Raw genomic sequence first — 72,089 nt, forward strand, 5'->3', positions numbered from 1 at the left:
GTGGCCTATCCTCTTAAACATTTACTTCACCTATAGAGGGCACACACTCAAAGAAATAAACAATTAATAATACAACAACAAAATTATATTTAAATAAACAAATTGATAAAAAATTAAATAAACTAGTAACTATGGCTCCTACACTAGGCTATTTAAATATTTAAAGTAATTGTATTATATATATATATATATATATATATATATATATATATATATATATATATATATATATATATATATATATATACACACACTCTAAAAAATGTTGGGTTGTTTTAACCCAATGTTGGGTCAAATATGGCTAAATGATTATTAGGTACACCATACTAATACTGCGTTTGACCCCCTTTCGCCTTCGATCTGCCTTAATTCTTAAGAAATGTTGGTCCCATATTGATAGGATATCATCTTGCTGTTGATGGAGATTTGTGGGATGCACATCCAGGGCACAAAGCTCCAGTTCCACCACATCCCAAAGATGCTCTATTGGGTTGAGATCTGGTGACTGTAGGGGGCATTTTAGTACAATTAACTCATTTTAGTTTCAAAAAACAATTTGAAATGATTTGAGCTTTGTGACATGGTGCATTATCCTGCTGGAAGTAGCCATCAGAGGATGGGTACATGGTGGTCATAAAGGGATGGACATGGTCAGAAACAATGCTCAGGTAGGCCGTGGCATTTAAACGATGCCTATTGGCACTAAGGGTGCCAAGAAAACATCTCCCACACATTACACCACCACCACCAGCCTGCACAGTGATAACAAGGCATGATGGATCCATGTTCTCATTCTGTTTACGCCAAATTCTGACTCTACCATCTGAATGTCTAAACAGAAATCGAGACTCATCAGACCAGGCAACATTTTTCCAGTCTTCAACTGTCCAATTTTGGTGAGCTTGTGCAAATTGTTGCCTCTTTTTCCTATTTGTAGTGGAGATGAGTCGTACCTGGTGGGGTCTTCTGCTGTTGTAGTGAATTCGCCTCAAGGTTGTGTGTGTTGTGGCTTCTCAAATGCTAAAGAGTGGTTATTTCAATCAAAGTTGCTCTTCTATCAGCTTGAATCAGTCAGCCCATTCTCCTCTGACCTCTCGCATCAACATGGCATTTTCGCCCACAGGACTGCCGCATACTGGATGTTTTTCCCTTTTCACACCATTCTTTGTAAACCCTAGAAATGGTTGTGTGTGAAAATCCCAGTAACTGAGCAGATTGTGAAATACTCAGACTGGCCCGTCTGGCACCAACAACCATGCCATGCTCAAAATTACTTAAATCACCTTTCTTTCCCATTCTAATATTCAGTTTGTAGTTCAGGAGATTGTCTTGACCAGGACCACACCCCTAAATGCATTGAATACCCTGATTGCCATGTGATTGGTTGATTAGATAATTGCATTAATCAGAAATTGAACAGGTGTTTCTAATAATCCTTTAGGTGAGTGTATATATATATATATATATATATATATATATATATATATATATATATATATATATATATATATATATATATATATATATATATATATATATATATATATATACATAAACATAAACATAAACAAGTTTTATCTTTCATGTTATGAAAAATGCTACTTTTCCCCCCTGAAAATGTGAACTGAATCTTAACAGCAGAAGCAGAAACATGTCTCCGCTATTCCAGTATGGCATTTATATTCCCCTGCGTACTTGTGCAGTGACACAAACTGACCCCAAAATAGAATTTGTTGTTTTAAAATACATTGTTTGGGTAAAAATGTCCTTACCATTTATCTCTCTTTGTCATGGTGCTCAGCTTTAGTGTTTTGAGAGAGGTTTCAAATGTTCTCTGCCCTGTGGAATGGATAGACACTAGAGGGCATTCCCACGATATAGAAGCCTTATGCAGGGAGCTGACACTGTTCTTATTTTAACTCTCACTCTTGAGCTGATTGGCTTCCTTGATCTATAATTGTTAATTAATGTGCTAAGTATATACTTTATATTCGTCTTGCTGTTTTTCTGTGAGACACAGGAAGTTGGCGCTCACACCAGTATATTTCCTTACTTTCTTGCTATTATGAAACATAAGGAGAGCCCTCACATTTAAAAAAAAGAACCCTTATGTCTGTCTAAACAAAAAGCCAAAACTACTCTAGCACTCAAAGCATTGACAGACAACACTTTTTTTTGTCCTGACCTCATAGATATGAGAATTCCCATAGATATCTGCAGACCAGTGTTTACTCGTATGCTTTTTTAGCTACAAACAAACGTCAGAGGAGCACCACAGCTTGAGATACAGAGCAGTATTAATACGAGACCCTTGATTTATAGTCACTCTGGGGAGATCACTGTTTTGGATGGCTGGTTTCAGAGCTAAACCATATGGCCACAGTTTGCCACTGGATATTTTCCCATCCTCGATACAGGTAGTTTCTGATGCAAGGTCCCTTTTTGAATTTGTTTGACTAATTTTGAACATCCTCTGTGTTGAAGCTGGAATTATTCTTCAGGAATGAGTGGTAAGTACAGTCATTCATTAATTTCTTAAGCTCGTCTTCATAGAACAAGTGATTTTACCACTGACAATGATCAAATTAGATACTATGTATTCAAATACATCTGTACATAGTTTGTTTACATTCTTTGTGATATTTACACAGTATATTTTGCACACTGTAAAATATGAACATACATTTAGACTAATATGTCATCTAGAGTTAATGAAGCACTTCGGGGGAGTTCCTGTCTCTCTGCTCTTTTTGATGGCCCTGGTTCCTCTCAGTCTGGGCACCAGATTCACCTTGCTGATCTCCATGCCCAACACTTCCATTCCTTTCAGCGTTGGTCGGATTGGGGCTGGAGCTCTTGTCGCTATCAGTTCTGTAAACAACAGTCCGGACCTACTGCAAGGTCAGTGAGCTATATTTGTACCAAGTATAAAAGGAAGATGAGTAATATTTATATATCATCTTTATTGTAATATGTTGAATGATTTGTGTCAGGGCATTATCTGGATTACCATTACGTGGATGATGAATGCAATGATCTACGTGGCCCGGGGAAAATCGTGGCGCTTTACCAAAAACAGAAATACAGCGCTTTCATCGGACCGTCTTGCTCAAATGTACGTGCTTGCCTAATGCAGCCTCACTCCCCAGACAGTTGAAGGTCAAACTAAATACAAAATTTAAATACGGCTAGTTCACTCATTATATCATTACTCAGACAATAGCCTCTCAGATTAAGGCATTAAGGTCTTCCACATGAACACAGTTCCAATTAAAGCTTAAAATGGACTTTTAACGCACGAAGGGCTATCAAAAAGTAATTACAAAACTCGTTATAATCTCATTTGTCACAAGATATCATCATTACAAGACTAATGTTCGTTGTGTATGAAATTGAGTATTATCATTTGTTGCTAATTTTTATTCAAGGTCTGTGCCGTGACTGCTAAACTGGCAGCTTATTGGAACATCGCTGTCATCAGTCCCGTATGTGCAGAGCAACAGTTTCTAGATAAGAAGGTCGGTTTAATGTGTATGTTACCATTGCGTGTATCGCAAAATGCCTTTGGTTGCTAAATGTCTTTTTTGACCCCCTTAAATTCAGGCCTATCCGACTTTAACAAGAGTGTTTGGACCTTTCACTAAACTAGGAGCTTTCGTTGTGGAAATCTGTAAACAGTTTGGCTGGCAGCACATAGGCATCATCCATGACAGCAAACCTTCTTGGACTGTTCCCGCCGAGGGGATCAAGTATGTAATGTACCATGAAGATGTGGAAAAATCTTTGTAGCCTATACTAACATTTATTATACACTGCATGTACACCATAACGGTAAAATATATTTTTAAATGTAAATGGTCAAAAAACCTGTTAATTGGTTAACAGTAAGTTATCTTACCCTATACTGTGTAAAACTCCAAATCATTTTACAGTAAAATACTGTAAAACATGACATCTTAGAGTTTACTGTGGAAAAAAACAAACATAAATTGCCATTCCCAGAACTTTCTGTGTGACAGCTTTTATTTGATGGGTTTTCATTAAAATAGTTTTATTTTAGGCTACATCTTATGTTCCTAAATTAAAGTTTATTGCATTATTTTAGAATCATGTGTTATCATGATGGTGTTACATATTAGTTTTAACCTCAGCTTGTGGAAAAGCTGATTGATATTGTTTTCTCTTTACCACCTGCATGTGTTTTAAGGTGGTTGTCAGACTATGCTTAAGGTGAAGAATGTATTTTAATAATTTGGTTTATTTACATTATTTTAGTTACTGAAATGTAGGCCTACATGTTTTTCCCCGTCAATTTATTTTAAATCTGTAAAACGTAAATCTTGCGACCACCTTTTTTAACCATATATTCCAAATAAATAAATAAAAACTAGCTTTTATTGTCTTAACCACAAATTATTGGTCAGGAAATTGGCCAAATTTAAGCAAACGCATTACTTAAACAGCCATTGCTGTCGAAGAAAAAAACTGTTTTTTGGCAGAATATGGGGGAGTTGTGTGTGGAGTGATGAATCCCAATGAAACACGACATTCAGAGCGATGTCTTTGAAAATCTGCTGAGAATGCAATAGTAATAAGTGCATCTCTACAACAGTGAAATGTAGAGGAAGAGGTGTCATTGTGTGAGAGCCTTTTTAACTGCTGGCATCGGTGAGCTACTTTACTGTGAAAAGTAATGAAATGCTCTGGAGTACATTGCTTGCTTTGCCACAAACGAAAAGTCCTTATCTAAAGAGGAATGATCAGATGTCATTTTTCAACGAGACAATGTTCCTCCCCCAATCGTGAAGACAACCAATAGATGGCTTGAGAAGACGTCTACATAAATCAGGCTCAAGTTTTTGCAAGGTCAGAGTCCAGATTTGAATCCTATAGTGAATATTTGTTCTTGCACTAAACTCAAACTAAATGGGAGAAATTTTTCAACTACTGTTGATCTGTCTTCCTATAAAAAGCTGTCTGCAAGTTTTGCTGAGATTGCTGTGTTAATACGGTATTTGTGCACTTTTTTTCTAATTTCCTGACTAGTGATTTGTGATTAAAATGGTTAAGACCATTACAGTTTTTATGCATATTTCAATTATTAAGTTATATTTATATTATTTGAGAAAAGTGGTTATCACTTAAATTTTTGTCTTCATTATTAAACCTAATTTCTTCAAAGGTATCAAGCAGAGCACAATAATATCACAGTGACCAGGTATCAAGAGATCCATGGCTCACTCTCCCAAGGGTCTTTATCAACCTGGTCCTGGGTCTTAACTGAGGTGGCTCAAGTCTCTCGCAGTAAGAAAAAAATCCCTCTTTGAATGAAAATGAGAATGTATTCTCACAAAACCTGTGAGGAACTAAACAATGAAACCATTGTTTGTGCTTTCCCCTGTACAGTTATTGTCATATCAGCACATGGTAAGGTGGTCCGCAGCTTGCTAATTGAAGCTCACAAGAAAGGCCTGACCAATGGAGATTTCATTTTCTTTTGTTTCGAGCCATACAAGCAAAAGGTCTTGTTTGGCAGCTTTGACTGGAAACAAGGTGTGTTGCAGAACCTCAAAAGCAATGATTTTGCTAACCTAATAAAGTGAGATATTACCGAATTTGATCTATTTTATAGTGCATGGTTTTCTTCTTTCTCAGGTGATGAATATGACTCAGCGGCCAAGGAAGCTTATCAGGCTCTGTTTTTCCTGTCTCTGTATAAACCCAATGACAAACGGTATCAGGCCTTCTCAGAGAATGTCATCAGAAGATCCAAAATAGACTTTGGATACACATATGCCTCTCATGAAAAGGTTGGATTTTACATTATGCTGGATGTTGGTTTGGATGCTCAATTGTTGATGAGTTTAATGATGACTTCAATTGTTTAAATTCAACAGGTGTCAGTGCTAGCAGCCATAGCCCATGATACTGTATGGCTGTATGCCCAGGCATTAAATGAAACTTTGGCAGAAAGTGGAAACCCATATGACGGCTTGGCCATCACTAGCCGAATGTGGAACAGGACCATTGCTGGTTTGCAGAGCTTAAACTATATCTATATTCACAATTGGGTTGCAAACAATGTGCAAATTTGTAATAATGAACTCTTTCCCAGACCTTAGAGTTATAAGGTAGCCTATTTCGGGTTTGTTAAAAGGTGTACTTGAGCATTGTCCTTCCTACACCAACAATTTATGTAATTTCCTATTGTAAATAAAATTGCCATCAAGTTGACAGGATTTCATTATAGTAAATGCTTTGTGACTTTTTGTTATGCAGGTATCCAAGGAGATGTAACTATTGATGCAAATGGAGATCGTGAGTTAAACTACATGTTGAAACAGATTCAAGATAGTAGTAACCAGAGTCAGGTGAGGTTCTTCCATTTACTCACTACTTAGATCAACCATAAGCACAACCAATGGAAGCCATGCTCTGCTATTCTGAATTACATTGGTCGAATGGGTTATTGGGTTCTCCACACAGATCATTGCCAACTATTTTGGGACATATAAGGCAGTAAAAGGGGTTCACATCCACTGGCCTGGAGGACGGACAACTCCTCCTAAAGACTCTCCAGATTGTGGCTTTCAAGGAGAACTCTGCATCAATCTAGGTAATGGACCCCAGGCTCATTGAAGGCTGTATGTCTTACATTGCTTCTTGCACGTTTCGCCACACTTTCAAATTTAAATGTCCAGTAAAGGCATGTTCAGCTTTATCTAAAACAGATGAACTTGAATCTGCAATGTTTTATTTCCTTGGTATGTATGTATTATGTGTACAGAAATGAATTCGGAATGGAGCTAAAAGGTTAATGCTCTATTGCACATCAATTAATGTACCACCTACGGCTGTTATGTGATTCTTTGATTCAATCGGAGTACTCAATTTACTCGAAATTCTTTATTGCAAATTACTGTGACGACTAATACAATGCTGCATTCCACGGACCACAGACCAGTGCCGTGCAGTTACACATGCAGAGGGAGCATGCGTATCCCTGAGGGAGGGGTTCTGATAGACCAATCACAGCGCTTGAGGTTAGGCACTGATGTTGGACGAGAAGGACTGGCTTGCAGTCTCCGCTCTAATTCATCCCAAAGGTGCTCTTTCGGGTTGAGGTCAGGACTCTGTGCAGGCCAGTCAAGTTCCTCCACACCAAACTTGCTCATCCATGTCTTCATGGAACTTGCTTTGTGCACTGGTGTGCAGTCATGTCAATAATGCAGTAGTGCAGTCAATAATCCCCCTCCACCAAACTTTACACTTGGCAGCCAGGCCAGTACAGTTCTCCTCGCAACCAACAAACTCAGACTCGTCCATTGGATTGCCAGACAGAGAAGCATGATTCGTCACTCCAAAAAACACATCTCCACTGCTCTAGAGTCCAGTGGCGGTGTGCTTTACACCACCGCATCTAACACGTTGCACTGCACTTGGTTATGTAAGACTTGGATGCAGCTACTCGGCCATGGAAACCCATTCCATGAAACTCGCATTGAATTCACTGAGAGCGACCCATTCTTTCACAAATGTTTGTAGAAGCAGTGTGCATGCCTAGGTGCTTGATTTTATACATCTGTAGTCATGGAAGTGATTGGAACATCTGAATTCAATGTTATGGAGGGGTGTCTAATACTTTTCGCAAATATAGTGTATATTGAAACAAATCCTAAACCCAACCAGATAGTGTTCAAGAAAGAAAACATGAGATAAAGACGCATTTGCTGAAGCAACCATGCCATTTTAGCTTACTTCTACTTTTTTTTATAGCTCTTTTTATAAAAACTTCATTCACAAGGCATCAAAATGTAATAGGTTACAATTGGTAAAGCACTATGGTAAAATTGTTTTGTGATAATTACATAGTATTGTTCAAGGAACCACATAAATAAGTCTTTATTAATTAATATTCTGCCCCAGTAATCATATGGCTGGTGTTTTACTGCTGAAAATTGTGCAGATTTTGGAACTTTGTAAAACTTTAGGTAGAGGGACATTTGTCCAATAAGCCTATGTTGATTTTGAGACTTTCATGGCCTCAAGGCTTTTGAATGTATTTTAGTATTGGCCCACTCTTCACTAATTTGTAAAGTGTCTGTGTGGTAATAGCTCACAGCAATATGATATGAAGTTTGGAAGTGTGTTCATGCTGTTATTGCTTATCAACTTCTTCAAGGGGCCAGTCAGAGGCCACAGTGCAGTAAATTTGTTTCCAGAAGGGGGCACCAAAAGCCCACCTTCGCTCTTCACATCAGCACATTCACACCCCACCACACAGCCCTTGTTTTCCCACTCCTTGATTTTCAGTTTTGGCATTGCCCCACAACCCTCATTTTGATTAAAAAAGGGGAGGGAAAAGAACTTGCCTGCCAGACCCAAATGTTCAACTCAACGGCAATATAGATTTCTCAGCTATTCACTGACTGTATCTCCCCGAAGCTAACAGGTCGAAGTAATAAAGTCAGGACAGTCTTATGCAACCAAATATAATCCTTTTATCAGAATTCTGAAAAGGTGACTGATTCATATTGCATTCCTACAGAATTACCCTTGGCCGCTTCAAGTCTTGCTGTATCATACTTCTATAAATGGACGTAGTTGGATGTTGATACCGAGTGTGTGTGTGCTAATCACATAGCAGACCTGCAGATTACAAATGTATGTGTTTTATTTTCAGAGAGAAAATTTTTGATTGCTTTGGGGATTATTGCTGGGTTGGTGGCTGCAGGAACACTTACAGTCTGTGTTCGATACAGGTAATAGTCAAAGTGTGTATTTTTGACTGCTCTAAAACTCTAAGATTGCACCTTTAGAATTGCTGAACCAAGCGTCGAAATTATAACATTTATATTGGCATAAATATGGGGTATATACTTTGTTTTCAATTCCAAGAAAGCGTTTTTGCTAGTTACACCATTTTTATTTATGTTGGCTTTAAATTGTGCATAAAATACTTCAATTATGTTGAAACTTTCTGTTGAATTGATAACTACTAAATTCAGCTAAAGCATTCAAGCTTATGTCCAAAAATGCAGGCCTTATTCAGTCAAAACCACCGCAGTTCTTTAGTTTTTCCTCAGCATTTCAGGTTTTATTTGCTTGAAATACATCCTTACATTTTCTCCATTCTCCAGACTAATACATTTTTATTGCCAGGAAGTACAAACTCCAGGAGGAAGCCTCCAAGATGTTGTGGACAATCAATGCTGATGATGTCATAATGATGGAGCACCACTCCTCAACCGTGCCAGCAAAGGTTTTGAGATGAATTAGTGCATCATATGTGGATTAAGTAATACGGAGACCCGCATGACGTGCAAGAAAAAAAAGAGTTAATAGAGCGCACAACTTACTAATTCGTTCCCTCGATTCATAAATCATGTGCACAATTTACAACTTTGTACCCTCAACTTGCTAAACCGTCCCCACAATTTACTAATTTGTTCATTCCACTTGCTAAACTGTCCACACGATTTACTAATTTGTTCATTCGACTTGTTAAACTGTCCACACGATTTACTAATTCGTTCCCTTGATTTATGAATCATGCGCACGATCTATAAACCAAGGGAACAAGTTAATATATCATGTGCACGATTGAGCCTACTATTTTTTCCTGCATGTCATGTGCGGGGCTCGCAGTCGCATTTAGAAGATATAGGCCTAAGCATTCAAAACTTTCTCTCTTCTGTTACAATGGATCACAGATTTTGATTACATCATCGCAGACTGTCCAATCAAATGTTCTCTAGAATTGAAAGCCCCGTCCCCTACACTATAAAGATGACGCTGCGGCTAAAATTGGTCCCTTGTTCACACATTTACTATTTTCTGCATGGTGAATGGCACGCACTATATATATGTTAGGAAACGATCCAGAAATATGCTTTCAGTTAAGGCGAATGAAGTCTGGTTTTCATGTTTGTTTCATGCGCACCACCCCAGCACACACATGATGGCCCTGTACAAAATTGCACACTTTATGTTACGTCTTGTGGGCTTACAATGGCCGCTGCATGCGCAAAGCAAACATTTAGCTGAAATATCCACAATTGTGTTCGTTGCTATAGCAACAGTAGACTCCAGTGCAGTGGGTTTTGTAGTGATAATGAGAAAACAACTTTTGTTATCTCAAGATCACAATAAAGGGTTAGTTCACTCACAAATGAAAATTCTGTCATTAATTACTTGCCCTAATGTCGTTCGACACCCGTAAGACCTCCGTTCATCTTCGGAACACAAATGAAGATATTTTTGTTGAAATCCGATTGCTCAGAAAGGCCTTCACTGACACCAATGTCATTTCCTCTCTCAAGACCCACAAAAGGCACTAAAGACGTCGTTACAAAGCCCATCTCACTACAGCGGCTCTACAATCATTTTATGAAGCGACAAGAATAGTTTTTGTGCGCAAAAAAACAACAACAACAACTAAATAACGACTTATATAGAGATGGGCCGACTTCAAAACAAGTTTCGAACGTTATGAATCGTATTGATTCATGAATCAAATTGACAGGAAATGACTTCGGTGTGAATGAAGGCCTTTCTGAGCCATCGGATTTCAACAAAAATATCTTCATTTGTGTTCTGAAGATGAACGGAGGTCTTACGGGTGTCGAACGACATGAGCGTAAGTAATTAATGACAGAATTTTCATTTTTGGGTAAACTATCCCTTTAAGTCGTAATCACAAAAAACAAGACAAACAAATCAAGTCCATGGCCTCTTAGGACTTCTGTATAATTAAGATTTCTGGATTTAGAAAAAATAGAAATTTTTTCAACTCGCCACGGAAGAGTAATAAATTTAATATGGGAAGGAAGGGGGCGGAAACGGCGAACATTCAACAACTTTTAATTCAAAACAAACACAAACGAAATTAATAAACAAAATGAAAGTAACGCGGGCAGCCCCTCACGGACGACTGCCCGCACACACACAAAAAAACGTAAACATAACATATATCCAGGCCTGGTCCTCTCTCTCTCTCCTCTTCCACTGTCGCCGCGCTTCCTTTTATGCTCCCGTCACTCCGCCGTGAGACAAGACCGGTGTGGCGTGCAGCTGGCGCTCATTAACACTCGCCACCGGCCAATTCTCACGGTCCCTCGCCTCGCTGCTTGCCACCACAGGAAGGATTTGTTACAAAGAACATGAGGGTTAAAGAGTTACCCTCAACCAATGCTGTTTTTTTTGGTGATTTTTGTTTGTTTTGTTTTTGATTTTGTATTTAATATGCATTATGATTGAATATATTATATTAATAGGCTCTCTCTCTCTTTGGTTCAGTCCAACAGATCCAAATCCATTCAGACTTCTTTGGAATCTATCATAAGCAGCATGCAAGACAAGCCATCAGCACACAGAACCGCAGTCTACAAAGTGAAGTATTTGGGATCTTAGTAATTAAACATAATTACGTCTAGATTTCTAGGCTAGACAATTATGCTATTTATGCAAAACATTCAATGGCTATGATTAAGTTGCCCTATAAAACTATTCATAGTTCATTTATTTGAATTATTTTCTCTCTTATTCAGGGGACAATTTGTTCTGTTTGCTATCTGAAATTAAGAAGCACTGATCTGAACACCGAGCTGCTGGCAGAACTCAAACAGGTGAAATCTTTTTAAAACATTGGCAAATATTGATTTTAGTCTGTCACAACAAAACTATGACACCTCTATGTGTGTGTGTGTGTGTGTGTGTGTGTGTGTGTGTTTCAGTACAGAGATCTGACCCATTATAATCTTTGCAAATTTATTGGAGTGGCCATAGAGACCCATGAACCCTTCGTCCTGACAGAGTACTGCCCTAAAGGAAGTCTGCAGGTGCTGTTGCGCAACATTAAGATAATTGTTTCTTTTCTATCAGTTATAAGGAAGTTATGGTTGGGAAATGGCATTTTCGAACCATGCATTCCCTCAGGTTTTCCATATGGGTTTTTAATAATGGAAGTTTTAGATTTATGAATTAAATGAGTGTAACTTTGGTGTAGTCTTTACTTGATTTCCACATACATAGCAGCTTCTAAACAGGAATGGATGTGTGTAATTTGTGTTGTAGAATAAAACGGCAATGTATCTTCAAGTCATTTTTACTCATTGAAGGGTAAGTTCACCCAAAAATGAAATTGAAATTCTCTCATTAATTACTTTACCCCCATGTCGTTCGACACCCGTAAGACCTCTGTTCATCTTCAGAACACATTAAGATATTTTTGTTGTCCAATGACTTAGAAAGGCCTTCATTGACACCAATGTCATTTTCTCTCTCAAGACCCATAAAAGGCACTAAAGACGTCATTACAAAGCCCATCTTACTACAGCGGCTCTACAATCATTTTATGAAGCGATGAGAATAGTTTTTGTGTGAACTAAATAACGACTTGTATAGCAAGGCTGAATTTGTTTTGAAACAGGCCATCACTATATATAAGTCATTATTTAGTGTGTTTTTTATTTATGCGCACAAAAACTATTCTCGTCGCTTCATAAAATGATTGTAGAGCCACTGTAGTGAGATGGGCTTTGTAACGAGATCTTTAGTGCCTTTTATGGGTCTTGAGAGAGGAAATTACATTGTGGCTGTGAAGGCCTTTCTGAGCCATCGGATTTCAACAAAAAAATCTTCATTTGTGTTTTGAAGATGAACGGAGGTCTTACGGGTGTCGAACGACATGAGGGTGAGTGATTAATGACAGAATTAAAGTAAATTAAATTAAAGTAAAAAGAAAAAAAACAAATTTCAAAGTGAATTCAGGGCAGATTAGCCTCCTGGAATTAATGTCATGGCTTAGTGGCTATATATTGATAGACAGTTAAGACATCATTAGGATTTTTCTCATTGTTACCTTTTTAGTATGGCTAAAATCAAATTAGTTTGAAGGAATTATTCACTCACAAATGAAAATTATGTCATTATTTAGCCTTGTTATGTCTAAATCTGTCTGTATTAGTTTTTTTTTCCTCTGTGTACAAATTTTAGCTTTACAAAAAAAAGGAGAAAGACAGAATTTTCATTTTTGTGTGAACTTAAAAAACTTTTTAAAACTGCATACTTTTAATAAAATGCAATGCAGTCAGAATTGAACTGTCCGCTCATGTGAAGATGGTATCTTATTCTTTTTCGAATGGCCATTGTAACAAAAGGTTTTTACCTCCAAACTTTGCAGGACATTTTGAAAAATGAGTCGATCAAGCTGGACTGGACTTTTAAGTATTCCCTCATGCTGGACATTGTAAAGGTCATTGTGTCTTATAGTCTAAAATTATTTTGCTGACAATAGAATATCTAAAATGATTTTGCTGACAGTAGAATATAAAACAGTGATGGAGAAATTTTGACTCTTGTAGGGCATGGACTATTTGCACCGTAGTCCCCTGCATTGTCACGGTCACCTCTCATCATCGAGCTGTGTGGTGGACAGCCGCTTTGTCCTGAAGGTCACTGATTTTGGACTCAACGCACTGAGGCGTTCAGAGCAGGGCCCTGGATTTGACCCCTGGACTGGTAAATTGGAAATGTGGAGCTTCCAAAAATGTTTTATAGAAAGAGAGAGAGAAAAAGTTATATCTGATTTAGAGTTCAATACATTAAACACATATACATATTTATATGCAAAAAGATATTTATAGTTTTAAGGTGAATTCCAAATGGTATTTTTGCACCTTGAAGGATACTTCAGGAAGGGGATACCATTTGTAGGGTAGTTCCAAGTGAAAGTGAACATCTGAATTCCTTCACAAAGGGCCATTCCACAAGTTTGTTAGCGAAGGCAACATGCGATGGTCATTTTTATTGTTAATGGTCATGTGACCCAGGATGGTGCGTCATCACAGTTCATTTTAAAGCTAGATGCTGCGAGAGTGTTAATGTATAAACAGAATAATTCAAGTTGTTTTGTTTGTGATATTTTACACACATGTATTAATAGTATATCCATTACATATGTCTGGTTTGCTATCTTTGTGGGGACTCTCCATAGATGTAATGGTCTATCCCATTACACTAAACCTACCCATCACAGAAAACTTTCTACATTTTTACATAAAAAAAAAAAAAAAAAAAAAATCAAATTCTGTATGATTTATAAGCTTTGTTTTCTCATCGCGACCAGAAAAAAATGTCCCCACAAGGTCAAAATGTACTGCTACTAGTGTGGACATTTGGTCCCCATTGCGTAGGGAATACCAGGACCACACACACCATATTTTAAAAACTTCATTATAAAATGTATAAAATGTACATTAAGCGCAATAATATGAAATTCCTGTTGCAAGAACAGATAATGGTAACATTACAGGTTGCTCCCCTTATCAAGTGTGTTCTAAATGGCTACAATGAGCGTGTTTACCTGCACACCAGTAAGCTGATAATGCAAGTAAACTGCGTTTACATGATTTTATTAATAAACCGGGTTATTTCCTTGTAGTGACGTCAAAAATAATAATGTCCGTATCTGCCTTGGAGTATTCCAAATGTTACGTCAGTTGTGATGTTAAATAAAACGTGCATCGTGTCAGCGGGAGATTTACGTCTCATATTATCCTATGCAGTTCCAGATGCAGGGTTTTGCTGAACCTCTCCTACTTCTGCTGCATGAGATGAGAACACATCTTTATAACTTTCCGGGTCCTAAAAGAGTTTGTGTTAGTGATATCTATCCTTATTTCATGCAAAGCGCTAGCTCGCTCTGTCTGGATGGCTTTAAATCTGCTCTAAGTTTGCGTTTTTGTCTCCCATCACACATGCGCACTTTAATAAGCCGCCAGAAAGCAGGTTAATGCGTTTACATGCATGCGAAATCGAGGTAAGAGGCAAATAACTGCCTGCCCTGACCGGTTTATGCTTACGACGTTTAAGACCTTACTCCGATAAAAGAAAACGGTTTCCACGTTTACATGACTATGCTCATTGTCAACTTATTAGGCATAATCGGCTTAAGAACGTGCATGTAAACGCACTCACTGAAACACAAATGTGCCCAGCTCCCTCAAAAGTGACCACTTAAAAGGCTCTGCCCTTCGGAGTGAGTAGGGCCTAGGAATGTTCACTTCTGATTGGAATTCGCACGTAGTTACGTTTTGTCAGCTCTGTAATTAAATATGTGTGTTGCATTTTAAGCTCTGCTATGGAGGGCCCCAGAGCTGCTGAGGCAGTCCATGGCTGCTAATGGCACTCAAAAAGGGGACGTCTACAGTTTTGCCATTATCGCTCAAGAGGTGGTATATCGCAGAGGGCCTTTCTACATCCCAAACAGCCACTTCAGTGCTAGAGGTATGGCAATACACTCCACCCCCTCTCTCCATAACCCCCTTTCTTATATTAAAGCCTATCTTAAAGTAAACCATTGCAGATGGACACCTGTGAAAGATTCTCTCCCTGTCTGTTTTTCAGAGATTGTGGAGAGGGTCAGATCGGGGGGCTGTAGCCCACTGAGGCCGCACATAGACCGAGCAGAGTGTGTAGAGGAAATGGAGGGTCTCCTGCTCAGCTGCTGGAGAGAGAAACCTGCCGAGAGACCAGACTTCTCATCTCTCAGGACTGCCATCAAAAAAATGTGTCCTAATGGGTCAGTTATGAAGCAGAGCAATAATGTTATGGGTCCAATACTTTAGCGTCCAATTCTCATTATTAACTGACTATTAACTATGACTTTTGCCTCAATAAACGGCTTTTTTTTACTGCTTATTAAAGGGTTAGTTCACCCAAAAAGGAAATGCATGTCATTAATGACCGTAAGACCTCCGTTTATCCTCCAAATTGATTCATGATTTGGATCGCATGTCAACTGCCAAACTGCTGAAATTACGTGACATTGGCGATCTGAATCATGAATCAATACGCTGATTCATGACCGTTTGAATCTTTGTTTGTAGATTGAAAACAAACGCGGAAGAGAAGACAATGCTGAATAAAGTCGTAGTTTTTGTGATTTTTGGACCAAAATGTATTTTCAATGCTTCAAGAGATTCTAATTAACTAACTGATGTCACATATGGACTACTACTTTCTGGACATGGACAGTATAGTGTGCATACACTTAGATACGCTGTCGGACTAAATATAAAATATCTTAAACTGTGTTCTGAAGATGAACGGAGGTCTTACGGGTGTGGAACGACATTAGGGTTAGTCATTAAATGTAATTTTTGGGTGAACTAACCCTTTAAGCCTTGTCAGTGAAATCAGGCAAAAAACAAACAAACAACAAAACATTGGCAACTGATATTTGGCACTTGCATACCACATACCAAAACAAAGAGATCCACAGACTCTCTGACATTTATGTTCCTCTGCGGACTGCACTTTTATTAGAGTTTCTGTTGATACAATCTTCCCCACTTACAGAGTAAGATTCCCAAGTGAAGGCAGTGTTAACACTGAGATAAGTCTGATTAAAGCCACTTTAAACAATCACTGCTGAGACATCACTAGTGTATCGCTATCCCTCCCTTCCAATCTAATGCTGTCTTGATACTGTAACAGTTGCACATTCTTCCTCTTTGTGTTTGTTTCAGCTTAGAAAATGAGGGCAGTTTTGACTAATGAGCACTTTTGAGGTAATGAAGAACAACAAGACAGGGACACAGAGGATCATTAATTACACTTACAAATCACAGTGCTTAATCAGGTAGACAAACAAGCAGGATATGAGCACTCTGGGGACCAGAGACACACAACCCAGTGAGCACAGAGTCTCGTGAGAACAACACTGTCACAACGTATCACGCTAAACATTTATACTGGACTTAGAGGTGCAAGGGCGCGTGAGAGAGAAAGAGAAAGACAGATTAAAAGACCAATTGTGTTATGTGTACTGTGTGTTGATAATAATTATTTTGCAGCAGAATGGTCCCTTGAAGAGACAATAAAGAATTGCTTCTGCTCCTTTAATGTGATAGCACTAAAGCTAGTTAATAGTAATAATATTAAATTACTTTTGCTAATTGTTTGTGTGTGTGTTCCCAGGGGGTCTGAGAACATTCTAGATAACCTGTTGTCCCGTATGGAGCAGTATGCGTGTAATCTTGAGGATATAGTTAGTGAGCGTACCGCTGAACTCCAGGAAGAGAAGAAGCGGGCAGAGGGACTACTCACACAGATGCTGCCACGGTAATGCTCCAGATTATAACCAAATGCTGCCTAAAAGCCTTTTATTTCTATTAAAACACTTTTTTCAGTTCCTTCATTTACTATCTCATACTAAGGTTGTGGTTAAGTATGGAGTCATAGAAATCATGAAATCATACCACTGTGCCATAAAACTGATGTTTTAACCTAATTCGCAAAAGAAAATATGCACATAAGCTCTGACACATCAAGCCAATGGTTGGCCATTGGCCAATGACAGGCCGTTGTTGACCATCTATACCTTTTTTTTGTGGTATGGTCCACACCAGTTTAAGTTTAGTGAACCAGTTCACAAGATTAAAAATGGAAGTAAAGCAAGCATGCACATGACAATTGCTGCGTCCCATTTCGCCTATTATACTATGACGAAATAGTATGCAGTCTTTTTGTGAAGAAAAAGTACATACTTTGAGTGTGTAGCAGAAGAGTATGCAAGCTTTGGGACACACTACTTCATCATCTTTAACGGACTCTGTCGTTAAGTTACGTGCACCGTCACCGTTTAAACTGCCCTGTCAAACATCGTCACAGTTAAAATCCTCCACATTCAGTTAAATTTCCTACCCTATACGAGAGAAATATAGTTGGTAGCATGTTGATCTGCCATGCTCTCCTCATGTTTTTGAAAATTTAATATAATGATGCATTTAATTTTTATATTTTTAATAAATGATGCATTTAAATAATGCATTTGGCCATTAGGCAATGGCCCAAGGTATCATTACAAAAGTTCTTAATGCTGTTTCAGGGGAAATATAATGGGGATAACATTTAATAAAACATTTTTGTCAGGTTAAATACTGATAATTGATCCCTCAAGCCCCTTTATCTAAACCTCTCTAATTGATTAAAATATCATAGTTGTTTGTGGTGGGGTAAATTAAATGCGATATTGACGTCACAATAGTGTTGCATTGTGGTATATGAAGCTGCCTGAAGTCTACATATGAAGTAGACCTGCTCACTCAACACGATCTCATGGTCATGCGTATAAATGGTATGAGTTTGCAATCTCGTGGAATGAATACGCTAAAATGAGTTTTGGCGTGCGTATGGTATGCGGTTTTTCACGTGCATATGATACGCAATTTATGGCGTGCATATGACACGCTCTTGGGTAGGTTTAGGGTGGTTCGTATGTATAATACGCCATAAAGTGCGTATCATATGCACGCGAAAAACCGCGTACCATACGCACGCCAAAACTCATTTTGGCGCATACATGCTATTTATACGCATTTTCGTGAGATCCGGCTCGCTCACTCGGTCAAAATCGCGGGAGCAAGGTTCTGTCCATATAAACTTCCCTCGTCCACTTCACGAAGTGGAACGCACTTTAAAATGGCGGCGGGGATTCCCCGAGGGGAAGTGCTTAGGGAAGTTTACAAGTGTGTGTCTAATAGGGGAGTGGAACGCAAAAACCGAATGCTAGCATGCCTTTTTAAATGATGAATACACACTACTGCCACCTGCTGTTATGGAAAGTTGTTTCCTCTCATACAGTCATACAGGTCATCATTTATTCACCCTCAAGTTTTAAAGTTTCAAACTTGTATGAATTTCTCTCTTCTGCTGAACACAAAACAAGATATTTTGAAGAATATGGGTAATCAAACAGTTGATGAGGACCAATGACTTCCATAGCATGGAAAACGAATACTATGGAAGTCGATGGGGTCCATCCACTGTTGATTACCGACAATATTCAAAATATCTTCTTTTGTGTTCAGCAGAAGAGAGAAACTCATACAGATTTGGAACCATTTGAGGGAGATATGATGACAGAATTTTCATTTTTGGGTGAACTATCCATTTAACACTTAATCTAAATATTTTGTGCTGAATGCAATTGGTAATCCATAAATTGATGAGACTTTATGCTTGAGTTTTAATGCAATCTTCTGTTAGCCTGGATACCAGCTGAACTCAGCCTTGCCCACATCATTTGAGCTCAGGCAGTTCGGTCTGGACTTGATCCATAGAGTGATTATGCCCGAACAGAAACTGTTCGGACCAATGAAATCATCAGGACGGGCTTTAGACGATGATGGACAGATGATAAACAGTAACTAATCATCCACATCATAAAAGGCGCTTGATTGAATTTGTTCAAATCCTAAACGGAGGGCTTGTTTGTATATGCATTCACCTTCACTATTTCTCTCTGAAATGATGATCATGTTGAGTAAGTACTCTGTGTATCTTTAAATTCTTTTTTTTACACCACCGGCAAAGATCGTTTATTCCAGCGCACGTGCAGACAGAGTTGCCAAGTTTTTACAACACAACCCGCCAACTACTAGCCCAAAACAATAGCTTCTCGGGGGGTTCTCTTGAAAAAAAAAAGGCATTTTGGGGGTTAAATGTGTGTTATTTTGGCAAGGTTGCCTGCTAAAATTTGCATCGGTTTATATATCACATAATTGAGGTCAATTCAACCCACGGACATGGAAAACAACCCGCAGAAAAAAAGTGGACTTGGCAACACTGCAGTTGAGTTCTGTTGACAACTATTTGACAACTAATGTTATGCGTTGCTCTGACTGGTTGTAGATCTATCCAATTGATGTCTTTCTTGGATTGGTTAAAACACCCCATAAAGACAGCCAAATGGAGCAGTATCAGACTCATATTCTGACTAGAATTGAGTATGACCACATCAGGCTACTCGTCTGTCATTTGATGAACTATTGCTGCAGTGATCATGCAAACTAATAAACTACATAACAATCTACATAAAGAAAATGATGAATACTACTTCATACATTCATATTATTACTTCATAAAAATCTATAATAAAATGTAATTTAGATACAGAAATGTCATGTTTGAACTGAAAAAAATATATACTTAAATGTGTTGCTGTTATGTTTTAGCACATTTAATAGAGTTGAAAAGAAAAGAAAATTCTGTCAGTTACTCACCCTCATAGCAATCCATATCTGTCAGACTTTTTTCTACTTCAAAACACAACTGAATATATTTGTTTATGAAATCTGAGTAATTTCTCTGTTCATTGACAGTCCATTCACCCAAAACAGTAAACATAATTGCAATTCGTTTTCTTTTAATCCAAGTCTTCTGAAGATATGCAATCACTGTTTTGATGAACAGATTTAATTGAATTTTATTCACACATAAACACTGATCAACACACGTACATTGAGTACATCAAATGGTGAACGAAAGCTCAACCATACTTGCTTGACGCATAAGAATGCAAAAGGTTTGAGGTTGAGCTTCTGTTTGTCATATTTCAAAGGAGAGGCAAAAATTATACATCTAAAAGTATCTTCATTCGGGTTTTGAAGATGAATGAAAGATTTGGAATGACTGGTGAGTTAATAATAATGAGTTTTCAGTTGTGGGTTTAAGACCTAGTTAAACGTAATGCTTAGTGAATAAAGTTGCATGTTTTTGTGTTGACATGAGCGCAAAAGTGTTCAGTGAATTCGTCCCCAACACTTCAGTTACTAAAAACTTGCTTGCACCTGGCCTAACGACAAGCCTACGTGACCAGACCAGTGATAAACATCACCAAGGCCTCCACTTGAAACCTGCCTTTGAAAAGTGCCTGTCTTTTTTCTCATATTTTTAGATCTGTGGCTGCTCAGCTCATAGCGGGAAAGACAGTGAGAGCAGAGACCTACGACTGCGTCACCATCTATTTCAGTGACATTGAAGGCTTCACAGCCATGTCAGCATCCCTCACGCCAATGCAGGTGATGAAAGACACCAAGACTCAAACAGCATCTCAGAGAACTTCTGCCCAGTACTTTCTGAGTGGACTTGGCTGCATTTTGAAAACATTTCACAGAGGTTTTAAAAGGAAAAACTCCTATGGGGGGTCATTTGTACGAATTTCGATCAAATTTTGAACAATACATATGTCCAGAGCCATTTGGGCAGGCTTGAGGAGCTGCTGTCTTTCTTGAGTTGTCCAAGACTTTGAAATACCTTGGACTTGTTAAACAAGTGTGTGTGTGTTTGTGTAGGGGCATGTTGTAAGATCAAATACCCACATAGTAAGCTCTGGAATGGGTCTCATATGTCCTATGAGAGCTCCTGACATTACTATATCACATGGCTCAAGTGCCGAAAACTCCACTCTGTCACGAATATCAGGCTTATGTTAGCATAGCTGTTGGCTCGCTAGCTCGCCTGAGTCTTAAAGTGGAAATAATACATTCACATGAGGCTATATTTGGATGATACTGAAGCCCACAGCTCAACCACAATGGAAAGCTATTGTCATCTTACAGAAACTCTCTGTAAGAGAGTTGGATATCACTGTATCCATAGGCTGACTTTAAACTGAGCACACTTGTTTCCTTTCCTGTAGGTTGTGAACTTGCTGAATGACCTGTACACATACTTCGACAATATCATTGACAACCACAATGTTTATAAGGTATGCCATTTGAATGCCTCACCCTTCCACTGTAGGGAATGAGTTGCTTCATGTTTCATTTGCTGTATCCAGGTAGAAACGATTGGCGATGCCTACATGGTAGTATCGGGCCTGCCTATAAGAAATGGAGACGACCATGCAAAAGAAATAGCCAGAATGTCATTAGCTATAGTGCAGGGCATGAGGAGCTTCCACAGTCTGCACGTACCAGAGCAGCAGCTGAGGGTCCGCATTGGAGTCCATTCAGGTAATAACTGGATGATGACAGCTCTTTGGCTGGGCTATTCTTGTATATTCAATTGCCTGCAACGACCCTGATCAATCAGGAAAAATAAATGGGCTCAGGATATGAGTGTACTTTGGTACTGGGTTGTAAATGATGTTGTATATAACATAAAAGTAAACTTTCATGTGGACTTTTTGTGCTCTTTTACTAAAATATGAAATATACAACAAATCAGTGGTGCTCAACCATAGCGAGTTCGAGAGCAAGGTTGGCAAATGTATTTTGTCTGCAAGAGCCATATTTAATAAACTTTAAATCCCTCATCCTACACCACAGCTTTGTGCATGGAAACATATTTGCAGCTTAAAAGTTGCCACTCAACTTTGAGTGTTCGGTACTACCGCCTCTCATTTGTCCACTTGATTTTCTGCCCTGAAAAGTCACAAAATGTGTGTTGTGATTCAAAAGTTTCAAAGTTTCTATTCATAAAAAAAAATTGGTTTCCACAAAAGTATTCAGCAGCACAACTATTTTAAACTGTGATAGTAATAAGAAATGTTTCAAAACATTATTAGAATGATTCCCGAAGGATCATGTGACACTGAAGACTGGAGGAATGATGCTAAAAATTCAGCTTTTCCCCACACAGAAATAAATTACAATTGTCAGTATATTATTAAAACCAGTTATTTTACATTTGTTATATTTCACATTATGTCACAATCTAGGAAACAAGTCATTCCATCTTCAGGTTTGGTAGACTACTTTTCATATTTGATTATGACTGGTTATTTATACAAAAGGATTATACAGTGCATTTTATTTCTTCTCTCTCTTGCCTTTTTCAGATGTGTTTGCAGTAGAAAACCAATGACGCATTTGTATATTCATTCTGATTGGTCAATTTATGCATAAGAGGAGTGTTTACGCTGTCAGCCGCTCTGGCATTTGTGCCGTGAACTTGCCAACTTGTGTTATGACATTTCAAATAAAATACATCATTGTACATTATATTACATAACACCGCCATTTAAGAGCTGATTTAGGCTTGCAAACCATACTACTGCAATAGAGGAATAGAAGTAACTTAAAATGTGTTTGTTAAAACTAGGTTGAGGAAAAATGCAGAATCATAAAAAAATCAGTTTGTTTGTTACAGGGCCTTGTGTCGCAGGGGTTGTTGGTCTGAAAATGCCACGCTACTGTTTATTTGGAGACACCGTGAACACGGCCTCCAGGATGGAGACATATGGATTACGTAAGATCACTCGTGAAGAATGTGCTGACAGTAGATAAGTAAAATATCTGCAAAGGTTTTTTTTACATGAATCCCATGTGATTGATGTCGCATGATTTTGCCACTGCCTGGACCTAAGCATATTTTTGATGATTACATAATAGCGTAGACAAGTGTCATAACGTTTAACTTTTCCCTTCTCCAGCACTGAAGATCCATGTGAGCAGTTCAACCAAGTCTCTCCTTGACACTTTCAGGACTTTCCGCTGTGAACTGCGAGGTGACATCCATATAAAGGTACTTTACGTAATGTTTCTGTCACTTCTTTCACATCAGAAAACATCATCTCGCGCTCATCTCCCCTGTCTCACCGCGTCTGAACAATCGCTCAGCGGACTCTTTTCACACATTTATTTTAGGATTGGTGCTTTAACATTACTTGTACTAACAGTGACAATTCCATTGTGTTACAAAGCCATAATGCAATAAAATGAAATCATAACTACAATCAAGGATGAAAAAAATGATATCTGAAAAGTTATGTATACATAGCAACATAATTTCAGAAAGAGTTGAAATATTTCTTCGGTAACGAGCCACAGCTGGTAAGGACCTATAAATAGACCAATAGCCTCTTCTTAACAAGTTTTCAAAGCTTCGGAACTGCCCCTGTTCTCTTCCATTTCAGGGAAAGGGCTTGGTGAGGACATTCTGGCTTTCGGGAGAGGACCACTAAACCTGTTTTTAAAGGCTGAAAATGTTACTTGTAATACTTTTTACCGTAAATTTAATATCTTTACTGTCACTTTTGATCAATTTAATGCATCCCTGCTAAATAAAAGTGATAATTTATTTCAAAGAAACTTAAAACGTTACACTTCTTAAGGCGTCCTTGTTGTTGTCATATTCAGTGTGGTTTTTTATTTTAATTTTGTTAAATTTGTACTTGTACTATATATAGCACGAATTTTGTACAAATAAAATTATAGTGATATGTAATCCAGAGGTGTTGCATAATCTTACATTGCCAAATCATTGCAAATATATATTAAATAAACAAATTGTGATTAAAAAAGGAATGCAATAATTTAGTAATCATAAACTTATATTTTATTTACAATATAATATAGATAACATATCAAATATTGAAAGTGAGACATTTTGAAATGTCATGTCAAATCTTGCTTCATTTTGGATTTCATGAGAGCTACACATTCCAAAAAAGTTGGGACAGGTAGAAATAAGAGGCCAGAAAAGTTAAACGTGCATAATAAGGAACACCTGGAGGACCATTTGCAACGTATTAGGTCAATTGGCAACATGATTGGGTGGTGTCTCTTAGAAGTCAAGATGGGCAGAGGATCACCAATTTTGCGGTGAAAAATAGTGGCGTAATATCAGAAAGGAGTTTCTCAGAGAAAAATTGCAAAGAGTTTGAAGTTATTATCATCTACAGTGCATAATATCATCCAAAGATTCAGAGAATCTGGAACAATCTCTCTGCGTAAGAGTCAAGCCAGGAAAACCATACTGGATACCCGTAATCTTTGGGCCCTTACTTTGGGCCACTGCATCACAAACAGGAATGCTACTGTAATGGAAGTAACAACATGGGCTCAGGAATACTTTCAGAAAACATTGTCAGTGAACACAATCCACTGTGCAATTCGCCGTTTCTGACTAAAACTCTATAGGTCAAAAAAGAAGCCATATCTAAACATGATCCAGAAGCGCAGTTGTGTTTTCTCTGGGCCAAGGCTCATTTAAAATGGACTTTGGCAAAGTGGAAAACTGTTCTGTGGTCAGACGAAACAAAATTCAAAGTTATTTTTGGAAAACTGGGACACCATGTCACCAGGTCTAAAGAGGACAAGGACAACCCAAGTCATTATCAGTACTCAGTTCAGAGTCCTGCATCTCTGATGGTATGGAGTTTTATGAGTGTGTGTGGCACGGGCAGCTTACACATCTGGAAAGGCACCATCAATGCTGAAAGGTATATCCAAGTTCTAGAACAACATATGCTCCCATCCAGACGTCGTCTTTTTCAGGGAAGACCAATGCCAGACCACATACTGCATCAATTACAACATCATGGCTGCATAGAAGAAGGATCCGGGTACTGAAATGGCCAGCCTGCAGTCCACATCTTTCACCATAGAAAATATTTGGCACATCATAAAGAGGAAGAAGAACTAAGGCAGTTGAGCAAATAGACGCCTGTATTAGACACGAATGGGACAGGATTCCTATTCCTAAACTTGAACAATTTGTCTTCTGCTATTTGTTATAAAAAGAAGTGGGGATGCCACACAGTGGTAAACATGGCCTTGTCCCAACTTTATTGAGATGTGTTGATGCCATGAAATTTAAAATCAACTTATTTTACCCTTAAAATGATACATTTTTCAGTTTAAACATTTGATATGCCATCTATGTTGTATTCTGAATAAAATATTGAAATTTGAAACTTCCACATCATTGCATTCCGCTTTTATTCACTATTTGTGTCCTGACTTTTTTGGAATCGGGTTTGTACTTGTATACTTGAGTGTTTTCATTGTTATAATATTCTAGTTTTATCTTTATATTACTCACATAGTTGACTGGGCACTGTGATAGAAAGGATAATAGTAGCCAAAATATATATTCCAGTTTTTATTTATTATATTATATTTGTTACTGTTTATTTGCATTTTAAAACTCATTGCATATTGAATAATCCTAATAAATCAATCCTAGCACTGCACATTTTGTTGGACTGTATTTTGTTTTCTGCCACCTATATGGACACTCCTGAAAGCAGGTCATTATATTAATAGCACTCCCATTCCACAGTTGACCCTCAATTCATTCCCCATCTAGATTTTAACCAGTCATCTCTATCTTACTTTGCCACTGGGGCCTTCACTAAAAGCCTTTAACTGTTGTGCCATATTGACAGCAAACCTGGAAAAACTGGATTCAATCTTAACGGTCTACACACACTACCATCGCTGAAAGGGACTGTCCACACCAGCAGTACTTTTTTTATTGCTCTCTGGTAACCTTTGCTACCTTTTCAATAACTATAATTTATCGCAGGGGTCACAGATGCACCAATTCATTGCTGTGTAGAATATCTGTGTGTCTTGTTAGGGAGGAAATAAAAATGATATATTTTAGGTATTATCATTGTGCTGTCTGCTCTTTTAGAATTGATAGGAAACTTATCTGTCTTCACCAGAGTTTGTTTCTGCAGATAATCTTTGATTCAAACAAATATCTCATCAGAAATGGTGTTCAAAGTTTGGGGATTTAAAGATATGTCATGTTGAAAAGGCAAATTAAGGATTAAAACTGATTAAAGTAAGTCATGAACAAGGGTTTTTATGATATTTTCGGCTTTGATAAAAGACTAAGATGTTGTAACTTTGTTAATTTACTGTCTCCAGCTCAATCACATGGCAATTTGTAATTGTTATTTTGACAAATTGATGGCTAATTTGTATCAATTTGTACAATTTTGTATAATTTATTTATGCACCATTGATGTTAGGCATAGGGTGGACTTTCTTTGAATAAGTTGAATATGTTTCAATGCAAATCACATTGCAAATTAATATATTGCCACCTCCTTAAATAGTACATGAGATTGGGATGAATGTCTGACATTTTACTGATGCACTACTGACATGACACTATTTGTGCAGTTTTTAGATTTCAGAATGATTTCAGAAAGATCAGTTCAGGAGAGCTTCAAATATCAATTATTTTTACTCTAGTACCTTATGAATACTTAATACATTTCAAATCCCTCATGAATACTTTATTTATATCACTTAAAAATTAGCTGCACTTGCATTGTCACTCCAAGATATGTTTAATTTATTAAAATAGGTTTTAAAATGCCAAAAATGAAGTGGCTCTTTGCCTGATTAAATAGCTGTTTATTTTACAAAGTGTAATTAACATATGGTAAGTTTTTGTTTATACCATTCATTTTTTGCACATTATTTAATAAAATGTAGCATATATCATGATCTTCATACTTCCCCATTTACATTTTTTTTTTTAATTTGTACTGTGTAATCTTCATGTTAAATAATAATAATAAAAAAATGTATATACACAAATTCTATTTGGAAAAGATTCCAACATCTTGTATTTTCACTCTAATCGTTCATGAGTACTTTATTTATGTCACTTAAAGATGTGAACTCCTTTGCAGAATTCAAAGATAATTATGTTTGTCTTGTAATTAATTTCTTGCTCAGGTTGCTGCCTGCTTCCTGCAATATAGTATGTAATGTATCGCTTAAGTTTCTACGGCACTCATCCAAGACCACTTTAGCAATTTCCCTCCGGTTAAGATTCTTGTCACGGAAGTCGGATCAGTGTCCTTTGAGAGGTGCTTTCTTTCCAATGAGCCGCGACCCCAAAATGGGTGATTTGTTTTCCGTATTGAAAGTGCTGATGGGGAAACTTCCTCCTCACGATAACCCTGTTGTGTTGGTGGTCATTGTTGTTATAAAGCAACATACAGGTCATGTTTACAGAAGCAACGGTTTGTGCAGTATGTTTTTTTGGCCTCATGCCTGGATGGCACTGGCATGCTCTGTGCAGTCATTGGCTGGATGAAGAAATTTAGGCGGGATTAATTCATATGACTGAAGCAGTGTTGAGCGAGAAGCTATAGAAGGCGGGACTGTGCTTTCCTCGCTGACCTGTGACCAGCTCTCATCAATCACCAGAGACGGTCAATGTCTCCCTGCTGACCATTCAACAATTATGGGTTTGTTTTCTTCTGTGATGACCCTGATAAGCGGCTGCTGTGAGCAGCTTTAAATACTTGGTGCAGATCATTGTTTTTGCTACATAGATGCAACCGAACAGGAGAGTTTTAACCCAAACATCCTGGAGCAGATTGAAGGATATCCTGCTCTCTTCAGCTAGTAAAAGGCAAAGATTTTTCAATGTTATTGTTATTGTAAAAAAAATGTTATGTAACACTTATTTTATGAAGCTTGTATAAGATGCATTTGCAGTGTAGCTCCAAGATACATCTTTCATTTGCTGCGAGCATAATAACACATACGGTAATAAGGTTTTGAAATGACGAACATGATTAAATATATTGACTCAAACAAATAGCTGTTTCTTTTTTAATATTTGAATCAGTTTTTATACCATTTCTTTTTGCACAAATTAAGTTGTTCTAATAATACTTTATATAGTTTTTTCTCAATCTGCTTAATTCTCAAATGAGACATTTCTTCTCTCCAAAAAAAAAAAAAAAAGTTCAGATCACTGAAAAATTAGATTCTTGTTCACATCAAATTTTTATTATCGCATTTTTATCACAAATTGCAATTGTTTTGGCAAAAGAGTTGTACAAGTACAACTGTCTTTGCAGAATGACAACGCAGACATGCAAACACTCACATTACTATTGACTGAGATAGACAGACAGACAGACAGACAGACAGACAGACAGACAGACAGATAGATAGATAGACAGATAGACAGATAGATAGATAGATAGACAGATAGATAGATAGATAGATAGATAGATAGATAGATAGATAGATAGATAGATAGATAGATAGATAGATAGATAGATAGATAGATAGATAGATAGATAGATAGATAGATAGATAGATAGATAGATAGATAGATAGATAGATAGATAGATAGATAGATAGATAGATAGATAGATAGATATTGTATCACAGTGTGTGCAACAATGTAATATAGGATGTGATTAGCGTCAATTAATTTAGCTGATTTATAGTCATACAGTATCCTTGATCATATTCATAATTAACAAAATTCTCATTATGCAGGGCTCCGTACAACACAACCCTGCCCGTGAGTCTCAATCTGCTTATTCAATAGCGCAGATGCTCTGTGCCTCTCCTGACAAACACTCACATTACATATGAATGACTGGGCTGGAGACACCGCCGGCCAAGGAGTGAGTGTGCCTTTTATCTGGGAGCAATTGAAAACCCCACATGTTTAATTAAAGCTCATCCTACACACTTGAAGGACTTGAGCACAGACAGACGCTCCAGGTATCTAGAGGGCAGTTTCACCTGTCAGATGTAGCCAAGCAGGGGGTTCTAGAGGGGACACGCATAGCTCCTCGTGTGTATGTCTCGCTTCTCATATTCTGATTGTGGTGAGAGAGACTTGTGTTCTAAAGGAATTACATGTGTAGATGAGCTGGCTTGGATGATAAGCCAGGGCTGACGAATAAAATATACAGGCATTTTTTTTGTTTGAAGAGCAGTCGTGGGACATCATGACTTTATATCTTGCAATTCTGACTTTATATCTTGCAATTCTGACTTGACATCACACAATTCTGACTTTATATATCACAATTCTGACTTGACATAACACAATTCTGACTTTATATCTCTCAATTCTGACTTTAAATCTCTCAATTCTGACTTTATATCTCACAATTCTGACTTTATATCTCACAATTCTGACTTTATATCTCGCGATTCTGACTTTATATCTCTCAATTCTGACTTTATATCTCACAATTCTGACTTTATATCTCTCAATTCTGACTTTATATCTCTCAATTCTGACTTTATATCTCTCAATTCTGACTTTATATCTCAATTCTGACTTTATATCTCACAATTCTGACTTTATATATCACAATTCTGACTTGACATAACACAATTCTGACTTTATATCTCTCAATTCTGACTTTATATCTCTCAATTCTGACTTTATATCTCACAATTCTGACTTTATATCTCACAATTCTGACTTTATATCTCGCGATTCTGACTTTATATCTCTCAATTCTGACTTTATATCTCACAATTCTGACTTTATATCTCACAATTCTGACTTTATATCTCTCAATTCTGACTTTATATCTCACAATTCTGACTTTATATCTCACAATTCTGACTTTATATCTCACAATTCTGACTTTATATCTCACAATTCTGACTTTATATCTTGCAATTCTGACTTTATATCTCACAATTCTGACTTTATATCTCGCAATTCTGACTTTATATCTCACAATTCTGACTATATATCTCACAATTCTGACTTTATATCATGCAATTCTGAAATTCTGACTTTATGTCTCACAATTCTGACTTTATATCTCTCAATTCTGACTTTATCTCGCAATTCTGACTTTATACACACACACACACACACACACACACACACACACACACACACACACACACACACACACACACACACACACACACACACACACACACACACACACACACACACACACACACACACACATATATATATATATATATATATATATATATATATATATATAAATGAGCTAATTTTTTTTAGTTTAGTTAAGTTATTTAGTTATTTCGTTTTGTGTACTTAAACACTCTGTTTGAAAGTGGTTTGTTTTAAATGCTTGACACTTTGGATGTGCTAAAAAGAGGTATTATTGACTGTTTTTGCTTTCTGACATTTTAATGGATAATGCATTCGAAAAAGGAACATTGGCACTCATCCCATCAACAGCAAATTTGGACTGCTCACCAACCTATGACACTGTTGTAGAGAAGAGCTGCCATGAGCAGATGTTCACAATAGATCCAAAGGAATATTTCATCTGTTTTTATCTCTATTTATCTATCTATCTATCTATCTATCTATCTATCTATCTATCTATCTATCTATCTATCTATCTATCTATCTATCTATCTATCTATCTATCTATCTATCTATCTATCTATCTATCTATCTATCTATCTATCTATCTATCTATCTATCTATCTATCTATCTATCTATCTATCTATCTATCTATCTATCTATCTATCTATCTATCTATCTATCTATCTATCTATCTATCTATCTATCTGTCTATCTGTCTGTCTGTCTGTCTGTCTGTCTGTCTGTCTGTCTGTCTGTCTGTCTGTCTGTCTGTCTGTCTGTCTGTCTGTCCATTATTACCATTATGCATATATAAATATGGTTTTCACCAACAAATCAAATGATACAAATCTTTTTTTTGACATACTATGTAAAACAAAGTATTAACAACGTGGGGGAGAGGATGCTGGCATTGTTTGTTCGCCGCTTCTCCACCCACAAATCATGTTAACTGTACAGTAGGATTTAGATTTTATTATATTTTATTATGACTGTGACTAGTCTAACAGTCAGCGCTACAAGCCTATCGGTAAGCCCCGTCTCCACTTAGTTACTGCTGCTAACTCGGACAAACAAACTGATTTGCTATATGTCTTACAATGACACAGCTGTCAGTGTGAAAACCTTATTCCAAGATGTTTTTGGACACAAAATGTAGCGTATACCTGGTCTGAATGATGACCAAACTTTACTGATGGTTAATGAACTTTATTACATCCGTTTTCACTCCAAACAAATAACCAAAAGAGCTGAAAAAAAACAAAGCCTGTCCATTAACATCTCATTCACAAACTCTCTCTGTCTCCGTTGCATTATCATTAACACACACAGCAAATTACACAAAACACTCATACAACTAACAATAAACAAACGTATACAGACCACGTGCCTTTTTGTGGGTGCAGTTTATAACTGGTAAATCTGTATCTGCAAAATAACTCTGATAACTACTTACTATAGTAAGACAGATAATGTAGACCTTAAACATATTTAGACTCACAGAAATATTAAAAATGTTTACAAAAAACAAAGTAAACTTAACTAAATGAACTAAACGAAAAGAAGAATATGAGAAGTCTAGCTCATTACGATCGCAGATGATAACATCTAGGATCAACACTGTTCATGTACCACAGGATTAGGTTAAATTCATTTACATTTAGCCATTTTAATATGGAGAGATGCACTGAAATGTAGACCATCGTTTATGCGATTTTTATTTAATTTAACACCGTTATGACGTGAGAACAGTTAGTTCTTTCGGTTTGTACCTATTATCATTAACTTTAATCGTAACTAATTGAGAATATGAAAATCAGAAAATCCTCTCAGGATACCTGGAATCAGTGTTACAGTACCCCAGGAACATCGTTTTACCATTTTTGTAGCAGAAATACCATTAAACCGATTAGAGCTTCAGATTTTGCATTGTTTCTCTATGGCGCTGAAACCTAAAGATGTCCGAGTTCCGGTTCCAGCGCAACTGATACTCAACTGCCATTGTCTCATCTACGTTCGAGAGGAGGGGCTTACCGATAGGTCAATTGGGACTATTGCTGATTGCTGGCAGTCACTGAGAGGACGTTGTTCGATGTTCGCCGTTTTCCACCACTTCTCTGCTGTTTTTGTTTGAATTGTTGTGGTTGCTTCTGGTTTGAAGGACACTTCATGTTCCTCGCTGCGGCTGCTCTCTCTTCTGGATGTCGGCTGCTCACTGTTGTGCTGCGTCCCAATTCGCCTACTTATACTACATCCTAAAAGTATGTACTCTTTTTGTGAAGTAAAAATACATACTTTTGTGTAGCAGAAGAGTATGCAAGCTTTGGGACACACTCATTCGTCATCTTTAACGGACTCTGTCACTTAGTTACGTGCATCCCATCACCGTTTAACTGCCCTGTAAGGCATCGTCAGATTCGTCACAGTTCAAATCCTCCACATTCATTTTAATTTCCTGCCGTATCAGAGAGAAATATAGCCGCACGTTGATCTGCCATTAGGGCAGGGTCTTTTATTCAGAGACTCTCCTCATGTGTTTGCAGTTTAAATATGATGAATGCTTTAAAAGTTAATCGTCAAACGTGTCATTGCAAAAGTTCACAATGCTGCTGCAGGTGAAATATAACGTGGAGTATATTTCACCTGCAGTATATATATATATATATATATATATATATATATATATATATATATATATATATACATATATATACATATATATATATATATATATATATATATATATATATATATATATATATATATATATATATATATATATATATATATATATATATATATATATATACATATATATATATATATATATACACATTTTTCAAATAATAATAATAACATATTCTGCATATTTTGTAAATTATTATTATTATTATTAATATTATTAAGAAGCAATGCTAAAATTATGCCAAACAGCAAATATGTTTATTTTTCAAAAAAATCAGCCCTTTTAATGATACTTTTTTTCTTCTTACAGCACCTGTATATCTTACACATTAAGCCCCACAAAAGTTACCCAAATGTGTGTATTCATTGTTATCGGATAACTTATATATCCAGACAATAATCTGCCAAGATCTCCGTGGAGTCGTGTGGGCACCGATTGTGTATGGGCCTGGAGCTAAACTCATCCTGAGATCAGAGTGGAATGCAGCGTGTTGACTGATGTTATCTGTCAAATACAGGTTCCCCATACGGAAATGTAATATATGTACATATATGTCCCTATATCCGAGTAGTGATGTCATATATGTTTCATATAAGGCAATACATTATTAGCGCATATATACATTCTCATGATATATGAAGATATAGGTTTATACCATGTATGAAATACCCATAGAATAATTATTATATATACATATATTAAAATTATTTATATGATGATTTTTTATATGGTACTGTATGTTAATGCCATATATGTAAACAATATATGTCGAATTTATATATGTAACTTTATTTAAACATAATATATGCAAACATTCAGTATGCTGGTATAGGATTTTATATGGATTTATATAGTGGTGTTTGAATCCTGGCATTTCATAATTTGGTTTTGGTTCAGGCTTCGGAAATTAAAAGCTCCATGTGTGTTTTCCTCCTCGTTGTGAGTGTACAGTTTGAGCATTCGCTTGGTCTCGTGTGAGCATCTAGTTTTGCTTGGGCAGTATACACTCTTTTGTCCATGTGTTTAGGGTTGTTTGTTTAACATGCGGCTTGTGCTCATGGCGTGTACTTTCATGTTTTGTTCTGTGTAGCATGTAACGGTTACTCTGGTACATGGGTGACATTTTTCATCCTGTCCTCTAGAGGGCAACAGAGGGAGGACGTGGTTTTAAGGTTACGAGTAGCATAGAGGAGAGGCATGGCAGTGGAGCATGGGTGAAAATGCCTGGAATCACATTGTGTTTGAGAGTTAAGTGAATTGTAAATTCTAATGCTTTACAATCGTGTTCAAATGCACATTTGTATGTACCCATAAAAATGTTAATTCATAGTGTTTGGAAGTTTGCAGAGAAGCTCGCAGAGGACTCTGTTATGGGGCTTGAGTGCACTGATACCTACTGTGTTGGATTGTGCCAGTGCCTAATCTAGGATTTAGGATTGTATCTCTTCATTGCCTGCTGGGACTGGGACTTCTACAACACTCATATAAGAGACTTGCATTGCAGACTGTATATCCTTTTCCCTCTATGGCATTTTGAATTGTTCGGTACTGTTTTTTGTTTGTGTATCACTAGTATTTTGGGTTTGGAATTGATTTACTGTGTATTTGTTTACTTATAGTGTTGAGCTTTGATATTCACAATGCTGTCTTGGATTTCTGTCCATGTGCTAATTGTTATCTCATTCAGTGGTTAAAGAGATACAATTTATTTTCACTCCCTCATTGAGAATCTTACAGTTAGTTTGAACACAAACTATTGGCAAAAGTGAATTCCCGTTTTTTTAGGCTTTCTTATTGTATAAAAAACTAAGGCGAGCCAGTTACAAGCATGAAGGGGTTTGATTGTTTCGATTGTTTATTTTTGAAGTCTAATAAAAAGCCCATTGACCTCTGCACCCTTGAGTCCTTCATCTCTTGCTTCACCTGACAATATGTAACATTATAAATATTTTATATTTTAAATGTCATTTGTTTTATACATAGTATAGATTTTAAGACTCTACGACATTTGACGGTGATAATGATTTGTCACATATATAATTTAAACATATATAATATGTGGACTAAAGATATATGTAAATATATGGAATTTCTGATGCTGTGCATATATGTGCATTTATGTTTTTACTCTATATGAGCATATAAGGATATTTCATATATGAGACCTATGTGTCAATATATGTATTATACATACATTAACATATATAATATATGGGATACATTTATATGTCAATATATGGAATTGTTCCAATTTCTAATATGATTCATATATGTTTTTACTTTATATATCACATATATCGCATATATTGATATTTCATATATAGACATATATTACATTTCCGAGCAGTAAGTATTCTCCAGCTGTCCGCTTAGGAAAAGCAATTATTTCATCTGATTCAAACAACAAGCACAATTTAGAAATCATGTAACCTCTCTGTTTATTACCCCATGACTTTGATGTCTGCATTAGCCACACTGAGAAACAGCGAACAGTGCAGGAAATCTGTCGGATGTGAGGATTATTTGCATAACAATGCCCAACTCTTAATACCCAACACACAGGCACCCACACACACACACACACACACACACACGCCCCGCCTACATTCTGATCAAGAGGACCGTTTTAGTGCTTATTAATGTGGCGTATTCAAAATAACACGCACACACAGATACTTTACCATCCTTACTTTACAGATGGAGCTGCCACTCGTCTTTTCATCCTGAAGAAATGGAGGAAACAATAAGAATCAGATAAACATGGCATTGTAAAGATAGAAGAAACAGGTTCATTTAGGTGAGTAGATCATTTCTGATTTGACGTGTAAAACTAGATTGTGATTTTAACTTGCTAAATATATCCTAATAATAAATTATTATCATTACTATAACTCTCCCATGATTCCAATATTTGTAATGGCTATTAATCATGTTAATACTACTACTACTTTATAGAATTTATTATTATTATTATTATTATTATTATTATTATTATTATTATTATTATTAAGAATAATAATAAACAATTCAATTAATGTTATACATTTTATAATTTAGTTTTTTCTTTTTAAATATATAGATTTTTTGTCTGTGAGTATTCAAATCTGGTATGTCTATATCAGCTTCAGCACTGTTATTCTTAATTTTTCTTTTAGTTTACATAATCATGATCCCTGAATGTTCTCTCTGATCCCTTCTATGATTGACAGGACTGTTCGTCTCCTTGTTAGTGTGGGAAGGTGAGTTTTATGTGGCCGCTTTTTTGTAGATAATAAATATGTCTGACTCAAGTAGTCATTATTGGCCGGTCTAGTCTCTCCCCCCCAATTCCTTGAAAGTAAAGGAAAAACATATTTTAAGTGAGTTGGCAGAATGCAGCGGTTTGATTTGGGTCAATTGTTTTGCTTGGAACGCTGCAGAGAGATTTGTTTTGTTCAAGAATAACAAACAAAGCAACTGATAACACAATCATATTGGATTTGCAGTGGCTTTAGTTTAAATATAATGATTAAAGGGATGAATGGCAAGACATTTGTAATAACTCCAGTAGTTGTTAGTTAAGTTCAAGGATATATACAAATGAAAAGGGCTTGGGTATTGAGGGAGAGATTTTGTTATGGAACAGCTAAGTGCTCTGTTATGGTCTGTGTGTCTTTGTGAACTGGATCAAAAATGCCCCCATATCTTTATCATGCACTTAGAATTAGTCCATGTTTACATCTCTAATGTGGAGCGTGCACGGGGTTGAGTTTAATTGCTTGTGTCTGAGATGAGGAACGACCACACACGCAGACACCTGTATAGTATCTGTTTCTCCCTCTGTTCATTTCAGAGTATCTTTAACCTGTTTTCTCAGAAAATTGTCTTGATGTTCAAGGGTTCTTGCTGCAAGAGTGTCTGTACAGGATGTTCGCCTGCTGTGTATAAGTGGCCAGAGGGATAGAGTGTGTGTGCGAACATGTCTGTTACTGTATTTAATTAAACAGTGTCTCCAGTCCTCGTAACCTCTGTCATTTTGTAAAATGTGGATGAATTCTATCATTATCATTTAGCATTCTTCTCTTCCCATTACATTTCAGTGTAAATTGGCCTATAACACGTGCACTATTGCAAGCACAGAAGGCCATGTGCCTGCAATGCTTAAATGTGTTTCTACAATATATATATATATATATATATATATATATTTAGAGATGTAGTTATACGTCTCTAACATTTTGTTATAGTGACACGTATACAGCATGCTAAATTGTATCATTCATTGAACAATAAAGCAATAGCCCGTGGATACATGAAAATGCCGGTCTCATGTCGTTCCAAACCAGTATGCTGTTATTTTATGTTGTAATTTTTTTTAAGAATCTTTATGCAGATTTTCATAAAAGCACCTAGTGACATTTGCACCGGAAAGAAAAGAAAAACCCAATATAATTAGTCCATACAATATGTGCGCTGTATTCTATATTCAAATCAAAATGCACAACGCTGACTGTTCCATATTTAGCATAGTTTCTACCATAGACAGTAAAAGAAATGGACAGAGCGTTCCCATAGACTTCAACGGCGGAAAGTGAGGTCAACTAGAAGCACTCACTTCCTGATGGCTGAGCGAACTGCGCAGGCTCAGACTGAGCTTGAGGACGTAGATGTGACGTGAGCAACCTGTCTGACAGCTGTAAGTCTTCTAGTAGTTGTGGAAAGTTAAATCTATAACACGTTGTTTAAATGTTTTGTCCCGTTGCTTTTGGCTCACTATGGGCTTCTCTCCATTCTTCTCCCTTGACTTTATCAGACTTTATGTCTCCACGTCCCCCCGACTGTCTCATAGACAGTAAAAGATAGCTTCTGAGCATCTCCTCTGGTCTATACGGTAATTTCTCAACTGTGCGACAGAGTTGCGTTGGTTATGACGCAATCGTTAGCCTATTTTTACAAAAACAGCTTCTACGGGGCGATAGTGTAAGATACAAGGTAAAGGAGCCTTTTATGCATTGTCGTGTTTCTTTAGAAATAAACAATGGACAAATTTAGTCTTTAACTGCCTCAGATGTAAAGTTATTCACTGTCAAAGTGACTCAAAAATGAATGGGAGTCAATGGGATGCTAACAGCAGGTGATGGCTTGGTTAGCAATGGATCCGCCCCTATGGGTGGAACGCTTTCCAAGTGCTAGATTACCCTCTTGATTTCTACCCTCAGCCAGTTGTACATCGTCCGCCATTTTCTCCGTGCTCGAGCAACTATTGGGACAACTTCTTATAAGCAATGCAGGTGCAATACCGGTGTTGTGCCGAATTTCAACCCCCTGCCAAATTATTACCCCCCTTGTATAAATCACTACCTGATTGCCTGATCCTAACCTCACCCCTAACCCTAACCCCTCCCCCACAACTAACCCTTAACCTACCAATACTAGGGGGGTAATTATTGGGCGGGGGTCTGAATTCGGCACAACACGGAAACAAGGGACAATTCAAGGCAGATTTTGCTAGAAAGTTAAAGCTCAAAGATGGACCAGTACCTGTTTGTGTTTTACGGATATAAAGTTTACCAGTTACCCTGAAAAGGCATAAGGTCTGTTTGTTTGTTGTTTGCTGTTGGTTGTAAGGAGTGTTTTTGTGTAATTTGCTGTGAACGTTGATGATAATGCAAGGGAGAGAGTGTGTTTAAGGAAAATACTTTAATGCGCACTTCTTGTACTGTTTAATTCAGCTAGTACAGTGATTTTTCTTGAGTGAAAAAGTCCAATGTCCAATGAACAATAAACTTCATAAAACTCATCAGTTAAGTTTTGGCCATTATTTGGATGGGGTCTGCTACTACAGGCTTGTACTAATAGCTGAAAAACGCAAGATGGCAACATAAGTTATAACTGTAATTAAACTAAACTTCTCTATACAGCATATATTCTCCGTAGGCATCATTGCCCGACTCCTGTTTGAACTGAATGCCGCTAGTTTCTGACACGTTTGTTTTGTTGTTTGCACTAACTATTTTTGAAAGATCAGGCTGGGAGCACCAACTCATTTGCATTTAAAGGGACATACACTAAAACTGTTTTTGCTCACCCCTCTCAGTAATGGCTGTTTATTAGTACTTATAAAGCACATAATAACGCCTTTAATCTGCATGTTTATATTCTACATCCCTTAATCCTACCCAATACCTAAACTTAAATGCTACATAAACTACCTTACTAAAGGTAGCAGTAAGTAAGGAATTTATTGAGGCAAAAGTCAGAGTTAATATAGTGAATGTGTTTGCCATGCTAAAGTGTTAAAGTGTTACATTTGTCTAAAAATACAAAAAATATAATAAGCAATTGCTAATATCTGCACTGGATATACAAACAATTTATTGTAATAGAATATATATATATATATATATATATATATATATATATATATATATATATATATATATATATATATATATATATATATATATATATATATATATATATATATATATATATTATGGATATATATTATGGATATTAGTAAGTAAGAGCAAAATGTTAAGCATTGCCTTTCTTCCTGTCACACGGTCCCATTGGTGGTAATTAAATTTTTATTGTTACTGAACTAAAACCTTTTTTTTTTCCACTTTCCTTCCTTTTTCTTCTCTGTCAAACATCCCCAGATGTTGTTTTCAGGTTCTGTCATGGGCTGGAAAACATGCCTGTCACTCATTAGCAACTGACACTCGGAACTGCTTGACTGAATGTGAGACAATTCATTGGTGGTTTCAGTTAAACACTGCATACATTTTACATGAAGAATGCGCAATGGCAGGTTCCTTCATTACATCTCAAATATGTTATTTCTAGAACGCCATTAATTATGTAACACATTACACCATCTCTGAATTGTTTCAGATAATGAAAAATATATGTGTCAGACTGCTTTCAAACTTGTGTTTTTGCTCACATCCCATTAGGGATTGAGTTCAACTGTAACAATGCTGATGGCATTTTAGCTCTGCGTGTTAAGTGTAATCCCAAAGGTCAAGATGGGGCACACTGCAGGGATACAATTCCTGAGACAAGGTCGAGTTGAGAGGCTTTTTATGATTCTTGGCAGATAACCAGAACTAAAGGATCTGAAATATTGTTTTTATTGCAGATTTGGCTTGGGTTTTCCCAGTCTGTTCTGCTTTCCCAGCCTTACAGGAGCTTCGGGGGCAGTTGTCACTTTGCAAATATATTAATGGTGAAATAGACTGATTATTGTTGTGTGGTGAAACGACACAGCCATTTTTGTTCTCATATATCAGTATGGCGGTTTATTAGCGACACTGGACAATATCTCAAATAAGCATTCTTGTTGGTCTTCTAAAACACAGCGTGTTGTGAGATTAAACCAAGCATTTATCAATGATCATAAATCTTGACTGCATGTGTCTCGTTTATCACCAGGTTGAGCAGCATGGAAAACGTTTCGGAATGGAACAACATTTCACTTGAAGCCGATTTCGATTCCTGTTCCACGTTGAGGAGCTCTGGTTCACGAGTAACCCTCTATATCTTCATCATCGCCGGGATCGTCTGCACCGTTGTTGGAAACTTCCTGGTGGTGCTCGCCATTGCTTACTTCAAACAGCTGCAGTGCCCTACTAACTACTTCGTCATGTCTCTGGCTGTCGCTGATTTCCTGGTGGGCCTTGTGGTTATGCCATACAGTATGGTCAGAACAGTGGAAGGATGTTGGTATTTCGGTCCAACTTTCTGCCGTCTTCACTCCAGCTTGGATGTTATGCTCTGCACGGCCTCTATCTTCCATTTGAGCTGCATCGCTTTTGACCGTTACTACGCCGTCTGCAACCCCTTGGTGTATTCGTTTAAAATGTCCCTTAAACGTGTTGGTCTGCTGATTGTGGTTTGCTGGGCCATTCCTTTCCTCATCTCCTTCGGTCCAATCCTGCTCGGGCTGCACAAGCTTGGCGTGGATGTTCCTTTGCCTGAGAACGTGTGCATCTTCTTAGTAAACCGGGTTTATGCTGTCATGGCATCCCTTGTTGCGTTTTACCTCCCTATGGTGACCATGTTGGTGGCCTACTGGAAGATCTACAAAGCAGCCAAGCGGCAAGCCATGCAAATAAGCGCGATGGAAGCACAGATGGCAGCTGGTGTGGGCAAGGACTCGAGTAAGAAACAAAAACATCGCAACTCTATAAGGAGAGAAAGAAAAGCAGCCAAAACTCTAGGTATCATCATGGGGGTTTTCCTTCTCTTCTGGCTGCCCTTCTTTACTGTCAATATCGTTGACCCGTTCATTGAGTACGGGACTGCTGGTGTGATATGGGACGTGTTCCTGTGGTTAGGGTACGTCAACTCTTCCCTAAACCCTTTTCTCTATGGTTTCTTCAACCGTTCCTTCCGTAGGGCTTTCCTCATGATCATGGGTTGTAGAATATGTCTGTACGGCACAGCTCAAGGAATAGACCTCTCTCACTCAAAAAGAGATGCTAGTGAGCGCACAGACAATCAGTAGACTGTAGCGGCAGTTTATTTTTATATAATAAAATGCCCCAAACTTTTTCCTGTCCAGCCCATACATTATATATATATATATATATATATATATATATATATATATATATATATATATATATATATATATATATATATATATATATATATATATATATGGTGAGGAAAATAAGTATTTGAACACCCAGCTATTTTACAAGTTCTCCCACTTAGAAATGATGGAGGGGTCTGAAATTTTCATCGTTAGTGCATGTCCACTGTGACAGATCATATTCTTAAGAAGAAAAAAAGATAAATCCAGAAATCAAAATTTATGATTTTGTAACTATTTTTTGTATGATACAGCTGCAAATAAGTATTTGAACACCTGAGAAAATCAATATTAATATTTGGTACAGTAGCCTTTGTTTGCAATTACAGAGGTCAGACGTTTCCTGTAGTTTTTCACTAGGTTTGCACACACTACAGGAGAGCTTTTGGCCCACTCCTCCACACAGATCTTCTCTAGATCTACCACCTCTATGCTTCACAGTAGGGATGCTGTTCTTGGGATGGTACTCATCATTCTTCTTTCACCAAAAAACACCACGTTTAGTGGAATTATGACCAAAAAGTTCTATTTTGGTCTCATCTGACCAAATCACTTTCTCCCATGACTCCTCTGGATCATCCAAATGGTCATTGGCAAACTTAAGACGGGCCTAGACATGTGCTGGTTTAAGAAGGGGAACCTTCCGTGCCATGCATGATTTTAAACCATGACATCTTAATGTATTACCAACAGTAACCTTGGAACCAGTGGTCCAAGCTCTTTTCAGGTCATTGACCAGCTCCTCCCGTGTAGTTCTGGGCTGATTTCTCACCTTTCTTAAGGTCATTGAGACCCCACGAGGTGAGAGCTTGCATGGAGCCCCAGTCCGGAGATTGACAGTCATGTTTAGCTTCTTCCATTTTCTAATGATTGCTCCAACAGTGGACCACTTTTCACTAAGCGGCTTGGTAATTTCCCCATAGCTCTTTCCAGCCTTGTGGAGGTGTACAATTTTCTATCTAGTGTTTTTGTGCAGCTCTTTGGTCTAGGCCATGTTAGTAGTTGGATTCTTACTGATTGTATGGGTTGGACAGGTGTCTTTATGCAGGTGTCAAGGTGTCTGACCTCAAACAGGTTCATCTAATTTAGGATAATAAATGGAGTGGAGGTGGACATTTTAAAAGTAGACTAACAGGTCTTTGAGCGTCCGAATTCTAGTTGATAGACAGGTGTTCAAATACTAATTTTCTGCTGTATCATACAAACAAATAGTTTTAAAAAAAAATCATACATTGTGATTTCTGGATTTTTTAAAATTTAGATTATGTCTCTCACAGTGGACATGCACCTACAACGACAAGTTCAGACCCCACCATGATTTCCAAGTAGAAGTATTTGCAAAATAGCTGGGTGTTCAAATACATAAATATAATGTAAATATAATAATATAAAAATAATTTGCTAAATACAGATTATTAGGAAATATAACATTTTCCAAATTGAAAAAAATATTTTTAAACCTTAATGTGCCAAAATATATTACAAAATAGTGGCAGGAACAGCCATTTTCAGTCTTAAAATACATTTACATTTAAAAAATAAAATAAAAAATAATAATAATTTAAATAAAATATATATATACAGAGAGAGAGAGAGAGAGAGAGAGAGAGAGAGAGAGAGAGAGAGAGAGAGAGAGAGAGAGAGAGAGAGAGAGAGAGAGAGATGTGAACCCCTTACAGAAAATTTAATTGACATTAGTTCAACTGCCCAATGTTCTTCAGAAAAATCCTCCAGCTCCTGCACATTCTTCAGGTTTCCAGCCTCATTTTCATATTTGAACCCTCTCCAGCAATGACTGCATGATTCTGATATCTACCTTTTCACACCGAGGATTCACATTCCAGAACGAAACGTGATGCATTAAGAAGCGGAGGGTGATAAAGTTTTGAATTTGAAGATCAAGGTAAACTGTACATAATTTGTCTTCCGTGAAACATATATTCTGTTTCTTCTGAAGGGCAGTACTAAATGGAAAAAAGAAGAAAAAAAAGAAAAAGAAATTTAAACAAAATAAGAAAAATTTGGACATCTTCATCCTGTTCAAAAGGATATTTTGTATATATATATAATGTGTGTGTATAATATATGCACAAATTATATATAAGCACCAAATTTTATGTTAGATGTGATTCATTGTGATTAATCTAATTTGACAGCAACGGATCTCGGGAATGAATGATTCAATGACACATACATTTTTTACAGTACTTGTCGCCACCTGGTGGTATTAATATGTAATCAATATAATTGTTATTTGAAGCGGCAAGTTACTGTTAAAAGGTGATATACTCTATTTTCATCGCTTCCTGTAAACATCAGTGTTATCCGAACTATAAACTTTTATCCCGGTACTTCTGTGATAACACGAATATTTGTAACACACAAATAACAAATACTGTTTGTTTGAAAAGACAAAAAAGTTTGTGAAGCTGTTTTATACCTACACATGATAACTGCTTTCTCTGGGTCAGTGCCAAAGTTTAATTGACACGTTGTCATTTAGGAATGATATCGTGTTTGAATGAGCCTTTGAATCACGACCATAACCTTAACATGAATAACATGAATCCCAATTAAACGGAAATAATCCAGCTAAGACTAACAGCACAGCAAGTGATAAAGTGCATGCAAACATTGTGATTTGGTGTTGAACTTCCTGTAAAATGTGTTTTCTTCCACTTATGTTTACTCTGTGAATAAATTAGATGTCTGGCCTGCATTTATCTTTTCCCCCTATCCCCCTTGCACTATCTTTTGCCAACGCTACAAAGTGCATTACTTTAACTTTTGTTTAATGGCCGAATTATGGGCATTCTGTTGTATCAACTGTTACAGTTGAATTCTAAAATGGTTAAGAGCATATTTTAAAATCACATTATGTCCTTTGCAGAAAATGTTCTGGTATGTTTGACAAAATATGCGAGCATGATAATAAACACAACAAGGAACAACAAGGAACTGAAGGTTTTTGGCATCTGAGAGTGAAGTTACAGTACACTTGCCCTGCACATCGAGTGCCTGTCAAAAGGAACACTCCAAAGGCGTATGACACATCCTGCCCTGTCAAAGATTTGAACCGGTGACCTGTAGAACATCAGAGTCATGGCTAAAATATGTATGAGAACAAATAATAATATAATGATGGAAATTAAATAGTCGTGATCAAGTTTTCTTGATATAATTCTTATGAAATGACAGGACTTTCTGGACTGAAGTGGCACCGGCTGGTCTGCCTGCTTCAATAATGAGGTAAGTAGAGTAAAGGAGCTGGGGTTCTTTATAATCAAAAATTGTATAATCTTTTTAATAATGGAAATCATCTCTGGAAAACATTTAGCATTCTGCTTATGTTTTTTTGCCTGGCCATACAGTGCTCTTCATTTTAGACTTTTATGGCACCGTTTAGCGAATGACCGAAATGTACGTAAAACGTTTATGTGACAAGTCAGAACATGCAAGCGCTTAGCTGAAGGAAGGAACCCATTACAAACTGTTATGTATGCTGATGTTAGTCTTCAGTAATCCACAGGAAACAGGGGAGGACAGGGACTCACACTGATTTACTCTTCAGTAAGTTCTCAGAAATCTTAAATGGAAAAGGAAACCACTTTTCAAAAATACCGGAGTTATTTTGCACTTAGGGTATGTTATCCTCATGAGTCATCTTCACATGCACAGCCGTGTCACTTTTATGCATTATGCATGTTTCAAACCACTTTTAGATGCTGCCTGTTAACAAGTTGTATTCAAATGATTTGTATTGTAAAAATTTGTAGGAATTCGCCATTCATTTTCAGTAACAGTGACCTCTACTGGCATCTAAATGAATGCAGCAATAAATCAGTTGATGGGCTGATCAATTTAATTACTCGGAGACTTCTCATTCATGGATTTCAATAGCCTATCATAGAGTAAATCTCATTAATGTTTTAATCATCTTCATCTCAGAGTATCTCCTAAAATTGCTATAAAATGAATGTGGATAGCCAAGCTCTGAAATCTGTTTTTTTTTTTCTTTGAATGCAGATTTGGTTTCCTGTAAAATCTGAGCTCAGAGCATGTAACATTGTTTAAATCTCTTCTAGAGACAGGAGTTTCAGAAAGTCTCAGTATTTGGTATATGTCGTATTTCTTTGCTTAAATGCCAGCAGTGCTTGAGCTGCATGAACTCCACAATTATTGTAAAATATGATAATCATGTTCTCTGGCATGATTTGATAATGTTCCATAGAACGTTGTGTGCTTCAATTGAAGCAATGACATCTGACCTTTTGTACAAAGGAGTCAAAAATCTGCTTATTTGAGCAGTGACTATAGGCTATGTTCAAATCCGATCTTTTGCATATCCAGATTTTATCCAGGTGGGTTTTTGAAAGTCTGGATTTTGAAACAAGCTTAAAGTCTCTGCAGAAACAAGGTTATGTTGCAGCAAAGTGCTGGGCGAGCAGAGAATATAGCTGGCTTCTCTTGCTTCAGAGCATACTAATGATAAATTGCTAAAGCCCTCCCGCCCACATGTTGATGTGATTGGTTGCAAGGTACTTTGTGACATCAGAAACACCAGCGATTTGTTCACTGCAGTTTTAAATAGAAAATGCTCAGCAATGGTGTTGACTTGAATCTGAACATGGTTTATCTGAGAAGCATATGAAATATATCACATAGACAGACAAACAACATTACAAACTTGCTTTTCACCACAGGAGGTATTTTAGGCGACAAGAGACGCCAATGTCAAAACAGCTGAAGGAAATGCAGGAAATAGTCATACACTATACCAGTCTCTTTCTTTGCAGAGTTTTTCTTGTGCAGCTGAGGAGTTCTGCGCTGCGACCCGACAAGGCTCTTACTTGGAGTGCGAGATGATGTGCCTTCATTTTTCCTGCATCAGTTTTGAAAGCATCATGAACATATATGGGTAGTGACCTAGGCCCATGCAGATAGGCTGGTTATATGGAGGCACATAAATCACATTTGATCACTTGGAATTTAGTTTTGACAGTCCGCTTGAAAAAAATCATGTTTGAGAAAAATTCAGATTTGTCTGCAGTCTGAACATTAGGGTTATACATTTTTGACCGTTTTTCAAATAAAAGATTGTAGATGTATCATAAATCAAATAACTTTTGTTTAATAACAATAAAAAAGCCCTTTAAAAAAAGTGATGATGATTTTAAAAAAAATGGAACAACCATAACAAAAGTTCCTGCTTATAAGTAGCACTTCCTAAAGAACTTCCTAAATCTGGAACTTTCTAGGATTAAGAACTTCCTGGAACAGATTTATTTTTTATTTTTTTAGAACAATCCAAATCCTGGTATACATATAGGAGAGAGGGACAGAGAGAGAGAGAAGAAGAAGCTGTATGAGCAAACAATTCAACTTTTTGAACGGTTTGTTTCAGTTTATATAATGTCTAATGAGAAAAGTGATTACAAAAGATCAAGACTATTTGGATCAATAATCTAGTGAAATTGTGCCTTTTGCAGAATCTTCACTAGAAGAAAAGTGCAGAATGCCACTCCAAATGCAAATCATTGAACAGTACCAGTTTCTTGGAGCAGAAATCAAAGGAAGAAAGATGTAAGGGAACCTTTCCAAAGAAGCCACAAAATTATGGAAGAAGTGATTCAATTTATTCTTCCATAATTTTGTGATTTCTTTGAAAACGTTCACTATTCGTTCTTTTCATCCTTTGATTTCTGCTCCAAGAAACTGGTACAGACCAATAATTTGCATTTGGAGTGGTATTCTGCACTTTTCTTCTAGTGAAGATTCTTATAAAGGCACAAAAAGCAGTTTTAGAAGTTCTCACCAGTCCTAGTTTTAGGAAGTGCTACTTAAAAGCAGTAACATTTGTTATAGTTGTTTCATTTAAAAAAAAATAAAAAAATCTGCAGTGACCTTTTTTTATTTACGTTGGAGGACTTTAACTTATTAGGGCCTTTTGCAATGTTTTTAAAGTTTTTTTTATGGCATTTGAAAGGTTCCTATTTTTATTTTAGGAGTCCCCCACAACAGGTTTACATGCAAGGTCAAAAACCACTTTCATTGTCTTATAATATGCATTTATTTTACCTTATTTGCTTAACTACTCCCAAAGGATTTGCTCATTGATTTATTTTTCCAAGCCGCTCCTTTGCGTGATGCTAATCTGTAGTGATTGGTCATTGTGATTGGTTTATTGATTGGCGTGCATTACATGTCGGAAACGGAACAGCTATCTCCATTACTGGATTACGGCTTGTCAACTGTTGACAATATTATAATACAGTGTATGAATAGACATGGCATTAATTTTACCATACCAATTCAAGCCAGAGGTCAACAAGGCATTGCTGATAAACCAGTCATTCGTAAAGACCTTTCTCAATGGTGTGTCAGTGTAGTTTATGGCACTTCAGGCCGATTGAACATGCAGAATTGGAGTAAGAATGTCTGAGATGTGATGTGCTGTAATCGGATTAATCTTGCTGTCGCAATTTGTTAGTTCAGCATAACTCGTCACAGACAAATTACTTGCTAAATTTATTTAGGTGCATGAGTGGGAACTGTATCAAAATGCAAAGAGGGGCTGAAAGTGCAGCCAATATGCTAATGTACTGACATCCTAAAGAAATGGCTTGGGATTCTTTTAAAAACGATTTGTATAAAGGTGCCCTAGAATGAAAAATTGAATTAACCTTGACATAGTGAAATAATACGAGTTCAGTTCTCTTCATAAATCAACTCTTCGTAAATCAAAAACTCCACGGAAAAAAAGTGCTTCTCAACATAAACCCAACCGCGACGCGAGGGTTGGGGATCATTTAAATGCATGCCCCCAAACAAGCCGAATCTACTGATGGTAAACAAGACACTCGAAGATAGCAAAAACAGCTCTCATGACACTTGGTTGAGGTTTATTATAATCGGATACCTCAACAAATTGTTCGTTTGTTCGGCCCATTTCAAGCAAGCTTCACTCAGCGTCTTAAACTGAAGAAAGGGGCAACTATATTCCTGCAAGTAATTGATCCACTTATTGACTAGCTGTTTAAACAATTTCTGATCAAATTGAAAGTTTCTTAGAGAGACCACATTGTCTAGATGATGCAAGATGCTAGTACAGTAACAACAGTAAACACCAAGTACCATACAAAACTAAATAGTGTGTCTAATGACAAAGGGTAATATTATTTTGTATTACAAAATACAACCGTAGATACTTTGCTTACAGATGCTTACAGTTCACGAGATCCTTCTAGAAAACGTCACCTTTTCCACCATATAAGTTAAAACGATAGTCAATGGAGATTGCTGAAATGCAGCTTTCTTGTTTATTGGTGTTTTCAGATCACCCGTGCGCGAGAGAGAGAGCTTGCATGCATATGGTTGCCAGATTGGACAAGTTTAGGTAAAACACTGGATAGCATACAGGTTTTTTTTCACAGAAAAGCTCTGTTTGGGGGATTTAATTACTGAAATCTCGTAACTGCATGAACGTGAGCTCATTCTCGCGCGCAAATGATCTGAAAACACCAAATAAACAAGTAAGCTGCATTTTATCAATCTCCATTTGAGATGTTTTGCTTGATGTGTCATTTAGCCGATCTGTGTTGTGTCAGGACGGTAAGGACTCACGAGCCGCTTCACTGAACTGCTGTGAGCTGCTGAAATAAGCCAATCAGAGCAGAGCTCAACATTAATATTCATGACCCTTCCAAATAAGGCAAAAACAGAGCATTACATCCTAGGGACAATTTATAGGGTTGTAAATGGACCTGCAAAACTGTATCGGGACAATTTTTGCCCTTAAATAAGCCACATACCCTCTATGTAAATATCAGAGAACAATTTAACATTGTTTCAAATAATTTTAGGGCACCTTTAATTGAGAGACAATAACTTTATATACACACCTAAAGGATTATCAGGAACACCATACTACTACTGTATTTGACCCCTTTTCACCTTCAGAACTGCCTTAAGTCTTTGTGGCATTGATTCAACAAGGTGCTGAAAGCCTTCTTTAGAAATGTTGGCCCATTTTGATAGGATAGCATCTTGCAGTTAAAAGAGATTTGTGGGATGCACATCCAGCACACGAAGCTCCTGTTCCATCACATCCCAAAGATGCTCTATTGGGTTGAGATCTGGTGACTGTGGGGGCTATTTTAGTACAGTGAACTCATTGTCATGTTCAAGAAACCAATTTGAAAGGATTCAAGCTTTGTGACATGGTGCATTATCCTGCTGGAAGTAGGACCACCACCACCACCAGCCTGCACAGCGGTAAAAAGGCATGATGGATCCATGTTCTCATTCTGTTTATGCCAAATTCTGACCAGGCAACATTTTTCCAGCCTTCAACTGTCCAATTTTGGTGAGCTCATGCAAAATGTAGCCTCTTTTTCCTATATGTAGTGGAGATGATTGGTACCCCCGGGAGGGTTGGGGGGGGGGGGGGGGTCTTCTGCTGCTGTAGCCCATGTGCGTGTTGTGGCTTCACAAATGCTCAGCTGCATACCTCGGTTGTAATGAGTGGATATTTCAGTCAAAGTTGCTCTTCTATCAGCTTGAATCAGTCGGCCCATTCTCCTCTGACCTCTTGCATCAACAAGGCATTTTCGCCCACAGGGCTGCCACATACTGGATGTTTTTTCCCTTTTCACACCATTCTTTGTAAACCCTAGAAATGGCTGTGCGTGAAAATCCCAGTAACTGAGCAGATTGTGAAATACTCAAAAATCCACCTTTAAGCAAAAGTTTATCGATTTATGATACATGAACTCTTTTATTTGAAAAATAGTCAAAAATGTATAATATCTTAAATATTTCTTATTTATTGTTTCCCCCCTTCTGGATTAAGAGTCAATTTAAATTTAAATTTAATCAATTTAAATTGAAATTTAAGTAAATTTAATCTCATCGCTGTGCATTAATAACATTATTAAATAATTTGTGATTTTTCTTTACGGGGATAGTCATTTGAACAAAACAGATTCATCAAAAACACATGAAATCCACTGCATGCTCTTTTCAGATTTATTATATTTTATAGTTGACACTGAAAGACGTCGTCACATTGCAAAGAAAGTCAAAGCTTTTATCAACAACACAACAAATTGAGTTGTAGTCTTTTTTTTTTTTTTTTTTTTTACTTTTCACTGTTGGTCCTTTCAGAGATGACATAAGAATAGCATGGATGGCACATAGTACTCAACTACCCTCTGAAATACTGAAGACATCTGCACAAAATCCATTTCAATTACAAATTTCGCCTCACATTTAATGGTATGTACCTCTAAATCAAGTTCAAATCATTTAAAAGTGAATTCCACAGTAATCTGTGAATCATTATGTCAATGGAAATCAGTATCATGGATTCAACAGTCTCGTGAATACATCACAGTTACTGTAAATATGTTTTCCATTCACACTAAATGTACAACAGGTCAAAGTAATTGTAACAATAGCTCATTGCAAATACGTCGCTGGTCATCAGAGAGTTTGAAACATTTGACTATTTCTCTAAGGCCACATGGACAACGCAGTATACCCAGCAGCTTTGAGTCTTTTCATTCTGGTCCAGTGCAGATAAGTGTTTTTTATTTTTTATATTTCCATTCAGTGTACATTTCCCACTTTTAGAGTAATATTTTTAAAATATCCACATGGAAATACATTAATGTCCTTTACCACACAATGTACTTTTCCCTCACATTTGCTTCTCAACGTTATTCAAGCACTTACAGACATAACAAGAATACTACTAGTCTTTGAGGAAAAATCTAACAGTTCCTAAGGGCTGGCAGTGGGTCAGAGCTCTGAGAAAACAGACAGTAAAGTTTGTCTTTGTTTATATGTCTGTTTCCTTTAGGCCGTAGCACTCTGTGAGGTCATAAATCTGGTAGCCGCTCTGATCGCCGCAGTCGTTATAGATCCCCATTGAGACCGTGTCGATCTCTGTCCGGGCCAGAGCAGACGTGCTACTCTTCCCCGTACCATTCTTGATCTTATTGGAAAGGTTGTTCATTTTCTCCTTCAGCTGGAAGGAGGACTTCTGTAAAGGGGGGAAGAAGCTCCAGCCCTTCAGACTAAGAGGCCGGCTTTTGCTCTGGCAGGAATATATAGAATTACCGCACTGCTCGTGAAAGGGAAATCCAGAGCAGAAGTCTCGGTGCGGGTCCCTCCGGGGTCCCCTCATGGCCGTTCTCCAGCGCTGATCGTAGAACCGGCGCAGGATGCGACGCCGCCGCTGGCACTGGCAGCGCAGGAGACGGGTGAAGGCGCGCTGGAATTCCTTGCTCGAGCAGGGGTAAATTACAGGGTTAATGCAACTGTTGAAATATCCCAGCCAAAAGATTACTTTGAACACCATCTCAGAAGGCTTCAGAGCTGGGAAGAAAGAGCCTGAGGACGCAAAGAAAGAGAAACAGAGGTGAAGAAATATTTAGTTGTCGGCTCAAGAGAAAATTATTTGCATGGGAAATAACGCTGTGCCTCAAGTAAACTACCATTCTCCTCCCACACGCTAAAAAGTTCAAATCTGCGAGTTCACCGTTTAAAACCATGTGTGCCTAATTATACCCAACAGACAGATTATATACTTTGCACATTGTTTTTTTTTTCTTTTTCTCCAGCTCACTGAAAAAATCTAATGCATTTTAAATAGTACATGGCATATCTTCTAACAGTCTCATATCGTTTAATAGTTTTTGAAACTATTTCTTTTTTCTTTTATTTTCTTTTTTTCTGTCTGACGGAGACACAGAGTGGGAGCAATGCCAATTTGTCATTTCCCAAATTCCCTTCCAAACCAAACAAGGACTATTACCTTTGATAGACTGGCCATTAGTCATCACAATCAACATGAACTGCCGTTTGCAACACATTTTACTCCAGTCATTTCTGAGCGAAATATGTTTTTAACAAACAATTGCAAGGCAAGACTTGATTGTATCCACTGGGAATTAATTGCAATGTGAAAGGTGGGAAGACCAAATGTAAAACATTGCCTAAATAGCTTTTTGCTTATTGGTTAATGTTACCCAACGTGACGTCAGTGGAAATAGAAATTAGTTTCAGGGGAGGAAAGTTGTTGCATTATTGTTAAAGATTACGAAGCAAAATAGTTTGCTTTGGAGTAACATGCACCAAAAAAATCGTTCACAATAAGACCAGATATGTGCATTAAAGGGTAGTTCACCTGCAAATGAACTTGCTTTTAAAAGTAAAGGTTCTTTATTGGCATTGATTTTCCAGGAAGAACCATTAAAATCCAATGACCCTTTCCAATGCACAAAAGGTTCTTTATAGTTGAAAAGGGCTCTTTAGAAACATTAAAATGCTCTTCACATTAAGAAAATAATGGTTCTTTCAAAACTCAAAAAAGTGAGGTAATGAGTTGCATCAACTTTTTTTTAAAGCTACACTGTGTAACTTTTTTTTGTTTGTTTATTTTTAGCTAAAAACACTTAGTTCTTTCAAAAATGTGCTCATTAATGTATTTTTACTTCTTTCAAGTAATAAAGTATTCTCGTAAGTTTACAATATGCCATTGAAAATACATACGGGTGAGGGGTTCGAATGCTGGTCGCCATGTTGCCCCTCCATCTTGAAAGTACATTAGCCAAAGAGGGACATACCCGTGAATTCAAGCTTCGCCTTTTGCATTTTAACACTCGATGGCACCGTGTTGAATGTGAAGAGGGGGATTGCTTGAGACTGCTATATGAAAACCTGAAAGCCTTTTTGAAAGTCTGTTGCTGATGGAGGATCACTCTTATTCTCAAGGATATGTATCAGAGGTGGAGCGAAAAGTATCAAGGAATTTAAAAAGATAATTAAGACGGCAACGCAACAGGCAAATCAACAAGACAAAAGTGAATATTGGAGTGTCCTTTCCAAGATGGAAAGAGCTCATGAGGAGAAAATGATATGTAAACTTTGCCTTACGCTAGTGATGTTGTACAATATACAGAATAACGATAGCACTGATAAAAGTTACTTTACTAAGATTAGCTTGCATTTGTCTGGGAACCTGATAGCTGATGTTAGCAATGAAATGGTAAAAAAATAACGAAAACATAAAACTATTATTCATTTTACATACACTGTAAAAAAAGGCAAATTTTGAACTTGGATGTTTAAGTTATTTCAACTTAAATTATGTTAAACTGACTTTAAAAAATGAGTTACATCTTGTATAACTAATAAAAACAAGTTTAACTTGGCTTAACTTATTTTGATGAGTTAAAACAATGTAAAAACATATGTTGTCATAACTTATTGAACATATTTTTTTACAGTGTAGATGTCATAACCTACATGTTAACTGACAAATCAAATAACTGCAAATTATAATAGTTTTCTAAAATAACCTCATCACTTGAAGGAACACTCATGGATGAAGTCTGGAAGCCGTGTTAATCTTGGACTAAATCGGCCACCGTAGTTGTTAAAACGAAATCAGAATTGAGAGGAACAGAAACTAATATTCACTTGATGGTCATATATCTTTTCACCACTAGATGGATGAAAATATCACACAGTGTAGCTTTAAGTTAAGACATTTAAGGTTAATTAAGCAGAACTTAAATTGAGTATGCTCATACATTTATCTTAAAATTATCATTAAATCTCAAATTAAATATTTGGTTACAATTTATTTTAAGCTATCAGTATTACAGTGTAATTATGCATTTAAGTATTTACTACATGCTACATTACACATGTTTAGGGTTAATTGGATGTAATGATTCATCATTTATAGTTATTGCTACATGTAACATGTAACAATGACACTGTAAAATAAATTGCTAACAAACTTGGCTATCTTAAACTAGCTAATTCTGTACATGCTACCTTTGTAGCAGAATGCTATGATAGCATTAGCATATCATAGCACTTTCTGAATGAGTACTGCAATATAAAACATTTAACACACTGTATATCTGTTCTCAAAATAAGCTGCTCCTTTTGTCCCCATGATGGCAACCCCCCACAAAAACCCACATAACTGAAACTCTTCTAAACTAGCATAACAAAAAGCACAACTATTTTTTTAACATTACTTAACATTAATGCAGCACAAAGACATTATATAACACTTTATTTGAGCATTTACTCCCCTTTATTAAATGTCATGGAAAATCATGTTGAGAAATATAAATCTCAGCCCAGTTTCAGTTAAATTTAAAGGTGCAGTGTGTACATTTTAGTGGCATCTAGTGGAATTGAAACTGCCCACTGCTCACCCTTCCCTTTCGAAGCACATAGAGAAGCTACTGTGGTCGAGACAGGACAGAGATGTCGTCTGAGACAGCAGAGAGTAGCTAACACTCTATAGAGCAGTTAGGCTACTGTAGAAACCTGCCAGCACAAAATGGTGACTCCACAGTAAGGGGACCTGCGTGTGGATAGAAATGGCTCATTCTAAGGTTATTAAAAACATTTTCATTATGTAATATCTTTATACTCCACTGAAAATGTAGTTATGTATATTATTTTGCATTTCTGTCAATAGATCCTCAGAAATACTACACACTGCACCTTTAAGTTTGTCTAAATTAAAAGAAACATGTTCATAAAACTCAAAACAATGAAAATTCGAATTACTTAAAATGTGTACTTTTTTGAACTCAAAAGAAAAAGAAAGTTATACTGATAAACGTTAATTTGATTGAACTAATGCGTTTAATTTGAGTTGGCTCTACTCAAACCACTTCATTATTTTGAGTGTTAGGGTTTCCAGTTTGGCTTTTAAAAAAAAGGGGGGGAGGGGGGTACATTTTTTTCCACAGATGAAAAAATATCTTCTTATAGATGTGGATTAAGTCGGCCACATGAGTCCTATGCCAATGTGCCAATGTGTCTCGATCACCCCCAGGTGACTGGATGCAGTATATGGTCATAAAGCCCGCCTGCCCTCTCCATGAAATGTAATAGGACATAGACCAACTAAACAATCAATTTACACTTCAAATACATTTTTTCCACAGATGGTTTCTGTCATTTTATGCAGTTTTCATTACACTGATGTTAGTTAAAGTGTTTGTTCTTTAAATAAGTTTTTAGTTAGTTTAGTGACGTTATGTTTGATAGCTGAGATTGACAGCTTCTCTAATTGTAATCACTGAGGCACTAATGCCAGTTTATTTCACAAAAACTTGCTGATTAGGCAGGAGGGGGTGGGACTTTGATACCGCGGCTCAACTTTACGCTCACTGCCCGTGACGTCAATCAGTCGGGCTCCAAGTTGCTACTGCACAGATTCGAGATCCAAGATGTCAGCGCCATATTTGGAAATGCCAATGAAAGAAAGTTAAGGCATGTCATTCATCTTTTTTATAGTCTATGATTTGGATCAACATGAAAGTGAGTAAATTATACCATTTTTGGGTGAACTATCCCTTTAAGAAAGCAAATAGGCAACATTTATTCTACATTGACTTTAAATGCAGTAGGCCTGCACAAACTGAAGATATAAATCATATCTGAGCTAGATGAATGTGGTCATGGATGGACTACACTGTGGTCTATCTTCACGTTCACTCCTTCTAAACTACCTGCACATTTCTGCTCCATCTACGCCTGACACCACATATGTTGCCAATATCTTTAAATAAGTTTTTAGTTAGTTTAGTGACGTTATGTTTGATAGCTGAGAAAAAAAGCGTCTGCTAAATGCATAAATGTAAATATCTCCTCCCTGCCTTGTCCTTTCCCTACTGGGAGTGAGGGGAGGCTAGCGTTGCATTATCTCACACATAAACCAGTTGTCATCACCCATGCCATGCATTTCAGTGTCACGAGAGGTCAGAGTCCCTCCCTGTCAGTGGAGATGTATAAAAATAGCACCAGAGGGAATAGATATAAGGACTGGGAGTAGTGTGATCTTGATGAACAAAGAGATATGGTGCTCTCCCTCTTGTGTAAAGGTCGTAATTTGGACTTTGAGATGAAAGCTTTCCCTGGAAAGCTCCTTTTTGGTAAATGTTGTGATTATGAGATACACCAGCCCGGATGTTTGATAGCTACTCAGAGAAAACTTTTTTTTTTTTTTTTTGCTAGAGCATTATGTACAATGTAGCAGCCCTTATTTTGGTGCAATCTGGAACCATTCTGTGTATTTCCACTGCAGAAAAAGTGGACCTTCTTACTCTTTTTAAACTTGCTGTTCTGATTTTAGAGGAACATCTGAGAAATTCTGCTAAAAGGATTTAGAAAAGCAAGCTGAACTAAAGTAGGTAAGGTTGCGGAAAGCTTATCAATAAGCTTAAACATCTAATAAATAAATAAATAAACGAATGGGCAGGGGATGCTTCTCTGTTTATCCCGAGGTTTACTGCAGTCAGCCGGATCCCGGCCGTATCCAAACCAAATGGTGGACCTGCCTCCCTGCCTCCCTGCCTCCCTGCCTCCCTGAAACCCTGATACGACGTGACATCCTCATTAAACCCATCTCCACGACTTCAATATTTTGAATAATCTTACAAACAATGTAACAATGCAACTTCTTACCAGAATCATAATCATTCATTATTTGTTCATCGGCCAGAGGAGAACTGACACTGAGCCTGGTTTCTCCCAAGTTTTTTTTTTCTCCATTCTGGCCCTGAAGGAATTTTAGTTCCTTGCCACCGTCGTCTCTGGCTTTTGGCTTGCTCAGTTGGAAACACTTATTTCAACATTACTGATCTGCCTGCATTGACACTATATGATAACTGAAATTAGCTGGATAACATCACCATTTTTTCCAGAGCGGCTGTACAGCTGAATCAAATTCTGTTGCATTATTTTCCTGTTAACACTGTAAAGCTGCTTTGAAACGACTGACATGCTATAGAAATAAAGGTGACGACTTGACTTGAATATACATTCTGAATTATGGATGCAGATGGCCTAATCAAAAGTTAAGGAAATGAGTTCAGTTAGCACTTTGTCAAATATCCAAGGTGTTGTTATATTGACATGCATGTTCTTTACACTCTTAAAAGTAAAGTTTACAAAAGGGTTTTCACAGTGCTGCCATAAGAACCTCAAAGAAACAGTTCTGAAAAGAACCATTTTTTTCTTAGGGAAAATTTGAACGAACTTCAGTATTTTAATACTGAAGCAGCAGTCAGAGAGGCAATTCATTTGAAGCTGTAAGCTGAGAGTGTTGAATGCGTTCTTGCTGTCTTTGTTTATAGCTCTGAATTTGCCTGGCACGAGCCACTTAAGCTATAGTGTTTTGGCAGGAAGCCACATGTTAAGGCTGTCTCATTGCATACTGATCACCTGAAGAACTATTTTCACTTGGTCCACGGCTATTGGCTACATGTGTGAGTTCCTGTCAAGCTGCATTCTGTGTCAAATTAATGTAAATGTATTAGAGGCTGACATAACAGCTTGGGTCAAAACGGAGCAGGATCATTTTGACAGGCAGGTGACGTGAATCAGACTTAATACCATAAAGCTCTCATATTCACAAAGCACAATCACAGTAGTCTTAAGATATGGTATTTAGTGAAACTTAATGGCAAAATAACAAAAATTGACCAGGGTGAAATTCACAATGTAATCTTTCATTGCCAGAAAATGATTTGCAAATATATCACGTCTACATAAATAACATGCAACAAAACATCTCATTCTCTACTTGTTGCACTTTGGATTATTCACATAGTCACAAATTGATATGATGTAATGACAATGTTTACAATTATTAAATATTACGAATCAAAAAACCTTGCAGTTAACTGTCACGGAATATGTCATTATGTAATTTCATGGAAGTAGTTTGTAGTTTTCTTTAGGACAGCAGGAATTCTACTAAAGAAATGAAAAGTTATGGCCAAAAAACACAAATAAAATCATAGTGATATGTAATTCAGAGGTGTTGCATAATCTTACATTGCCAAATCATTGCAAATATATATTAAATAAACTCTCTCTCTCTCTCTCTCTCTCTCTCTCTCTCTCTCTCTCTCTCTCACACACACACACACACACACACACACACACACACACACACACACACACACACACACACACACACACGACCTTCACCCGCCATTGTTAGGACGATTCCAATGGGACGATTTGGTCAGGCTTACAGTGAGGACAATCTTTCTATTTTGTAATGTAACCTGGGACACGCACACAAATAAAAAAATTAAAAAAAGTTGGATTTGAGGATTAATTGGATTAACCACATACACACTCTCAAATGACTACAATGTAATAACATTTGAAATCAACAAACCTGGCACTGCATTAAAGGTGCACTATGTAGTATTTTTGCAGTAAAATATCCCAAAACCACTAGGCCAGTTTTATATATTTTTGTTCAGTTGAGTTCTTACAATATCCCAAATGTTTCCAACTATTTGTAAATTGTGAGAAAATTGCTATTTTAACCAAGGAGCCGGGACGACTGAGAGAGTCGCCTGTCAATTGTGTCATATCTGCGTTACTCTCGGTTTCTGGTTTTATTCTGCAGAAACTCTTTACTCTCAGCAGTGTGAACAAGTGTGACAGCAGCCGCTGAGTGAACGCACAGAGTGACGTCATAACATAATTTTAAGCACACTTAAATGTATCTAATATGATAAACAGAGCTGCGTTACCTCATACTCGTGACCGGAAAAAAGGAAATGTAGCCAGCGACTGTATTCCATCATAATAAAAGTCTCACTGCTCGTGAGCCATGTGTTGCTTAACAGTCGCTCCAGCAGCCGTTCTCAGCTCCTCAACACTCGGTCCTGCTCTGCTTCATACTACAGTAACGTTAATGACCGCATCCATGAATATGATTTCTGCCCGAGTCCTATTCCAATTCTTTTCCACCGACTGTGAGGTGAAGACCACATGTCCCAAGATTCTGAGCTCAAACCTGGCGTCATCAAACTACGCCTTTGTTTTGAGTAGGCGCCCTCTAGCGGATGGAAAAGTTGCATAGTGTAGCCTTTTAAAAAAGTCACCAAATATTTACTGTGATTTCCAGGGTATTCTCACAAAAATGCGTATAAATAGTACGAGTGTGCAATGTCGTGGAATGTATACGCCAAAACTCATTTTGGCGTGTCTATGGCACGCTGTTTTTCGCGTGCATATGATACGCATTTTATGGCGTATTATACATACGAACCCCCCACCCCACCACCCTAAACCTACCCAAGCGCGTGTCATATATACGCCCCACTACCCTAAACCTACCCAAGCGCGTGTCATATATACGCCCCACTACCCTAAACCTACCCAAGCGCGTGTCATATATACGCCATAAAGTGCGTCTCATATGCACGCGAAAAACAGCGTATCATATGCACGCCAAAATGAGTTTTGGCGTATACATTCCACGACATTGCACACTCGTACTATTTATACGCATTTATGTGTGATCGGGTTGGTGATTTCATAAAAGCAGAAACATCTGGTTGTGTGTGTCACCAGAAGTATGTCTTTCACTGTCCAGCACAAACATATGCCAAAAGCAAAGTATTTTTCTGACCCATCACAACAATAACAGTGTGGACATGTTGTTGCCAAAAATATGACCCTCATTAAGAGGGCGGACCCATCATTATAAAAACTTGCGCCACAAAAAATACAATTATGTAAGTAGAGTGGAGGGGTGTTTATTAAGAGGCTAACTGTACTTATCCCACTTATTGTACAGTTACTCACAAAAATAAACAGACATGAAACATTGATTTGAGTTGAAATTATTTCCAATCTTATCCTTATACCTTAAAACAGTAATATTAATACTGAAATGCTCTGAGGTCTTTTTTTTTCACCAACTGAGATGCAAGATAGCGTCAGTTGTGTTAGTATGAAACAAGAAGTTGTGTTAGTATGAAAATAATGCCGGTTACCCGGATGACTGGACTGATAAACAGTGGGATATCAGGAAATATCCGGCTACTGAATGACCAAACAGAATCAAACATTTCAAAGAGTCATAAACAAAACACTTTTTAATCATTATTTTGAATAACCAGAATATATAATACCAGACAAGAGAATGTAGAATCAAATATGAGAACATCCCTCGTATTTCTAAATGCCTTCACACTGAAGAAAGCCTTCATTTCTAACGCAGCGACTCACGGTTTGTGCTTCTCCAGTGTACGTGTGGATCTAAGCCATGTCATATCCCTCCTCTGTCCTGGTGGCTGGCTCTTTCTGAGGCTTTGGAAAACGAAAGCACCCAATTTAACTCAACCCGTTAATAGCCGTGATTAAGGCAGTGGAGCGTTGGGCAAAAGGAGGTTAGGGACCTGAGTGAAAGTGCCTCCTTCATTTTCTCAGGCCCCCCTTCCCAAACCATCTTGATCCCAGAATTTCACCAGTACCACATGCAGATCTTGCCAGGAGATGTTATCAAGCACTGCTGCCCAATTTTTCCCCACAGTGACAGTGAGTGGAATACTAGCAAGGACTGTCAAAACCGCACTTCTGGAATTCCCTGGAGATGGATGGGATGGTGGGTTTGAGAGGAAACCAGTACATTGAGGGGAATGTACAATGCCAGCCATGTTTTTTTAAATAATTTTTAATAAAGCCTATAGTTAGATTCTTTTAATAAATAACTAATAATAGTAAACATCATAATCATTTCTATTTGTTTGATTGTTTAGATACTTAAGACGAACCCATTTCATGCCTGTCAGCAACATCAAAATTCCTTTAATGTATTGAGAGAGCTTTTTTTCTCCTCATTTCTAGCACATTTCTTGGCCTCTGTGACATATTCTTGGGCAATGGTTGCGTGACTAGAACACTGAATCTAATGTCTTTCCTTTAGTCTTCCATGGGTGGTCTTTGATTGAACATATGACAATGAACCATTCCTGCATTGTGAATATCCCATATCATCTTTTTTTTCTTTCTTCTATGCATGACTCGGGTTTAGCTATTAATCCCGCGATGCAAAAAAAAAAAAAAAAAAAAACTTAATCATTGCACAACTTCTGTTTCATGGGTTTGTTGACAGGACGTTTTTGACACATTATTGTGGGCAGTAAGTAAAAAAAAAAAAAAAAAAAAACCATTTGAAACTTTACTGCTTTTGTTAGCACTTGATTATTGTGTTTGGTGTGTTAATATCACAAAATCATGGGCAATATAACTAAAAAATGAGTCACAACACATTTTTGGCTGCTTGAGAATTTGGCATGCAAACCCTCTGTCTCAAACCTCAGCCTTTCACTTCTGCATTCATTATTATTGGTTTGACAATGTACAACGTGTTGTTATTTATATCTGTTTATGTATTTGTTGCACTTTTTGACAAAATTTTATTTTACAGTTCATGCACTAACAATTTACTTACCTATACTACATGGGTTAATATTAGGTTTAGGGGTAGGTGAGGGTTAATACCTAGTTATAGTTATTATTATAGTATATTAATATGAAGTGATCTATCTATCTATCTATCTATCTATCTATCTATCTATCTATCTATCTATCTATCTATCTATCTATCTATCTATCTATCTGTCTGTCTGTCTGTCTGTCTGTCTGTCTGTCTGTCTGTCTGTCTGTCTGTCTGTCTGTCTGTCTGTCTGTCTATCTATCTATCTATCTATCTATCTATCTATCTATCTATCTATCTATCTATCTATCTATCTATCTATCTATCTATCTATCTATCTATCCATCCATCCATCCATCCATCCATCCATCCATCCATCCATCCAATATGCACAATATAGCCTTTGAATCTCACAGAACATAATGTTCTCCAACACAAAGATCGATAGCAATGTAGCAAATCAACACAATCTCCCTTCTAAAGTTTGAGCTGCTATCAAATCCTGATCAAAGCCCCATGCCATGAGCAAACATCCACCATCTAGTTTAATCGTATTAACTGTGAATGCAATAGAAAAAAGTGATGCGTGGAACTGCTCTCGTCAGTGTGAAAAGCGCAAGTATTTATCATTCAGGTAACAGCTCTTGCGCTTTATATCAGGCTACGCATTTCAAGCATTTTGTTTGTTTTTCCTAGCCACGGAGTAACAACACTGTATCGAAATAGACATGCATTTGACATGTTAAGGCATAAAGCACACATGCTTTAAAATACTATAACATTATCAACTCATGTACACCAGCCTATGATATTATGCCATTTGTTTACGCATGACAGATGCAGAAATGTAGGATTTATTTTTCTTGTTTCTTTTTTTTCTTTCTTTTTTTACATTTCAAAGTTACAAACGAAATAAAACAGACAACGATAAATTAAGTTTCAACATATTTTCTAATAAACTTGCTTTCATTGGAATATTTAGCCAAATTCGGAACCAATCCTGTTTTCTAACTGTCTCATAGGAGAAGAAAACAAAAAGGTATATTTAGAACACATATTTCTAGCTAGCTATCTTGTGATTTCGCTAACTGCCCAGTACCAAAACAATCAAAAAATTATGTCGTAATCATTTTATTTTGTCCAGTGGGGTCTTATTTGATTATTTGGGGAAATTTTGATTAGGGGCAAAACATGTATAGAAAGTTGTAAACAAATAACGATGATGTCATAACATTTATTTACACGGTCACAATAAATGTTTTTTACTAGTTGAAATGTAGGCCTATTATTTCTTTTTTAGTAAAACATCGAAAGTATAACTTAAAAAAAAAAAAAAACTTTTTTATTTATTTATACAATTGTAAAGATTTTTTTTTTTTTTTTTTTGCTCTATAAACCGACAAAAAGAAAACAAAAAACAAAACCACATATAAAACAGAGAATAACTCGTACGTACCCAAAGGCAAAACGAAGAAAAACGGCAGCCAACAAAGAATGAACATGCCCACGACGATGGCGAGGGTCTTAGCAGCTTTCTTCTCCCTGGAGAACTTCATGAGTCTCACGGACAGTGAACTTCTGAACGGGTGGTTTTTTGTTTTCGAGCTCGTACTCGAATCCTCCGGCATGCTCCTGCAATGTATCCTCAGCACCACTTCCATTGATTTATCTCTCTCCCGTTTCACGCCCGCTTCCAAACTTTTTGTAGTCCTGCGGGCCACGATGTATACTCTAATGTACATGACTAAAATCACCATGAGCGGGAGGTAGAAGGAGAATAAGGAGGAGAACAGAGCATAACCAGGTTCTTCCGTGATGCTGCAGATGCTTTCATCAGAAGGTGGAGGTTCTTTCCACCCCAAAAGCGGTCCGATAGAAATCACCATTGAAGAAACCCAGACCACCACGAGTATGACACCTGCTTTCCGCTCGGTCATAATAGTGGGGTATTTCAGACAGTGCTTCACCCCGATGTACCTGTCTATGGATATAATGCACAAACTTAAAATAGACGCTGTGCAACAGAGCACATCCACCGCTGCCCAGATGTTGCAGAACACCCGACCGAACACCCAGCATCCCATCACCTCCAGAGACGCAGAGAACGGCAGGACAATGGTACTCAGCAGAAGGTCCGCTATGGCCAGGTTCACAATGAAGAAGTTGGTGACCGTCTGCAAATGTTTGTTGCAAAGCACCGAGAGAATAACCAAAATGTTCCCCACGATCGCCACCAGAATGAAAATGGCCAGGAAGATTCCCACACCGATGACTTGAGAGTCGAGGGTGATGCCTTCACAGGTGGTGGTGTTGCTGATGTTGGAGAGAACGTCCGAGGAGAATTCATCCTTGCTCTCGTTCAGCAGTTTAGAAAATGTCATTTTAAAACTCCATAAAGACGACTTTTACTGGCTTGGTCCGATGGTGCTGGCTGGTCGGTTCATGGTCAGTTTCATCCTCATCGTTAGTGTTGGAAGTTGTCTTCAGATTCAGATTGTTCAAATGGATCCGTTACTTTGTGAGCCCATTTATAAAATGTTGCCTGTCAAACATCTACACTTTTGTGTGATGGCTTAACCTGAAATATAATTTGAACCTTTTTTTTCTTTTCTTTTTTTCTTTTTGAGGTAGAATAAACTAACAAGCAACTAATAAGCTCCTATGTATATAAAACCACAGTGCCGATGCACTGCAGGTCTTATGGAGAGGGTACTTCTGGTGGCATCCTCAGCGACCACTCCAAACTGGATTACAGAGGCTCAATGTGGACCCGAGTGCTCCAGGTCTCCTCCTCCAGCTCTGAGAACTTGGTGACGCGTCGCACATTTGCTGCAGTTCTCCACATGACCACTAGAGGGTTCTGTATTATTGCTGCACGGAGAAGGACTGGATTTGCAACAGGCCTATCCTATAATACATTGAATCAGTAGAATATCATTCAGCAACAGCAATGGGGGGTAAAAAATCACGTCAATTATATATTTTTTTATTTTGTCAATTTTATTTGTATAGCATTTTTCACAATATATACACTGCTGCAAGAAGTTTTTGCTCTGTAAGATTTTTAATGTTTTTAGACGAAGTCTCTCTTGCTCACCATGGCTGCTTTTGTTTTATATAACATAAAAAAATAAAATTATATATTTTAATTTATTAAATTTTTTTTGGACAATATATACATTGTTTATAAAGGCATATATATATATATATATATATATATATATATATATATATATATATATATATATATATATATATATATATATATATATATATGCTATATGCCTTTATAAACAACCTATATATTATCAAATAATATAATTCAAATGTAAAGTAAATGTTTTCTATTTCAATAAATGTCAAAATGTCATTTATTTTTGTCTTAAGAGAACAACCCCCCCAACACACACACACACACACACACACACACACACACACACACACACACACACACACACACACACACACACACACACACACACACACACACACACACACACACACACACACACACACACACACACACACACACACACACACACACACACACACACACACACACACACCACAAAAATAAGGAAAAGAAAAGAAAATCTTACTGACCTAAAACTTTTGAATTGTAGTATAATGTTGCAAAAGCTTTCTATTTCAGATAGATGGAGTTCTTTTAAACTTTTTATTCATCAAATAACCAACAACAACAACAACAACAGAAAAAGTGTTTCTGTTTCTTGAGCAGCAAATCCTCATATTAGAAGGATTTCTGAAGGATCATGTGGTAACACTGAAGACAAGTAATGATGCTGAAAATTAAGATTTGACATCACAGGAATAAATTACATGTGAAAACATATTTAAATAGAAAACAGTTTTTTTACATTTTAATAATATTATACTTTGTTACATTTATATAGTGCTTTTCTGGGTACACAAAGCGCCACAATATTACTGTTTTTCTGTATTTTTAATAAAATAAATGCAGCCTTGGTAAGCATAAGAGACTCCTTCATAAACTTTAAAAATCTTACACATTGAAAACTTTTGAACAGCAATGTATTGTTTTGAAACATGTTTACAGAAATTGAAATATATATATATATATATATATATATATATATATATATATATATATATATATATATATATATATATATATATATATATATATATATATATATATATATATATAATTTAATTTAATTTAATTTAATTTAATTTAATTTAATTTAATTTAATTTAATTTAATTTAATTTAATTTAATTTAATTTAATTATTGAAAGACTGTTTAAGCATGCTCTTTGAGTTGCAAGCATATTGACTGTTTTATAGTCCTTAAAGTCCAATAAAAATGACTGATATGCTGTCAGAAGTCAGTAAAGCATTTCTCACCAGTCTCCTGTTATTTAAATCACATTGAAAAACAAAACAATATTTTAGATTTGAGTTTAAAACCCCTGTGTCCAATATGTCGCTCTGTACAATAATGCCATCTAAAATAAAAGTTAAATACCACATTTTATGTGCCTGGGAGAATTTTTGTCAACAGCTTTTGAGTAAAAATAAACCCCTGAAAGCACTGTGCAGAAAAAGTAAAAAATAATGCTGTTGCTAATGACTATCCAGCTGCCAAGCTGCCACCTGTAGGTCCAGATGCCCAGTAAAAGCAGAGGGGAAACTGAAGAGCCACAGGGTCCCTTGACGAGAAGTTGGAAGGAAGAGATTGCGTAACGAAACTCTGGTAAAATAGTACTGGGATATACATAAGGAATATGCAAGACACCACACCTGACTGCCAATCACAGTCATTGCTTAAATATTTGATGATGCCCTGCAGGTAAGTCATCACTGATGGCAGGAGACACATATCAATACCTGACATTTACATTCTACATGGATGTTTTAAGATAAGTCGTATGATTATTATGTGGACATTACGACAAAAACTTATATTACATTTGTAACAACTGAATATAAGCAGAAGACATGTTTGTTGTAAGGAAGAGTCTGTTGTCTGTATTGTTTGCAGCTCTTCCAAGTTCCTTTCCTAATCCTGAGCAAAGAAGCTTAGTTCCAGCTGAGAAGAGGAAACAGAGGCTTCAGTTCACACATGATCACCAAATCTGAATAGCTAAAATTGGATAGGCTTGCAAAATCCTGCCTGCGAAAGGCAGATGGTATGGTCAGAATCTGGCACATCATAAATCCGCACATCCTTCCTGCTTTGTGTCAACAGGGCACAGCGGTGACGCTGGTGTAACGTTTTCTTGTGACACATTAGACCAACCGGCCATCAGCCGAATGACGCAGGCTGCCTGAGCATTGCTTTGATTATGTGCATCCCCATATAGCCACAGACTACCCATTTTCAAATTTGTCTCCGGTGGCCTGCAAAAGGTTTTAAAGTATGATGTGATGAAGCGAGTCAGCATTGACAGAAATCCACAAGGAATGTTTCCAGCGCTTTCCTAAAACCATAATGCACAGAACTCCGCGCATCAGTGAAGGCAAATGGAGGTTTTTGTCTGAGACTGTTAAGTGACAATTAAGTATGAAACCAGGAAAACAGCATGAGACACAAATTGATTATAGGTTTAATCATTAGATTCTGCATTAGTCCCATGACGTCAACAAACCGCATAGACATGCACATCTTGTTTATGATACTGTAACGATTAATCAAATGGATAATCATGATTAATCACATCCAAAATAAAATGTGTGTGTGCTGTGTATAATGAATAAGTACATAAACAAACACACACACGCATGTTTATTAATATCAAAATATTGATGTATATATAAAGTATATAAATATAGTATTTACATGGAAATATAAAAAATGTGGTATTCAAATATATTCATAATAATTATACTGTAGACACACTATTATATTAGTTAGTTTATAAACACACACTTCTATTTTGGATGTGATTAATCATGATTAATCGCTTGACAGCCCTTATATGTATATAAAAGTAATAATAATAGTAATATATAATATATTATAAGGTATATATGCACATTTTAGGATAGTAGCTGGGGTCATAAAAAAAAAAAAAAAAAAAAAACGGTCTCTTTAATAGGATAGTTTACCCCAAATTTAAAATTGTGTCATCATTTTTGTTGTTCCAAACCTGTATGAATTTCTCTCTTCTGTTGAACACAAAAGAAGATATTTCAAAGAATGTTAATGGTGCCCACTGACTTCCATAGTATAGAGAGAGAGAGATAGAGAGAGTGAGAGAGAGAGAGAGAGAGAGAGAGAGAGAGAGAGAGAGAGAGAAAGAGAGAGAGAGAGAGAGAATGGTTACCGACATTCTTCAAAATATCTTCTTTTATGTCCAGCAGAAAAAAATTATTCATAGCCTACACATGTAGAAAAACTTGAGGGTGAGTAAACGGTGACAGCATTTCATTTTTGGGGTGATATCCCTTATTGAGCATCAGAATGCTAAAAAACAGATGCTTGACAGGTACTTTAAAAACAGTGCCTAATGTGGCGGATGTTCCAGAACACGCTTGCTTAAGCATGGAGGTTACATCGTTTGATATCATACAAGTCTCAGTGCAAATATTGGTTTCTCTCTATTGCTATTATTCACATTAGAACACAAACAGGAAAGAATTCCAGCTCTTGGTATGAAATTGTTCAATTTGACTTGACAACCGCAACAGTGTTGCCCTCTCTGTAGCTCTAACTGAAACAGTTTTTGCTCAGCTGTCAGACCCACAATGTCATTACTCTTTCCTATCTGGGATGTTTACGAACAGAGGTTGTGCTGTCACACTCTCCAGGTCCAGACCTGTTAGGTCCTTTCATGGATGAATGTTTTTTTTTTTTTTCCATCCACCTGAACACTGTCAGCTGCCTTCCAACAGCAGCTCTGGAACATTTTTAGGTTTTATCAGGATGCTTCAGCCTGCCAGCAGCAATAAAATGAGAATCTGAAATATATAGAAAATCGAAAACAATTGCTAGCAGCTCTGCCGTTATTAATTAATGTCTAACCTTTAATTATGCATTTTAAATGGCTGTTTACACTATGTAAGGGTCATTAATTATGAATATTGCATTAAATAAGAAGACCACAAAGCTTCTTTCTTTTCATGCTTTTTGTCTTATGCTCTAATCTGGCATTTTACTCAAAGAATATGAGATAAAAAAGTCAAAATTATGACACAAATATTTCAATTAATTACACACCGTCACTGATTTTTACATTTCATATCATTGTGTTTATTATAACATACAAAGTCATAATTAGAAGATACAAAGTCGAAATTATGATGTACTAAGTGACATAATTATGATATAAAGTAAAAATAATAAGTCAAAATTGAGGTTAAAAGTCAAAATGATGACATAAAACACACACACACACACACACACACACACACACACACACACACACACACACACACACACACACACACACACACACACACACACACACACACACACACACACACACACACACACACACACACACACACACACACACACACACACACACACACACACACACACGTTTGTTTTTGTGACATATGGGGACATTCCGTAGGCATAATGGTTTTTATACCGTACAAACAGTATTTTCTATCTCCTTACACTGACCCTACCCAGAAACATTCTGCATTTTTCTTTCTAAAAAAATTTCATCCTGTATGATTTATAAGCATTTTGAAAAGTGGGGAAATGGCCAATGTCCTCATATTTCACCCTCTCCTTGGAATACCTGTCATACTCATGTCATTATACACATTTGTTTCCTCATATGTCACAAAAACATGCCCACACACACACACACGCACACACGCACAAGCACAAGCACACACAGACACACACACACACACACACACACACACACACACACACACACACACACACACAGACACACAGACACACAGACACACACACACACACACACACACACACACACACACACACACACACACACACACACACACACACACACACACACACACACACACACACACACAGACGTTTTAAAAAAATTTTTTCTCAGAAATTGGCAGTAAATTTCACAATCAATTACATAGAAACTGCAAGTAACACATTTTAAAGTAGAAAGACTGAAGTGGTGCTTGTAAAACGTACTCCAGTAAACACTTTATTTACAACTTTAAAACATATTTTTTATACAGTGTGAAATCTCCAGTAATGCACTTTATGACTGTCACATTAGGAACATTTGCATTGCATTTAATTTCTGCTACAGATTTAATATCATCTTTGACACCGTGTCAGGGAATAAATGGCTGTTGTTTGTTTGAAGCTAGCAGGTTTTTAATAGGGCTCCATTTATCCGACAGTCAGTCTTAAACAGTCTCTGTGGAGCCTAAACTGAATACAGTACCACTGAAGGACTCAATGCTATGCTCTAATTGAACTGACACTATGCATGCGCTGTCTGCTTTAGAACACGGTGACGTCCTTTGGGTTTGTGACTGACAGAAGTTGCCTATGAGTCACACAGCAAATGAACACCAGGCACTTTTACCTCTCAGATGAGAGCCACCATTATCTCACACGTCAGAGATTATTACCTACCTACACTCAACCAGGTTATACACTGCTATGTGCTTCTGAGTGATGCAAAGGCACTTTGTTAATGCTGATTAGGAACGTAGTTGAGGTCTTTCTAATTGGTCTTACACTGAAAGGATATTTCCCTGTTGACTGTTATTTTGTTGTCCGGTGATGAGACATTCAAGATTCACAGCCGACACTGTTTGAAGGGATGGTTGAGAAATTGCTCTAGCTATTTAAACCACAGAAAACCACTGATTGGGCCAAACATAACCACAGCTGCAGCATAGAGTCTGTAGGTTTCACGCACACACTTTTATTATAGGGTGATTCCCCTGACAATGTTCCCTGTTCCCAGTCTACTTGTCGCAGCCCCAGTCCATTTCCACACCACTCAATGTGGAAAATTCCAGCTGCCAATCACATTTTCCAGCTGTCTGAGCTGCATATAGAGAGGAATTCAAACCTAATGTTAGCACAGTTTGTAACCTGGTATATATACACATCAGGCATAACATTATGTCCTATTATTGTGTTGGTCACCCTTTTGTTACCAAAACAGCCCTGACCCATTGGGGCATGGACTCCACTAGACCCATGAAGGTGTGCTGTGGTATCTGGCACCAAGATGTAAGCAGCAGATTCTTTAAGTCGTGTAAGTTGTAAAGGGGTTCTCCATGGATAAGCACATCCGACAGGCCAAGTCAACACCTCAAACTCGTTGTTGTGCTCCTCAAATCATTCATGAACAAGTGTTGCTTTGTACCAGGGCGTATTATCCTGCTGAAAGAGGCCACAGACACCTGGGAATATTGTTTCCATTAAAGGGTGTACATGGTCTGCAACAATGCTTACGTAGGTGGTACGTGTCAAAGTAACATCCACATTGGATGTCAGTACCCAAGGTTTCCCATCATAACATTGCTTAGAGCATTACACTGCCAACACTGGCTTGCCTTTAGTGCATCTTGGTGCCATGTGTTCCCCAAGTAAGTGACACACATGCAACTGCAAGCAGGCTGGATGATTGAGTTCTATCTCGCCGGGGCTTGCCTTTTTTCCCCTCATTGTGCAAGTCTTGAAATAAGCCGTATTAAGCGCACATTTCAATCCCCCCTGTACTGGATTATGCTAATGTACTGGGGGTGCATGAGGCTGGCTATGGGGCGATGCTGCGGGTGGAAGATTCTCTCGCGAGCTATCTGTCACCTGAATCTGCATCGTCCCTCAAAGCCCCGGTACTGCCCACCAAACCCTGGCGAGACACATCTGCTTTGGTGGGCAGGGCATATATGGCGGCAGGTCGGGCTGGTAGTTCCCTGCACACGCTTTCTGTCTTGCAGGCCTACCAGGCCGATCTCCTAAAAGAGCTTGATGGGGGCGAGGGTCCCTCTTCTGAGGATATCCTCGAGCTCCGGAAGGCTGTGGGTTTGTCTCTCCGCATCACGAAGGAGACGGCCCGTGCCATCGGCCGCTCCATGGCTTCTTTGGTGACAGTGGAGAGACACTTATGGCTGAATTTATCGGGGATAAAGGAGAGAGATAAAACTTTTCTCCTGGACCCCCCGATTTCGCCTTCTGGCCTGTTCGGAGACGGCGTAAACTCGGTCGTCGACAGGTTTCAGGAGATGAAAAAGCAGTCCATGGCCTTTCGGCAGTTCTTGCCCTGTCCGCCAAAAACTGGAAAGGCTGCCCCCTCCCCTGTCAACCAGCTCCTCGCACCGTCAGATGCAAAAAGAGAGTGTTGTATCTAGAGCCCCTCCTCCGGGAGCTTGGCAACAGAGGCGGCACTCTCACCAGCAGGTT

The 72,089-nt window shown here is 37.3% G+C and overlaps 3 protein-coding genes across 4 annotated transcripts; 2 read left to right on the forward strand and 1 right to left on the reverse strand.

Annotated features, from left to right (window-relative positions):
- Nucleotides 1-2,392: 2,392 nt before the first annotated feature.
- Nucleotides 2,393-23,864, forward strand: si:dkey-37g12.1 (atrial natriuretic peptide receptor 1). The gene is made up of 27 exons (XM_067442650.1): nucleotides 2,393-2,510; nucleotides 2,707-2,901; nucleotides 2,994-3,115; nucleotides 3,429-3,518; nucleotides 3,604-3,749; nucleotides 5,183-5,304; nucleotides 5,407-5,553; nucleotides 5,656-5,810; nucleotides 5,898-6,033; nucleotides 6,280-6,371; nucleotides 6,487-6,616; nucleotides 8,684-8,762; nucleotides 9,163-9,262; nucleotides 11,299-11,391; nucleotides 11,550-11,627; nucleotides 11,736-11,840; nucleotides 13,184-13,255; nucleotides 13,365-13,521; nucleotides 15,136-15,288; nucleotides 15,409-15,583; nucleotides 16,984-17,127; nucleotides 20,744-20,867; nucleotides 21,488-21,556; nucleotides 21,629-21,803; nucleotides 22,942-23,040; nucleotides 23,225-23,316; nucleotides 23,708-23,864. Exons 1-27 carry the CDS (start codon nucleotides 2,504-2,506, stop codon nucleotides 23,753-23,755), a joined length of 3,105 nt encoding a protein of 1,034 aa, XP_067298751.1. The 5' UTR covers nucleotides 2,393-2,503; the 3' UTR covers nucleotides 23,756-23,864.
- Nucleotides 23,865-35,545: 11,681 nt separating this feature from the next.
- Nucleotides 35,546-41,401, forward strand: LOC137073945 (5-hydroxytryptamine receptor 4). 2 transcript variants are annotated; one of them, XM_067442652.1, is made up of 3 exons: nucleotides 35,627-35,655; nucleotides 36,068-36,097; nucleotides 40,275-41,401. In XM_067442652.1, the coding sequence occupies exon 3, from the start codon at nucleotides 40,285-40,287 to the stop codon at nucleotides 41,347-41,349; it is 1,065 nt and encodes a 354-aa protein (XP_067298753.1). In that variant the 5' UTR covers nucleotides 35,627-35,655; nucleotides 36,068-36,097; nucleotides 40,275-40,284; the 3' UTR covers nucleotides 41,350-41,401. The 2 variants fall into 2 exon arrangements, with proteins under 2 accessions (XP_067298752.1, XP_067298753.1); XM_067442651.1 differs by lacking the exon at nucleotides 36,068-36,097 and having other exon boundaries at nucleotides 35,546-35,655.
- Nucleotides 41,402-50,459: 9,058 nt separating this feature from the next.
- adra1d (adrenoceptor alpha 1D) lies at nucleotides 50,460-64,513 on the reverse strand. Its single transcript, XM_067441160.1, has 2 exons — nucleotides 63,189-64,513; nucleotides 50,460-51,834 (listed from the first exon to the last, which is right to left on the reverse strand). The coding sequence occupies exons 1-2, from the start codon at nucleotides 64,111-64,113 to the stop codon at nucleotides 51,281-51,283; spliced, it is 1,479 nt and encodes a 492-aa protein (XP_067297261.1). The 5' UTR covers nucleotides 64,114-64,513; the 3' UTR covers nucleotides 50,460-51,280.
- Between the last annotated feature and the right edge of the window lie 7,576 nt (nucleotides 64,514-72,089).

This window comes from Pseudorasbora parva, chromosome 4 (assembly GCF_024679245.1).
Source record: "Pseudorasbora parva isolate DD20220531a chromosome 4, ASM2467924v1, whole genome shotgun sequence".
Lineage (NCBI taxonomy): Eukaryota > Metazoa > Chordata > Actinopteri > Cypriniformes > Gobionidae > Pseudorasbora > Pseudorasbora parva.

Excerpts from the sequence above, each read along its gene's own strand:
- adra1d (XM_067441160.1), bottom strand. The coding sequence starts at position 64,113 with ATGACATTTTCTAAACTGCTGAACGAGAGCAAGGATGAATTCTCCTCG. Across the intron at positions 51,835-63,188 it reads TTTCTTCGTTTTGCCTTTGG|GCTCTTTCTTCCCAGCTCTG; the intron begins GTACGTACGAGT and ends TTGCGTCCTCAG.
- si:dkey-37g12.1 (XM_067442650.1), top strand. Across the intron at positions 6,372-6,486 it reads ATAGTAGTAACCAGAGTCAG|ATCATTGCCAACTATTTTGG; the intron begins GTGAGGTTCTTC and ends TTCTCCACACAG. Across the intron at positions 9,263-11,298 it reads CCTCAACCGTGCCAGCAAAG|TCCAACAGATCCAAATCCAT; the intron begins GTTTTGAGATGA and ends TCTTTGGTTCAG.
- LOC137073945 (XM_067442651.1), top strand. The coding sequence starts at position 40,285 with ATGGAAAACGTTTCGGAATGGAACAACATTTCACTTGAAGCCGATTTC.